At 49.1% G+C, this 71,584-nt stretch overlaps 1 protein-coding gene and 1 non-coding gene across 3 annotated transcripts; one reads left to right on the top strand and one right to left on the bottom strand.

Moving 5' to 3' along the window:
- Window positions 1-30,226: 30,226 nt before the first annotated feature.
- Window positions 30,227-30,333, top strand: LOC142431120 (U6 spliceosomal RNA). The gene has a single exon (XR_012780687.1). It is a non-coding gene; the product is annotated as a U6 spliceosomal RNA (small nuclear RNA).
- Window positions 30,334-33,214: 2,881 nt separating this feature from the next.
- PARP16 (poly(ADP-ribose) polymerase family member 16) lies at window positions 33,215-67,733 on the bottom strand. 2 transcript variants are annotated; one of them, XM_075535469.1, is made up of 7 exons: window positions 67,629-67,733; window positions 66,693-66,992; window positions 47,608-47,745; window positions 43,964-44,170; window positions 40,684-40,855; window positions 38,201-38,342; window positions 33,215-36,964 (listed from the first exon to the last, which is right to left on the bottom strand). In XM_075535469.1, exons 2-7 carry the CDS (start codon window positions 66,954-66,956, stop codon window positions 36,829-36,831), a joined length of 1,059 nt encoding a protein of 352 aa, XP_075391584.1. In that variant the 5' UTR covers window positions 66,957-66,992; window positions 67,629-67,733; the 3' UTR covers window positions 33,215-36,828. The 2 variants fall into 2 exon arrangements, with proteins under 2 accessions (XP_075391584.1, XP_075391583.1); XM_075535468.1 differs by lacking the exon at window positions 67,629-67,733 and adding an exon at window positions 67,468-67,507.
- Window positions 67,734-71,584: the final 3,851 nt, after the last annotated feature.

The following is a 71,584-nucleotide window of genomic DNA, read 5'->3' as shown; positions in this document are numbered from 1 at the left end:
CCTCTCAGGAGAAAGAAGAGGCTTTCTACTCTTTTTTTTAAATTTTAACAATTTATTAGGGGCTCATACAATTCTTTTCACAGTTCATACATATACATACATCAATTGTATAAAGCACATCTGTACAGTCCCTGCCCTAATCATTTTTTTCTCCTCTTTTCTTTTTTTACATTTTATTAGGGACTCATACAACTCTTATCACCATCCATACATATACATACATCAATTGTATAAAGCACATCCATACATTCCCTACCCCAATCATTCTCAAGGCATTTGCTCTCCACTTAAGCCCCTTGCATCAGGTCCTCTTTTTTTTTTCCCCTCCCTCCCCTTTCCCCCCTCCCTCATGTGCCCTTGGTAATTTATACATCGTTATTTTGTCATATCTTGCCCTATCCGGAGTCTCCCTTCCCCACTTCTCTGCTGTCCCTCTCCCAGGGAAGAGGTCACATGTGGATCTTTGTAATCAGTTCCCCCTTTCCAACCCACTCACCCTCCACTCTCCCAGCATCGTCCCTCACACCCTTGGTCCTGAAGGTATCATCCACCCTGGATTCCCTGTACATCCAGCCCTCATATGTACCAGTGTACAGCCTCTGTCCTATCCAGGCCTGCAAGGTAGAATTCGGATCATGGTAGTTGGGGGGAGGAAGCATCCAGGATCTGGGGGAAAGCTGTGTTCTTCATCGGTACTACCTCGCACCCTAATTAACCCATCTCCTCTCCTAAACCCCTCTATGAGGGGATCTCCATTGGCCAACATTTGGGCCTTGGGTCTCCACTCTGCACTTCCCCCTTCATTTAATATGGTATATACATACATATACATATACACATATATACACATACATACACACACTTATATCGTTGTTGTTGGTTTTTTTTGCATGATGCCTTATACCTGGTCCCTTGGCACCTCGTGATCGCACTGGCCGGTGTGCTTCTTCCATGTGGGCTTTTTTGCTTCTGAGCTAGATGGCCGCTTGTTCACCTTCAAGCCTTTAAGACCCCAGACACTATCTCTTTTGATAGCCGGGCACCATCAGCTTTCTTCACCACATTTGCTTATGCACCCATTTGTCTTCAGCGATCCTATCATGGAGGTGTGCAGTCAATGATATGATTTTTTGTTCTTTGATGCCTGGTAACTGATCCCTTCGGGACCACTCAATCACACAGGCTGGTGTGTTCTTCCATGTGGACTTTGTTGCTTCTGAGCTAGATGGCCGCTTGTTTATCTTCAAGCCTTTAAGACCCCAGTCACTATCTCTTTTGATAGCCGGGCACCATCAGCTTTCTTCACCACATTTACTTGTTCACCCACTTTGGCTCCAGCCTTTGTGTCGGGAGAGTGAGCATCATAGAGTTCCAATTTAATAAAAGAAGGTATTCATGCATTGAGGGAGTGTTTGAGTAGAGGCCCAAGGTCCCTCCGCCACCTTAATACTTGACCTATAAATATAGACACATAGATCTATTTCCCCATCCTCCTATATATATTTGCATGTACATGTCTTTGTCTAGACCTCCATGAATGCCCTTTGACTCCTAGCTCTTTCCTCCATCTCCCTTGACTTTCCTCCTGCCCTACTACCATGCTTCATCACCACCTGGGCTAGAGTATACCTCTTCTCTAAGCAACCTTACCCTTGATCATTTCCCACCAGGCCTGCCACTCCCCCTTCTCTACCATTTGGGGTCCCATGTTTTTCCCTTATCCCTGGGTTTGTTAACACCACTTCCTTACCCCCCTACCCCCCCACCCCAAGTCCCCCCGGAACTGTCGGTCCCGTTGTTTTTCCTCCAGATAGTTCATCCAGCCTGTCCTATTCAGACAGACCTGTGGAGTCACTAACATGCACGAAAACAAGTATACAACCAGACAACAAAACAACAAAAACAAACCACTGACAAAGAACAGAACAAAACAGTTCACAAGAGAAAAGCTTGTAGTTAGTTCAGGGATGTTTGCTGGCCCTTAGGAGCGTTTTCCAGTCCAGTCTGTTGGGGCACCACGCCCTGGCCCCAAAGTCCACTTTCAGCATTCCCTGGGGATCTTGCCTCTCCATTCCCTTGCTGTTCCGCTGCACTCCCCCAGTGATTTGCCTCGGTGTGGTGGGATCAGGTCAGGTGCAATTCCCACACTGTGTCTCCGGTGCTGTCCCCTGTATCGCCCTTAGTCACTGAGGGGCATCATATCTCATAGTAGGGCCAGCCATGTTGTTCTCTCTGTGGACTGTCTGCTCTACTCAGGAACATCATCATCACGACCTGGTGGGCCAGGCTGTGCTCCACTCTCTCCTCCTGCCCCTTCATCTGCTCCCATGTGCTCTGATCAGATATGTCCATCTCCCAGAGCTGCAGAGTCAATGTTGTCCTTTGGAACAAATTCTTTTCGGGGGAGGGGCAGGAATCCACTTAATTTATGGTGCTGGGGCCAGCCTCCCAGACCTCTCCACCGGTTCCCTCCTCCACGCCGGGATATTGCATTCACACCTTGCGACACTGGGTTGAAGTCTGGTCCCACTTTCCCTGTAGAGATATAAACAATACCCTCCCCTTGGGTGGATTAATGCCCCATGACCCCACTACCCTTTTCTTCCTTGTATTCATCCTTTTGTTTTCCTCTTATAAAGACTTACCGTCCTGGAACCTGGGCGGGGCAGTTCCACCCTGTACTACAGGGTCGCTGTGAGTAGCCACAGGGAGTCCGTAGCTGCAGACCTGGGAACAAGGATGATGGCTGACTTAGACATCCTCAGTAACACAATAATAGCAATAAAGGTGGGGGCTTATTGTAAACAGAGTGATAGTCAACAGGAGGCTGGGGGCGGGCCCCTGGGAAACTCTCCCAGGCCTGCTGGTGTAGTCAGCTTGCCTCTGTGTAGCAACCCTGCTTTAGGCGCGCCTGACCAATGCATTTTCATAGTCCGAGCCCTGGCCAGAACCAATCTGATTGACTCCACTAGAGACCATCTCACCCCTTTTCCAGTAAGCTGCCTCACCTGTCACCAGCTGGCCTATTGATGGACTGAGTTTAGGGAAAACCCTACACTGCACGGTTTCCTCAAACAGGAGGCTATGGTTGGGACAATTACACATAGATGGGGAAGTAGATATAGTCGCACCAACTGGGTTACCAGTACCACTTGAGGGATGGTTCATTTGCACACTTGACACAGGCACACACACTCCCAGAACATGCCAGCCCCCATGCCTCTCCCCTCTCTGAGCTTCACTCCCCTTGGCTTTGCCTTTCATTGAGCTCTTGGCTCTGCCTGGAAACATTCCTTCACAGTCACTTGACTGTGAACTTCTAAAGGGTGAGGCCTGTGTCTTATTTGTCTCTGTGTTCCCAAAACCTAGCCCAACATCATAAGTCCACAGATCCCAAGGGCCTGTCCACAGCTATTCACCGAGAGAGGGCAAAGCCTCAGCTACAGTGGGTCTCCTACTCCACAGCCTCCCACCCTCTCACCACACCATAGCCCCCCTGGCATTTCACTGAGGAATGAAGTCGGGGCCTGCAGGCCCACATCTGGGTCTGACGAGGCTCCCAGCAGTGCTCGGAGACACTGAGACATCCTCCCTTGAGGATGCAGGCCCAGTCATGACCCCTGACACCAAGACAGCGCAGGATCAGTTCTGGGAGTGAGCCTGCTGCCCTGAGTCCTCGGATTGGGGGACTGTTCATGACCCAGGACCCTGGAATGCTCTACTTCCTGCTTTGGACCTCAGAACCAAAGAGTGTGGGTCAGAGGGTGGTAAGGGGCAAGGGGGATGTAGGCACGTAGGCATGACCCAGGCCTCCCATTTAAGAGGGATCTGAGTAGCTCAGATGTCCATGACAGCAAGCCAGGGGAGCGGCCCTGCAGCTGTGTGGGCGCACACTGGGGGCGGAGTGTACATGCACAGCTCCGGTCCCCAAGTGCAGTGTGCTGAGAGGCCCTCACACTCCATCTCTGGACCTCATTTCCTCCACAGTAAAATGAAGGGATTAGGTAAGCCCGAAGTTTATGACAATGTTTGTGTCCTGTCAACAGAAGCCTCCTTGTCCCGTGAAATTACTTTGAACCTCACTGTCCCAGGACCATAGGACACCAAAGCCCTTCCAAGGACCTCCCCTGGCCCTGGGCCTGCTCCAACTTGGCCTCAGGTTTTCCATCCCATTCCACGTGGACTTCCACAACCACCCTTTTTAGTTTCCACGGCGGGCAATCCCGGGGCCAAGCCAGGGGCCTCCCCGTGCACAGGGCGTCTGTGCAGCTGCTAGACTTGCCTGGGGTCACTCCATCACCAACTCACTCCCTGTCCTTCTCCTTCCACCACCGCTCCTTACTCGCCTTTCCAGAACTCTCCCCAGCCTCTGAAGCCCCAGTCCTGTAGATCTCCACCCTTCTACCCTCCGCTTTGATTAAAACATCTTACAGGCGCGGCTCTAGAACAGGGGAGAATTCTGCCCTCCTCTACGGGTGCCCTTGCAATATGGATACGTGTGCGATGGTGGGTGGGTATGCACATGGTGCTTGAACTGTGAGAAAAAGAGGGACAGCAGGGCCCTCCTGAGGAGACTGAGACCATTTGTGGGTCTCTGCCTTTTCCTACAAGCAAACTCCCGAGCGCGCATGCCCTGATATTGGCATTGTGCACATTGCTATGAAACTTATTTGCAGGTACCCCTCCTCCAGCAGCCCTCCCTCATGGCCCCAGGTAAGCCAAGCCCGTCTTCTGCCCACCAGTCTTGGGTATTCTTCCCGTGGGCTTTCAGCACCCACCTCTGTAGCCGGGCCCTCAGACTAGAGGCTAGAGACTGGGTTTCATCTCTCCTAGGGTCCCGGCGCCCTCAGACACCCCCAGGAGGCTGTTCCGCCCTGAATGGCCCCAGACCTCTAAGCCCACCACCTCCATCTGGAGTGTGGAATACACAGCATTTGGTACACACCAGTTCATTTTTCTGCTAAGGCCACGTGGCCTGGGCCTTCCTTTAGCAGCCCTGAAGGGGCAGGCTAAGATGCCGGGGGTGTGCGCGTAGGTGGGTGGGTGGCTCCCTGCCATGCCCCCAGCCCTCCACCACAGGGAGTGGCCCTCCCCTTCTCTGTCTTCTCTGGTCTTGGTGCAAATCTTTTTTTACTTTTAATTTAAAAAATTTCATTTTATTGGGGGCTCTTACAGCTCTTATAACAATCCACACATCAATTGTATCAATCACATTTGTGCATGTTTGGGGATTTTTAATCATTTTATTGGGGGCTCATACAATGCTTATCACAATCCATACATACATCCATTGTGTCGAGCACTTTTGTACATTTGTTGCCTTCATCATTCTCAAAACATTTGCTTTCTACTTCAGCGTTTAGGATCAGGTCCTCCTTTTTCTTCCTCCCTCTTCATCCCCCTCCCTCAAGAACCCTTGATAATTTATAAATTATTGTTATTTTGTCATATCTTACACTGTCGAATGTCTCCCTTCACCCACTTTTGTCCATCCCCCAGAGAGGAGGTTATATTGTAGATCCTTGTAATCAGTTCCCCCTTTCCACCCCACCCTCCCTCCACCCTCCCGGCTTCGCCACTCTCACCACTGGTCCATAGGGGTTTAACTGTCCTGGATTCCCTGTGTTTCCGGTTCCTATCTGTACCAGTGCACACCCTCTGGTCTAGCCGAGTTTGTAAGGTAGAATTGGAATCATGACAGTGGGGGAGTAAGCATTAAAGAGCTAGAGGAAAGTTGTATGTTTCAACAGTGCTGTACTGCACCCTGACTGTCTGGTCTCCTCCTGGCGCAAATCTTGTGGGCGCCAAAAAGCTTTTAATATTTTCCATTCCTCGCTCTTATACAACATTTGGCCTCCGAATGCTTCCTCCTCCTCACCAAAATACACGTTTTGCCAGTGAGAGGAACCAGCAACGGAGGAGCCATGGTGACCCTGGGGCATGAAGGAGCCGCCATCCAGCGATTTCGGGGCTGAGATGGCAGGGATGGCTTCAGCTGACTGAAAAGCAGCTCACGGGAAGCCTGAGGTCTCAGGGACCCACGGGAGACCTGTGTCTACGCGCACACGTACGAGGCTGTGCCTGGACATCCCTCTGGGATTCCAGCCCGATGCTTCTAATGGGCTCTGTGACCTTGGCAAGTGGCTGTGCCTCTCTGAGCCCCGTCTCCCAACTGTCCAGCTAAGAGCAGTGCCTGTCTTCCCAGACCCCACTGCTGCACATTGTAACCCGGGGCTGCTTCACCCTCGGGGTGCTCCTCTGTTTGAAGTGGGGCAGGGCAGAGATCAGGCCTTTCTAAACGCTCTCTGGGTGCTTTTAACTCACAGCTGCGGGAGAAGCACCTTCCACTCTGATTACGCAGGGCACCATACCTCCTGTCTTCACCAACACACTCCTGAAAGCCTGAAATGCCACTGAGACTGTGACAGGGAAAGCATTTCAAAAAGGATGGTGCGGGCTCCTGGAGATTTCAGCGGCTTTCCAATTTCAGAGCCAGCCTGCCGACACACAGATGCTTCTGAGACTCGCCCCCCACCCCCGCCCCTCAGAGGGGGCCCAGACACAGGCCCCAGAGCTTGAGGAGTGGGACTCTGAGGTCATCCTGTTCCTGTCACCTCCCTGCTGCCCTCTGAGGTAACGGAGGTAAAAGAGTCACTAGAGAAGTAGGTGTGGAAAGAGCCAGTTGCCCAGGGCAGGGTGAGGAGAGGAGGTTTGGGGCCCTACTGGAGAGCCAACGTCTGCTTTCCTCATCCTGAGGAGAGAGGATCCACAGGAGATCTCCAGCTGAGGGAAACCCCAAGGAACAAAGGGAGACGTTGCCACAGTTCAGAGAGACACCTTCTCACAGCGCTGAGTGTGTCCACCTCCAACCCAGGGCCACACGCAGAGCTATATGCATAAGGCCTTGGCGTGAGGGAAGGGCATCATCCAAAGTCAGGAGAGGGCCAAGGGTCTCCAACAGGGCCGTCAACAGACCCCGAAGGCAGGCTTTGACTCGTGGGAAGAGCTCCCTGGAGGCTCTTGTGTCCCAGGCTCGTGGCCAGGGGGGTAGGAATAGAGAGGTGGGGACAGGGAAAGCAGGGCCAAGGGGAGGACAGAGCCACCAGCTGGGCCCCACCACAGAAGGAGGCCAGGGCCCAGCACAGTTAGTGAGTACACTCCTGCCCAGATGGGATGTTCCAAGGGAGGGCTTTCTGCCTCCCACAGGGTGACTTGCGCTCTGCTCCGTGGGCTGCTGTGAGTGGGAAGTGGTTCATCGGGAACGGGTTTGGTTTTGATTTTAGCATCGGTTACTGAGAGCAGTGTTCTCTCTCCTACTTACTAGTAATAGAACCAAAACGTGTCTTTTTACTGACTTTCTCATTTCTTTTTGTTTTATACAATGCGAAGTTATTAGTATACATAAATCTAAAACTAGCCTACCTTTCTGGTGAATTAGATCTTTATCATGATGAAAGCATCGGCAGCCACACGGGAGAAAGAAGGGGCTTTCTGCTCCCGTGAAGAGTGACAGTCGTGGAAACCCCAGGGGCAGTTCCACGCTGCCCGGCCGGCCTGCTCTGAGTCGACATCAGCTTGGCAGTGAGGGAAGGAATGGGATGATGCAGTGCTGCTTTCTCTCACATGCTTTTTGTCCAAAGACAGGCCGAAGCCAACATTCCCTTTCTGTTCTTGAGAATACATATACCAGAATATACACCAATCCAACAAACTCAACAATAGTGATCACACAACTACTGAGATCTCAAATCTTTTTTTCCAATTTATTTTATTTTGAAGTTTTTGTAATTTTAATAAATTATTGGGAGCTCTTATAACAATCCATGCATCAGTTGTATCAAGCGTATTTGCACATTTGTTGCCATCATCATTTCCAAAATCATTTCCAAAACACTTTCTTTCAACTTGAATCCTTGGTATCGGCTGCATATTTTCCCCTCCCTCCTCCACTTCCCACCCTCATGAACCTTTGATAAATTATAAATTATTTTTATTTTCATATTTTACACCATCTGCTGTTCTCCCTTCACCCACATTTCTGTTGTTCATCCTCCATGGTCAGTGGGGGGGGGTGTTGTACATTGATCATTGCCATTGGTTCCCCCTTTCTGCCTCCTCTCCCAGCACCTTGCCCCTACCCTCATAGCATTGCTACTCTCATTACTGGTCCTGAGGGGCTTATCTGCCCTGGAGTCTGTGTATCAAGAGCACTTATCTGTACCAATGTACATACATGCTCTGGTCTAGCCAGCTTTGTAGGATAGATCTGGGGTCATAATAGTGGGGTGTGGGGGGAAGAAGAATTAAAGAATTAGAGGAATGTTGTGTATTTCTTTTTTTAATTTAAATAATTTTATTGGGGGCTCTTATCACAATCCATACAGATATCCATTGTGTCAAGCACATTTGTACATTTGCTGCCATCATCATTCTCAAAACATTTGCTCTCTACTTAAGCCTTTGGTATCAGCTCCTCATTTTTATCCCCTCCTCTCCTGCCCCCCCTCCCTCATGAACCCTTGATAATTTATAAATTATTATTATTTGTCATGTCTTACACTGTCCGATGTCTCCCTTCACCCACTTTTCTGTTGTCTGTCTCCCAGGGAGGGGGTTATATGTAGACCCTTGTTATCGGTTCCCCCTTTCTACCTCACTTTCCCTCCACCGCCCGGTATCACCACTCTCACCACTAGTCCTGAAGGATTCAGCTGTCCTGGATTCCCTATGTTTCCAGTTTCTGTCTGTACCAGTGTACATGCTCTAGTCTAGCCGGATGTGTAAGGTAGAATTGGGATCATGACAGTGATGGTGAGGAAGCATTAAAGAACTAGAGGAAAGTTGTGTTTCATTGGTGCTTTACTGCACCCTGACTGGCTCTTCTCCTCCCCAAGACCCTTCTGTAAGGGGATGTCCAGTGGCCTACAGATGGGCTTTGGGCCCCCACTCTGCACTCCCCCTCATTCACAATGATATGATTTTTTGTTCTTTGATGCCTGATACCTGATCCCATCGACACCTTGTGATCACACAAGCTAGTGTGCTTCTTTCATGTGGGCTTTGTTGCTTCTGAGATAGATGGCTGCTTGTTTATCTTCCAGCATTTAAGATCCCAGATGCTATATCTTTTGATAGCCGGGCACCATCAGCTTTCTTGACCACATTTGCTTATGCACCTGCTTTGTCTTCAGTGATTGTGTCAGGAAGGTGAGCATCATGGAATGCCAATTTAATAGAACAAAGTGTTCTTGTGTTGAGGGAGTACTTGAGTAGAGGTCCAATGTCCATCTGCTACCTTAATACTAAACCTATACATATATGCACATAGACCTATATCTCTAATGTTATATATTAATCTATTTACATATGTACATGCCTGTATTATGACCTCTATAAATGCCCTTTACCTCCTAATTCTTTCCTTTTACTTTCATTTTGTCCCACTATCATGTTCAGCCGTCATTTGGATTTCAGTAATTCCTCTTTGTTACATTGCCTTTGATCAAGCCCTACCAGGCTTCTTATACTCTCCCCGCCACCAATTTTGGATCACTTGTTGTTCCCTTGTCCCTGGGTTTGTTAACACCACTTCCTTTCCCCCACCTGTTCCCTCCCATGCCCCCTGGGAACTGTCGGTCTAGCCATTTTCTCCTCCAGATTGCTTATCCCACCTATCTTATGTAGATAGATCTTCAAGATAATAATATACACAAAAACAAGACAGAGCAAAACAAAGCAACAAAAGAAAGCAAAACAACAAAAAAACAATGACACAACACACAAAAAAGCCTATAAATAGTTAAAGGTCTGTTGAACTATTTAGTAGTGTTTTCCGGTCGAGTGTTTTCTGGTCAAGTCTGATGGGGTGTCATGCCCTGGCTCCAAAGTCTATTTTTTTTTTATTAAAAAACATTTTATTAGGGGCTCATACAACTCTTATCACAATCCATACATATACAAACATCAATTGTATAAAACACATCTGTACATTCTTTGCCCTAATCATTTTCTTTTTTTTAAAATTTTTTTTTAATTTTAACAATTTATTAGGGGCTCATACAATTCTTATCACAGTTCATACATATACATACATCAATTGTATAAAGCACATCTGTACAGTCCCTGCCCTAATCATTTTTTTCTCCTCTTTTCTTTTTTTACATTTTATTAGGGACCCATACAACTCTTATCACCATCCATACATATACATACATCAATTGTATAAAGCACATCCATACATTCCCTGCCCCAATCATTCTCAAAGCATTTGCTCTCCACTTAAGCCCCTTGCATCAGGTCCTCTTTTTTTTTTTCCCCCTCCCTCCCTTTTCCCCCCTCCCTCATGTGACCTTGGTAATTTATACATCGTTATTTTGTCATATCTTGCCCTATCCGGAGTCTCCCTTCCCCCCTTCTCTGCTGTCCCTCTCCCAGGGAAGAGGTCACATGTGGATCCTTGTAATCAGTTCCCCCCTTCCAACCCACTCACCCTCCACTCTCCCAGCATCGTCCCTCACACCCTTGGTCCTGAAGGTATCATCCACCCTGGATTCCCTGTACATCCAGCCCTCATATGTACCAGTGTACAGCCTCTGCCCTATCCAGTCCTGCAAGGTAGAATTCGGATCATGGTAGTTGGGGGGAGGAAGCATCCAGAATCTGGGGGAAAGCTGTGTCCTTCATCGGTACTACCTCGCACCCTAATTAACCCATCTCCTCTCCTAAACCCCTCTATGAGGGGATCTCCATTGGCCGACACTTGGGCCTTGGGTCTCCACTCTGCACTTCCCCCTTCATTTAATATGGTATATATATATACATACACACACATATATCTTTTTTTTTTGCATGATGCCTTATACCTGGTCCCTTGGCACCTCGTGATCGCACTGGCCGGTGTGCTTCTTCCATGTGGGCTTTTTTGCTTCTGAGCTAGATGGCCGCTTGTTCACCTTCAAACCTTTAAGACCCCAGACACTATCTCTTTTGATAGCCGGGCACCATCAGCTTTCTTCACCACATTTACTTGTTCACCCACTTTGGCTCCAGCCGTTGTGTCGGGAGAGTGAGCATCATAGAGTTCCAATTTAATAAAAGAAGGTATTCATGCATTGAGGGAGTGTTTGAGTAGAGACCCAAGGTCCTTCCGCCACCTTAATACTTGACCTATAAATATAGACACATAGATCTATTTCCCCATCTTCCTATATATATTTGCATGTACATGTCCTCGGGACTTCCTTGCTCTGCTCCCCTTGTTGTTCTGTTGCATGCCCTTAGTGTTTTGCCTTGGTCTGATGGGGTCATATCAGGCCCAATTCCCACACTGCGTCTCCAGTGTTGTCACATGCAGGGCTATGGGTCAGTGAGGGTGTCATGTCTCGTAGTGGGGCCGGCCATATGGTCCTCTCTGTGCATTGGCTGCTCTGAGCAGGAATATCATCTTTGAGGCTTGGTGGGCCAGGATGTGCTCCACTCTCTCTTCCTCAGCCTTCATTGGCTCCCGTGTGCCCTGATCAGACATGTCCCTCTCCCTGAGCTGTAGCTTCAGTGCTGTCCTCTGATGTAAATTTTTCTGGGGGGAGGGGTGGCTGTCCACATAGTTGGGATTGGGACCAGCCCCTCAGACCTCTCTCTCTACGGATTCCCTGCTTCATGCTGGTATGTTGTATTCACATCTTGGAGCATCAGATTGAAGTCTGGGAGCACCAGGTTGAAGTCTGGTCCTTCTTTCCCTGGATATCTCAAATCTTAATGAGTTAAAATAACGTTAAAAATATTTTTGGGGATTTTATGTGTAAGTTTACACAGCAAATTAGATTCCCAGTGAACTTTTTATTTATTTGTTTGTTTGTTTGTTTGTTTGTTTGAACAACCTTCATTTCACTTGTTCCATGACATTGGGTACAGTTTTTGCGATGTGCCAACATTCTATTTCCATTCTGTTTTACTCTTGAATTTAGCTTCCCTATGCCCGCTTTAGCTTTGCATGTTTGTTTTAGGGTAAATGCTGACCGTTTGGTGTCACAGAGTTGGTTATTTAAGGAAACATGGCAGTCACAGGTGATACTGTTTATTTTATAAACCAATCTGTTATTTGGGTGGAAGGTGACCACCAGGGCCTCCAGTTTCAAAAGACACTCTCAGAGGTTCTTCTAATCTCGATCAGTCCCATAAAGCTGACTCTTTATTTGAGTTTGTTCTGTGTTTTTCTCTCTTTCTATCCGTGATCTTCCATTGAGGCCCGATGACAGCAGGCCCCATCTAGTACTTCTGGTCTCAGGTGGATGAAGCCGTGGTTCCTGTGGGCTAGATTCTCAGGTGAGTCTCTAGTTTTCATCACTCTTTTGTTCCAGACAAGTAGCGATCAACAATGGTCTCTTAGATGGTTGCTTTTGAGCTTTTAAGATCCCAAATGCTACTTACTACGTTGTAGAACATAACAAACTATGTTACACCAATGGACTATGTTGTCTCAGAAGACTGTGGGCCCAACCCTTCAAGCCTGGCAAACCAAACCAAATTCAAACCATGAAGTATTCTGCTCTATCCCAAAAGTATCCCTAACTGTAACCCTTAGGTGATTTATTATACATATGAATATATGAGTAGCGCACACACCTGCCTGCACATACCTATACATGCGCACTCGTGCTTGCATATGCCCTCCTGTATACATGTAGACATGCACACTTTTCTGATTGTATCGCTCTTGGTTCTAGAATTCACTTGACTCAGCTAGTTGGTGCTCACTCAAGGTCACCAGGGGGTGACAACCCGAAGGTGGCTGAAGCTGGAGTCACTTCAAGGACTTCCTCAGTACAGGTGTTCGGTAGGCAAGGACTTCAGTGAGGACTGTGGCTGTTTCAGCCACACACGGCCTTTCCTGGAGACCTGGACTTGCTGACAGTATGGCAGCTGGGCCTTGAAAGTGATCGTCCTAAAAGCAAGACAGGAAGAAACCAACATTTCCTTCTTGTTGCGAATACACCCCCAGAGCATACGCCAATTCAACAAAATCATTCAACAACCATGACATTGATTATACAACTATTTTTACTCCCCTTTGCTTGGGGGTTCCTCCCTCATCAGCATAAGCTCACTGCCCCTCACTTTCCTATCTAGTCTTTCCAGTGGCTGTGGTCAGTTTGTTCCCATTTACATAGATCTTGAAAAAGCACTGATGCTCGAGACAAGCATGCTTTACTAGTTAAGCTATTGTTGGTTTTAAGAGGATGAGAGGGAGATTGCTGGTCGTGCTACTTGTTAGGTCTCGCCTCAGAAGCCATGCAGCACATGTAAAAACAGTTAGAGTGGTGAATGTTGCATGATATACATTTTATCACAATAAAAACATGTTTAAGTCACAGACGCTCATTTCCACTGCATTCTAGTAGTTAGATGTGAGTCATTAGACCACCTCGTTTAAAGTGGGTGGTGGTGGTGGTGGTAGTGGTAAGAATTAGGCTGTACAGCTTGATAGGAAGCATGTCAAAGAATTTGTGGAAATGCTTCGCAAAACCACCACATAGCCCTTCCCTGTGCTGACCACTGAGCAAGGCACTTGGGACAGACCAGTGAATAATACAAATCCTATCCTTAGAGTACAATGGTAGCGATAACCATTAATAAAGTCATCTTACAACTATATTCACAGTCACCCACTTTGCTAGTTCTGTGGAAGATGAGCACAGAGAGCAGTCATATGATTGGGTGACATAGACCAGAGAACCAAGGTCAGATTCTCTGAAGGGACTCTAGGGGAAGCCTCGGAACACTGCTGCACGGTAATGCAGGGAAGCAGAGGGAAGAAGAGCCGTTCAGGCAGAAGGAACAAGTCCAGGTCCCAGTGCGGAGGGACTATGGCTTAAAAGGGAGCCTGTGCATCTGCAGGGGTGGCAGGTGGGGGGAGCAGAAGAGCTGGCTGGGGTCAGCCCTAGCCCACTGGCCCAGAGCCGTGGGAAGCTGTTGGGGGGGTTTACACTGCCCGGCGCTATGAGCAAGAGCAGGCTTGCATCTTCAAGATCACTTTGGCAGCTGTGTGGGTGGTTTGGGGGCTGAGTCAGGCCAGGTTAGGAGGTCTGGGACTCTGTTTGTGGCATCACCTCTCCCCCAGAGGCCCTCCCACACATATATTCAAGCCAGGAGCAGCCTCGGCCCCATACCGCGTAGCCTGGGACTGCAGGCTGGCTCTTGAGCTCCTCAGTCCCTTTCCAGACACAGGAAATGCTGCCATGGTGCATTATTTAATCACCCTGTCGGGTGCCTGTCTAGCTACTCCTTCGCCTTCTGCAGCCCTTGCAATCCTGTAGCTCCTCAGGCCCAGTGCTCGGACGGCTTTTATTTCTCCGTTCTCTCTCACTTCACAACCGTTTGGCTTTCAAATGCCATGTGTTTGCTCAAACCCTCCGACTTTTGATCTCCCGCGCAGCTCGTCCTCACGAGGCCCCAAGCTCACCTCCACACACACACCTATTCCCCACCTAGGCTTCCCCAGCCAGTCCATGTTCAAGCTGGACATGTGGGCGCCATCCTAGATTTCTAGCACGTCTTGTTATACATCTGAAATCTCCCTTCCCTGCTTTTCCAATGCTTTCAACCCGTCCTAGCTGTCCGCCTCTCACCCAGACGTGTACAGCAGCTTCCCACGCTCATCTTGGCTTCCAGTCTGGCCCCTCGATCCCTTCCCCTCACAGCAGCTAGGGCGTGCTTTTTAAACAAATAAATTACATAATGTTGTAGGTTCACAGCTTTTTTGTGGTATAGTTAGCATTACAATTAATTGTACATTTAAAGTGTAGACTGACGATTTTAACGCATGTCTACATCTGGGCTCATCAGTATCATCATCATCATAATCAGCACATCTAGCGTCCGCCAGAGTTTCTTTGTTCTTCTTCGGAATGCAGTCTCCCCTCTCCCACGCCCCAGGTCCTCATTGATAAGTTTTCTGTCACTATCGATTTGTTTGAATTTTCTGAAATGCCATATGAATGGAATCCATTGTTCTTATGTGCAGCATAACGACTGTGAGAGTCACTCGTGTTGCTCACTGTGTCAGGCGTGTGTTCCTTGCTGTTGCTAATCATTGCATGCATGTCCACCATTTGGGGCTGTTTCCCACTTTCCACTATTAGAAGTCCTGCAAATATTCAAGTTTGGGAGCCTGTGTTCCAGGTGCTCTGACTCAGGCCGCCCGCCCGCCTGAGCTCTCGGCAGGCAGGCATCGTTCACCAGGTGGGGGGGGGGGGGCTCCTCTTGCTCTCCTGGGCTCTTTAGAGCAATGAATGTTCGATTTGGTGACATGCTTTTTTCAGCATCTACTGAGGAGATCCTAAGTTTGCGTTCTGGATTTGTTCTCCTTTCTTTTCCAGTTTAATGTGGCGGATTCCAGGCACGGTTTTTCAACCTTTAAATCAACTTGGCACCCCCAGGTACATTCCACTGGGTCATGATACACTATCCTTTCAATACATTGTTGGACTTACTTTGCTAACTGCTTTTATCCACTCTTTGCAATCTGTTCATGAGTGATATTGGTCCGTGGTTTTCTTTTCTGGGAATGTCTTTGCCTGGTTTGGGTTTCAAGGTAGAATGAGTTGTTGATTTCCTGGAAGACTTTGTGTCAAATGGGTATTCTTTCTACCTGAAATGTTTGGTAGAATTCACCAGTGAAGACATCTCGGCCTGGGGTTTTCTTTGTGGGAAGTTTTTAACTACAATTTCTTCAGTGGATGCATGACCATTCCAGTCATTCCATGATGCTCACCTTTCCGACAAGATCGCTGAAGACAAAGAGGGTGCATAAGCAAATGTGGTGAAGAAAGCTGATGGGGCCCAGCTATCAAAAGATACAGCGTCTGGGGTCTTGAAGGCTTGGGGGTAAACAAGCGGCCATCTAGCTCAGAAGCAACAAAGCCCACATGGAAAAAGCACACCAGCTTGTGTGTTCACGGGGTGTTGAAGGGATGAGGTATCAGGCATCAAAGAACAAAATATCATATCATTGTGAATGAGGGGGAGTGTGGGATGGGGACCCAAAGCCCATCTGTAGGCCACTGGACATCCCCTTACAGAAGGGTCGCCGGGATGAGATGAGCCAATCAGGATGCAGGGTAGCAATGATGAAGCATACAATTTCCTCTAGTTCCTAAATGCTAGCCCCCACCACTATCATGATCCCAATTCTACCTTACAAATCTGGCTAGACCAGAGGATGTACACTGGTACAGATAGGAACTAGAAACACAGGGACTCCAGGACGGGATGATCCCTTCAGGACAGGTGGTGACAGTGGCAATACCAAGAGGGTGGAGTTTAGAGAGGGGGAACTGAATATAGGGGCCAACATATAACCTCCTCCCTGGGGGAAGGACAACAGAAAAAGTGGGTGAAGGGAGACGTCATACAGTGTAAGATGTGACAAAATAATAATTTATAAATTATCAAGGGTTCATGAGGTGGGGGAGCGGGGAAAAAATGAGGAGCTGATGCCAGGGGCTTGGGTGGAGAGCAAATGTTTTGAGACTGATGAGGGTAACTAATGTACAAATGTGCTTTACACGATTGATGTAGGTATGGATTGTGATAAGAGTTGTATGAGCCCCCAGTAGAATGATTAAAGAAAGAAAGAAAGCCATTACAGTTAGATGTTTCTTCTTGAACGTGAACCACACCTGTCTTCTCCTCAAACTGACCTAAGTGCCAGTGTGACTGCAAGGTCGTCCCTGCTGCTGCCCTCCTCCCCTCTCCTCTTCACGCTGCCCCTCGCTCACCATGCTCCCAGCACATGGACCTTCTGGTTAGTCCGAGGTTATACCGGCCCTTTCCCACCCACCAACACCCACCCCTCCCCGCCAAGGTCTGGACAGTGCTTTCCATAGGTCTTCCATGGGTTCTTTGCATATTTGTTTACTTTTTGTTATCTCTCTGGGAGTGGAAACCTTGTCTGTCTGATTCATGGATGTATGTCCTGTCCCCAGCACAGGACCTGTCACAAGAAAGGTGTCCACTTATCAGAACAGTAAGGAGCCCTGGTGGCACATTCAGTTAAGCATTGGGCTGCTGACCATACGGTCGGCAGTTTGAAACCACCAGCTGCTCCATGGGAGAAAGAGGAGGTAGTCTGCTTCCATAGAGATTTACAGCCTGGGAAACCTACAGGGCAGTGCTACTCTGTCCTGTAAGGTCACTATGAATCAAAATCAACTCCGTGACAGTGGGTCTGGGTTTGAGGGTTATTAGTAGGTTGGCTTGTTGATCCATCCATTGCTCATCAGCTGACGGCTGTCAATCTGAGGTCGTTGATGATGCTAAGCAGGTCAGGCAGGCACTGAGTAGGCCAGCCAGGCTAGGGTACAACTACATGACTGCTGAGCCTGCGGGGAGTCCAACCCCCAAAGTGAAAGGCCCAGGACCACCCCTAGGTAACTTCAGGTCCATGCAGCTCAGGGCTCTTAGTTCCTCCGCCAGGAAGTAAAATGGGGAGTGGGCAGAATGAAGTGGGGCTGTAGAGCCAGCCCCTGCTTCTGGCAGCTGCTCAGCAATAGCACTGCTGCTGGGCTTTCAAACTCCATAAAAGCCTCATTTGCAGCCACTCTGCTCAGGAAGAGCCTGTGGAGGAGGCACAGAGAGGGCTTTGTGGCTTCTCCCCCACAGTACCCCTTAACTCCCCCTATCCTGGGCTCTTCCTTCATGGAAACTCCCCGACTAGAACTGTCGGTCTGGTCCTAGGAGACAGGCAGTGATGCACATTGCTGCGGTCTACTCTGCATTGGGACAGGACAGGGCCAGGCACAGGCCTGTCCCTCCAGGGGCGCTCCTACCCTCTGAACCTACCCCAGGTGTCCTTCTCATAGCCAGCTAAATGGAAACTGGGAGTTGAGCCAGGTTTCCCCAGACCACCCCTAGCCATGGGCTCATGGATGTGGCCGGAACCCCATCACAGACATGTGTGGCAAGCAACGGTGTCCAGACCACTGGCAATCACAGGGCCTCCATCCTGCTCACTGAAATACTGCATGACACCACCCCGCACCCCCACCCCGACAGTGACATCATCCCCCTCAGATGCTGCCCAAGGCAGTGAGCTCAGGGAGCCGTCCCAGGTGGCCTGTTCACTCACAGAGACCCTACTGTAGCGGTGTCACTTGAGTAGTGTCACCCGGTGCAGTGATTCGTGGTATCATCCCCCAGAACCAGACCATGCAGAATCCTTAGCAATGGATGTTGTCAGCAAGTCAGAAAACGGTAGGGAGAGAAGACAGTGAAAGGCAAGCGGCAGGAATCTGAAACCCAAAAAAGCACGCACGGGTCAACAGACTTCCTGCCACCACTCTCCAGCACACAGGAAGGTGAGGGCAGAGCATCCGCATTTCCCTCTCAATGGAGAGACCAGAGACATTGGAGAGAAGGAAATGGCCCGGGGAGGAGAGGAGAGGCAGGGTGGTCACACACCCAACAGTGACTGAGTAAGCACTGGAGTTTGGGGTCTGAGACAAGAGCACAGTGTGAAGTCGGGTCCTGGGTGACAGGGTGCCAGAATCTGCATACCTGAAACACAGAGGGACCCAACAGAGGACCAGCCAATTGCAGAAGACCCCCAGAAAGCCAGCGTTTGGTATAAATCTACCATTAGCAAATGTACGGCCCAGCATTACGTTTTGCCAGGACTGTTAGACTAGCAAGAGCCTTTTGGACTTCTTTCCCAGAGCATCCCCGTCAATAAACTCACGCTTGTTGTTCAGACCTTACTCTTGTCTGAGGTCTTTCTTTTTTTAAAAAATCATTTTATTGGGGGCTCATACAACTCTTATCACAATCCACACATACATCAATGGTGTAAAGCACATCTGTACATTCGCCACCCTCATCATTCTCAAAGCATTCGCTCTCCACGTAAGCCCCTGGCATCAGCTCCTCATGTTCCCCTCCTCCCGCTCCCATGAGGTCTTAGGAGCAGAACAAGAACCAAGGAGTGGGAGTTTTGAAATTCTGAGCCTCCTCCCAGTAACATTTTTTAATGAATTTTCATCATAGAACAATGTGTGAAAAATATAGTTTTAATGGATTATAACCTTTCTTAGGTTATGTAAATACCCAGAGCTCAATTCTTTTGTAAAATCTTTCTACAATGAATTACAACATTATTAGTACAACGGAGTAGCCTCTTCCGCCTCTTGCTATTTCTTTCTCAAAGAAGGTAAAGGTAGAGATTTACAAATGTTACTTACTACTTTGTGGCTAAAACATGAGAAAATTTGACAAAATTGATGACTATAAAAACACTAGCTGGGACTCAGTGATGTGTCCAGATGGGGTCACGTGACTCGAAGGGCCATTGTAAATGGGTAACAAGGCCAGCTCTGTAGAGGCCCTAGAGCCAAACCCACTGTCGCAGAGTTGAAGCTGACTCGCAGCAGCCCCTGTGGAGAATTTCTAAGATGACAAATCTTGATGGAAGCAGTCTTATTTTTTTCCCTCAAGGAGCAGCTGGTGGCTTTGAACCACCAAACTTATGTGTAGCAGATGTTCAAAAATAAACTAACATAGAGTTTTAGCCATGTCAGTATATTAACACATGCCACCCAGGCTCAGAAGAGGACATGGAACCAGGGATATCACTGCTGACGTCAGACGGACCTTGGCTGAGAGCAGAGAATATTTACTCCTGTTTTACTGAATCTGCAAAGGCGTTCGGTGTGGCTCATGACAAATTGTGGATAATATTGTAAATAATGGGAATTATTTTTTTTCCCACTCAATAATGGGAATTCTAGAACACTTTGTTATGCTCAAGTGAAACCTATACCTGTAGATTTCCATCATGCTTTATCTGTATGCTAAACAACTAATTCAAGAAGTTTGACTATATGAAGAAGAAGGTGACATCAGGATTGGAGAAGACTCATTAACAATGTTCAATATACAGATGACACAACCTTGCTTGCAGAAAGCAAAAAGGACTTGAATCATTTACTGATGAAGACCAAAGGTCAGGATGGATTATACCTCAACATGAAGAAAACAGAATCTTGATATGGTTAAACCATTTAATTGTATGATATGTGGACAAAGTGCCGATAAAATGGTTTTGTTTTTTTTTAAGGAAGAAAACAAAAATCTTCACGATTAGACAAAGGAGCGTCATCATGAGTTAGTGCCTAAAAGCAAAGGCCCCCCTGGACAGAGCTCTGGTTTCATCCAAGCCTTAAAGAAGCCCATGTAGAAAAAGAATGATTGTGGTCGTAATTATACATTCTACTTGACATGATTGAAATATGGAATGATATTATGTACTAAATCCCAACTTTTAAAAAAAAGGGTCCAAATGCCATCTTGAGTGCCCCACATTCACCTTCTGAGCACCAAGCTGCCAAAGTGAAGTCCAAGGAGACAGGAAAGGACAGGAGCCCTAGCAGTGTCCTTGGTAATCTGGGAAGACAGGCAGGAGCACATGGCTTAGGGGAAAGATAGATGTAGGTGGGACATACACAAAGTGTCCCCCCTTAAGACCTAAAAATTCAAATGGAGAGAGCCATCTCTTTGTCTGCCCCAATTATGGCCTGGAAATCAACAAGAGACCCTCCTGTCTTTATCAGAAAGCATTTGGCAAAAGCTTTGCAGAACTTAGTGTTTATCTCATCGGTTGCCAGAACCAAACCACCACCAACTCTGCATAAAAAGAACAAGTTGTGTTGAGCGTTGTGGATTCAGCCAGACAGAGCTTTGATGGTGTGTCAGTCTGTTTCCTCTTTCTCTTTTTCCAGACACAAATGGCAGCTGTGGGAGTCACATAATCTGTTGTCAATTTGAGACTGTTGAGTGAAGGGGTGGAGTTTAACCTGTCACTCCGGTTGCAGCTTGATGACCTCGTTTGGAGGCGCTAAGGAAATCAATAGTTTGCTGGAGGCGACAGACACTCATGCTCACTCCCTGCCAGACATGACTGACCACAAGCCTGATGGAGCTACACTGATGCAGCCAGAGCCCCAGGAGCTAGAGGAGCCCCGTGGAGATCATGCCAGTGCTGAGAGGCTTCTACCACTGGAGCCACAAGACTTTCCACCTACTGGTCTGTGATCTTTCTTCATTCGGCATCATTGCACGTGTTTGGTGAGTCTGAAGAGGGATTTATAGATTGGTATCAGACATCTGGGCTAATATTGGACTCATGGACTTGATCTGGACTGGGCTGGGATGTTTTCTCAGTATTCGATTGCTGTTGTATATAAAGCTCTATCTTATACACATACAAGTGTCTATGAATTTGTTTCTCTAGTCTACCCAGTAGCACACCAAATAAAACTGTGTCTTCCCTCACTATTATAAATAACCTTTTGATGATTTCTCCCTAGGACAATTATGATAAACAGAATGATTAAAATTGTCAATAAATTAATTTTGTTTGATCCACAATCAATGGCCATGGAAGTAGCAACCAAGACATTAAACAGCATATTGTACTGTTCAAATCTGCCCCAAAAGGCCTCTGTCAAGAGTTAAAGAACAAAAATTTCATTCCTGATCCAAGCCATGGTATCCTTAATTGCATCATGTTGTAGTCAAAAGCTAGATAATGAGTAAGGAAGACCAAAGAATTGATACATTTGGATTAGGGTGTTGGTGAAGAACGTTGAGAGTATTATGGGTTGCCAGGAAAACCATCAACTCGGTCTTGGCAAGAAGTACAGCCGGAATCCTCCTTAGAACCCAGTGCGGTGAGACTTCATTCCACCAACTGTGGACGTTAGGAGGGGACAACCCCTAGGACAGGACGCCACGCTTTGTAGAAAGAAACCAGAGGAAGACCCTCCATCAGACTGCAGTGTCTGCAACAAAGGGCTCAAACCCAGCAACAGTTGGGAGGATGGAGCTGTGGTTTGTTCTGTTGTCTACGCTGTGTCTACGAGACAGAACAATTCCATGGCACCGGACAAATTAGAACAAAGCTGGGCTTATGAAAATGTGTCTGTTTTCATAACTACAGGGATATCTTTTTTTAATAATATATTTCTACTGACAGAGTTAAAAATTTTTATAGACAGTCATTTTGATGTCACCCCCACTGACAGTGTCACCCAGTGTGTTCCACACCCACCTCCCTGGTGACGCCACTGCCTGGCCGTCAGCAGGTCTCTGACCAGACAGCCCAGGTCCTGGCCAACATGAAGCAGAAATTTCCTTAAACACATTACTTTGACCTCAAGTTGATCCCCTGCTTTCAATTTTTTCCTTTTTTTCAAAAGGAAAATTTCCAGTTCTTTCCCTAACAGAATAGTATGTACCATGAATTTTTGATATAATCGATTTTATGGGAGTTGGGACTATGCTGACTTAATTAATGTTCTATAATATGCCCAGGTTCTAATATCCATGGCAATGGCGACACAGAACTTGAAGACCAAATTCACACCGGAAGGCTTTATTACGGAAGGTAAGAAGTTGTGATGCCACTGAGAAGTGCTCAAGGTTGAGTTGTTTATCAGGACGTGCTAACAAAGTTCTGGGAAGTCAGCTGGCTAATGCCCAAAGGGCACACCACTTTGCTCTGCGGCTCTACCTGCAGGCATTCACCTGGCGCTCCGAGTCAGCAACCCCAGCTCCCTGAATGAAGCGCCCAGAGGAAGCCCACTCTACCAGGCAGCCTCCTGCACAAAAGCACTCAGCTGTTTTTGCTCTGCGGGTTTGGAAGTCCATCACTCGGCTTCTGGCTCCTGGTTCTGCCGCTGCCCCTCTGATGTTGCAGCGATCATTTGTATCCAGGAAGAGGTCACTACATAAATATCTCAGGGCCAAAAGACGCACGTCACCCCCTGCCTCTTGCTGGTAATGAGATCCCTCTTCTCAGAGGTCTCATTTTATAACATCCCGACAGCATTCAGGGAATCCAACTCAAAATTATCCACAAGTGAATCCTAGTATCTTTCCCCATCTTTTTACCAGATTCACGCAGGGAAAGGTCATTTGGTGAGAATTGGAGACTCTGGCTAAGGAGCCACATTAGATAATTCACAGTCCCTGGAAGGACCATGGTCATTACGTGGTTAGGTGTTGCATACAGACATTACGTGACACACGATGACACAAACATAGACACAGAGGCAATCAGGAAGAGGTCCACACAGACATCTATACCTATGCATTGCTTGATCAAGGAGCTGTGGTGGCGCAGTGGTTGCACACTGGGCCGCTAACCACTCGGTCAGCGATTAGAAACCACCAGCTGCTCCAGGGGAGAAAGGTGAGGCTTTCTACTCCCGTAAGAGTCACAGGCTCCGGAGCTGGTTTACCCAGTCCCATAGGGCCACGGTGCGTCAGAATCAACTCCATAGCAGTGAGTTTTGTTTTGTCCTGTTTGCTTTCACTTCTGGGTTTGCTGCAGTTCCTTCCAGAACGCCACTCCAGCAGTAAACCTGCAATCAGGGCTCTTGTCCTCGCTCCATGCCTGTGAGTGCCCGGCACTGCTTCTGCTCTGGCCACAGCCTTCCCCACAGCAGGAAGCCCGTCTGTAAGCAGGGGATGGGCCTCCCTAGAGACCACAACCATAAATCAGACTAGTTCTTGCCTGCTCCTCCTGCATCTAAAGCTGCATGATATTTTCTCCAGTCTGCATCTCTAAGGACAGACTTTGCCAATGATGTGGGCACTCCTAGTCCAACGGGTGCCAAGAGCATCTTTTATGGGTGGGTGGATGGAAACTGGAGGTGAGTGGACTGAAGAGTCCACTGGGGAGCGGGCTGAGCATGGGACCCCCTTGAGGACACAGCTAGGGTGGAGAAGCGCTGGAGCCATTCTCTATTGCTGCTTCCGGCATGGAACTACGTTGAGTTGAGGATTCAGGATCAAACCTGGACACTGTTGTCGTGTTAGCTGCCATCCAGTCAGTCCCTGGATGGTCACCCTGGAGACCCCATGCACAATGGACCAAAACACTGCCCGGTCCCACTATCCCCAGGAGTCATTGAATATCAGATGGTGGTGATCCACTGGGTTTTTAAAGGACTGGTTTTGAGTAGATTACCAGGCCTTTCTTTCTGGACACCCCACTGAAACCTGTTCAAGCTTCCCCAGACAACAGTGGTGGCTGCACATGAGGTTTCCTGGCCAGGTGGGAAGTCTACCACTGAACCACCACTGATGGACTGGATGTGAGGATTCTGGGGTGCTTTGCCTCCCTACTTGCTTCTCAGGGCTGAAAGAATTCACATGGCAGAAGCACTTTTGTAGTTCAAGTAAGTTTTATTCACATGGCAGAAGCACTTTTATAATTCAAGGAGAGGGAAGTTTGGGGTACTACAATCTCAAAAAGTACATGCTGTCTTTGAAAAACGTGCAGACTGTGTGGAAAACATGACAGAGTTCGTGATTGGAAATGGCTACTCTAGCCACTTCAGGGAAGCATGGAAACCCGGGCAAGGAATGAGGGGACAGCAGCTTGAAACCAAGCTTGTGGAATCAAGAGCAGGAAGTACCAGGAGGGCAAGAGAAGGCGCCAGAGAGAGGGCCCCAGGCACTTATGCACCTTACAGGGAGATTGCCACCCTCCACTGGTGGGGTGTGCCTGAAAGAGAAGCCCCTGCCCACAGCGGTGCTATTTATCCCATCCTATCCCCACTGGCTGTGGGAGGGTATGTGGGTGGGGGGTAGTTGAAGGTATTGGCCAATCTTATTGGCTGAGTTTCGCACACCGGTGTGAAGTCCTGTCACTGGCGCCTAACTGCACTGTGTGTGGGCCCGGCTTGGATTTTCCCATAGGTGTCTCTGTGCCAGAGTTCTCTACAACCCCTTTGAGAGGCCCCGCATGCTATTTCCGCTAGCACAGCCATTCACCCCCCTTTAGTCCTGTTCTAGCTACCCTCCAGCTGTCTGCTGTAGCAGCTGGGTCGTTAGCTGGATGATGATGTTGCTGGTGGGGCTGTCAGGTGGGCCCTGACTCATAGCAGCCCCACACACGGCAGGAGGAGGCACAGTCGCTGCTGCACAGGCGCCCACTCTTGTTCTAACCCAAGAGCTCACCTCCGGCTTGGGATCAGACCAGGTTCGGCTGCTATCTATGAGATCTTCGCTGCTACTACCCCGCCCCTTTTATTTACTTATTTTATTAAAGATACAGCACACCCAGACCTTCCTCCCAGTCATAATCTGGAAGGTTCACTGACACCTGTCCATCATGGCTGGCTCTCTTGGTACCTGGGATACCAGTGACATAGCTTCCAGCATCAGGGCAACACGTCACCCCCCCCACAGCACAACAAACTGAGAGGCAAGTGGTTTTTAAATATTTAAACATATAGATAATGCGCCTTCCTCTGAACTTACTCTTGTGCTTGGCCTAGCAACTATTAGGAGCTGTCTTGGACAACCTTCTGACGCCCCAGCACCTAGGGCAGGGCTTAGTCTCAGAGCATGCACTTTAAAGATGTCTGAATAAATGGGGAAATCAGATCCCTTGATAAAGGAATCAACAGGTGAGTGAATGAACACTTCTTCACAAATTAAATGCAGGCGTATATACTTTCAGAGACTTGTCAACATATTGCCACACCAACGCACACAGTTAGGGTCCCTGATCACACAGTGAGTTAAGCAATGGCTGCTAACCGCCAGGCCAGTGGTCTAGCCCCCAACTACTCCAAAGGAAAAGCACAGGCTGTCTGCTCCCATCGAGCTTTGCAGGGCCGCTGGCCCGGGGTTGTCTTGAGTGGAAAGGGCTGGAAGGTGGTAGGTGATGCACACATTCAGAGACAGACAGACCTGCTCAGCCCCGCAGCTAGAAAACAGCACGTGTCTCTGCCCAAACAACCCATCAACCCACCTGCTCACACACATACTCCCACGACATGCACACACATGTAGAAGTACACACTATAGACGTGTGTGCTTTCCTACAGAAAGACTCCTGCCTACATGTACAAATACAGACTAGTTACAGAAGGCCATTCCAATCCACACAAGTAAACCAAACCACAACCAGCCCACCAGCCCAACTCATCTCAACTCTATAGGACAGGGCAGAGCTGCTCCTGTGGGCTTCTGGGCTCGGAAATCCTGACAAGGGCAGTCAGTCTGGTCGTTCTCTCACCATCAATCTTGCCATTGACAGGTAAACATTTAACTCACGACACCATCAGGGCCCCTGAACCACGCAAGTGGACCAAGGCCAAACCGTAGGCCCCAGACAGACTGAGAGCGAGCCACCTGCCTGGAGACCCCGAACGGCCCCTGGACTTCCCTGCTGTCTGTCTCCTCCCTCCCTCCCTGTCTTGTCTGCTGCCAGAGGGGCTCTTGGAGGAATTCCTTTTACAGACTGGGCTGGAAAAGCTGCTCTTCCACCCCCACCCCACCCCCAAGTCCCAAGCCAGAGTCTCAGGGCAGAGAAGCAGGTGGCATGCTTAGGGGCTTCCCTTGGCCAAGGCCTCTGCCCGCAGGTCCCAGCTGCCTCCAGTATCAACGGGGCCAAGCCCAGGCTGGGTGGCGGATGGCGGCAGATCCTCACTAAGCTCTGGCTTCCCCAGTCGTCCTCCCAACCGATGATTTAAGAGGGCTTGTGAGCAACACTTTGCCAGAGACTTTGCTTCCTCAGGAAACGGCTGGGCCGCAAGCCTGATCTTCAAAACAGGCCTTGGATGAAAACACCCCTGCTCCCCTCTAAAATCATGGGCCTCCCTTCTCGCTCCAAGCCTCTAACGTCATTCTCTCCACAGCATCCAGGTGGGGAATTAAAGGCCCGAGGGCTAGGCCTGCTTCACTGGCTGGCTGTGTCCACATCTGTGAAGTTAGCCACCAGGCCGTGATAGTTTTGGATTTGACTATAGGATGCTGCAGGGATCGGAAATTCCCCAGACAGGAAGGCAGGGGCTCCCGCTGCAGGCACAGTGGCCTCCCCGGCCTCTCAGCGCGCCCAGTCACCATTACCAGCAAAAGCTTGTGCCGGAAGCAGAGGCAGATCTGTGGTATGACCGACAGGGCATGTGCCCGGGGCGCCACTTGAAGACGGTGCTAATGAGTAATTTCTCTTTGCCACCAAAGTTTCCATCCCCAACTGTGATGGATCCTCCAGCAATTTAGAAACTAATTGCCACGGATGATGTAGATATGCCTCTGGCCAGGGTGGCCCCAGGCTGGGGTTCCTGGTTCTGGAACAAGATGAAGACTTTGGGGAGGGAATGTCCTGTCCAGTCTGGCGTCAGACAGTGCCCCCCTCCCCTGTTCCCCCCTTCCCCCACCCCCGCTCTCTCAGGCCTCTGCTGGAGGTGGTCACAGGACTGCAGTCCCACCCAACTGGGAAGGCCCAGAAACAGGAATGCTGCCCAGCCCAGCCAGGCTGGACAGGGGAGACTGTTTATTCTCTGATGTCGGGAACATCTCAGACAATCAGGGGGATTTGGCTGCTGGCAGTCTCTGGATACACGGTCTTGAAGAACTCAATTTAATCAGATCAGGCTGATGGTCGGAGCTGAGCAGGAAGCGGGGGTGGAAGGGCAGGGCCCACCCTCTGTTCCACATTCAGCACCACGTGAGCCTCTGAGCTCACCTCCAGGGTCTTCAGAGACAGGGCTGGAAAGGTGGCCGGGCCTGAGCCCAGACCTTAGTGCTCTCTCAAGGGTCCCTGTCTGTGTGGTCTCACTTCTGGCTCTCATATGCCCTGAATGACCATGGTCCAGCCAAGGGGCTGGTACTGCCCTTGCCAGTCTCCCACCAAGACCAACCCAGACCTGTTAACTCAGGTAGCTCCTCTCGCTGTGGACTGGTAGATGCCCACCAGTCACCTCTGGCTTTGTGACTTTCTGACTCTTTCTTTCATCTTGGGCAAACACAGACCTGCTTCCGCAGTGATGGTTCTTAGGTAGAAGTCCCCATGGGAGACTCAGGTTCAATTCCTGGTCAGTGTGCCTCAGGCACGGCCACCACCCAGCTGACAGTGGAGGTGTGCATGTTGTTCCTGGTTTCAACAGAACTTCCCAACCAAGCCAGACTAGGAATAGGGCCTGGTGATCCACTTTCGAAAATCAGCCAGATAAAGCCCTCCGAATCACAGTGGTCCCACCATGGAGATGGGGCAGGACCTCTGGTGGCATTTCGCCGGCTGTGAGTCAGGGGCCAACGCAGCAGCAGCTACCAACAATGGCAATGGAACCCAAACTGGATCTCCCACGGGAGGTTGGGAGAATTAACCAAGGTAATTCTTGCAATACACGCATCAGGCCACTAGAGGCACCATCGGCAGTTCTCAACCTGTGAGTGGAGACCCTTTTACAGGTTGAATGACCCTTCCACAGAAGTTGCCCGATTAATAACACTAGCAAAATTACAGTTATGAAGTAGCAAGGAAAATACTGTTACGGTTGGGGGTCACCACAACATGAGGAACTATATTAAAGGGTCGCGGCGTTAGGAAGGTTGAGAACCACTGCACTAGATAATGGCTCATTTCTTCCACGGCTGCAGACCTACCTCTGGGCTTCCTGGGGCCAGATCTGTTCAGTGTTTCTTATTACCCTCAGCCCTATTCACATCTGCTACTTGCAGCTTCCAGACCAGGATGCCGCTGAGGCTGAAGCCTTTCTGGAAGAGTTCAAGTTGACCCAAGTGGATGAGGAGGCTGAAGAGGCTGGCTGGGCCAAGCAGTATTCCTGTCTTGGGACCTGCTGGCTTGGTGGGATTGCACCCGCGATGACCACCTCCAGCAGGAGCCTGAGTGACCTAGGGGTGGGGGGAGATATCTGGCTCCAGACTGGACAGGCCCCAGGGCATGGTGGGTGTGAGGGTGTTTTGTCTACAGGATTGAATGATTTGTGAGGATAGCCCATGGGGCCAGGACAGTCACATGGTACCAATCCAGACCCTCGCTGGAAATCCCCCCACCTCTGCCCTTGCACGAACGGGCTTGCACCACGAATCATGAAGCTCCAGGATGGCAAAGGGTAGCAGGTAGGAGACCCATATATTCCTTACAACACCCAGTTTGAACCATTGTATATAAAAATGCAAGGTTCCTGGGTGGCACAAAGGGTCTGCACTGGGCTTATAACCAAGAGGTGGGTGGTTTGAACCCACCCGGTAGCACTGGAGAGGAAACATATCTGGTGTCTGGCTTCTTTCTCTTTTTCCTTTTTCTTAAATTTTAGTAAATCATTTTATTGGGGGCTGTGGCAGTCACCTAATCTAGTGTCAATTTGAGGATTGAGAGTGTAGGGGTGGAGTCTAGCCTGTCAATCTGGAGATAGGCAATGAGACCTCTCTGTGGGCATGGCCTTCTCCTGAGAATTCTGGGAAATCCAGTACTTCCTCCTTAGAGGTGGGAGACACTTCTCTCTCTGACACTCCCTGGGAGACATTGCAGCTGACAAGACACTTGGACGCAACCAGATCTCAGAAGCTGGAGAAGCCACAGAGAGACCCCTGCCAGCACTAAGATGCTTACAACGCCACTGGACCCAAAGACTTTCTACCCACTGGCTTGTGATCACCTTGCATTTGGCTTCATTGCATGTGTTTCGTGGGTCTGAAGAGGACTTTATAGATTGGTATCAGACATATGGGCTAATATCAGACTTATGGCCTTAACTGGACTGGGTTGGGATGTTTTCTCAATGTTCAATTCCTCTTGTATATAAACCTCTCCCTTATATACATCTGTGTGTTTCTCTAGTCTACCCAGACTAACACAGGGGCTCTTACAGCTCTTATAACAATCCATATATCAATTGTATCAAGCACATTTGTACATATGTTGCCATCATAATTTCCAAAACTTCTTCTTTCTACTTGAGCCCTTGGTATCAGCTCCTCCCCCAGCAAAACAGACCTGGAAGTATTCATTGGTTATTTTTTGTTTTGTTTTTCTTGTCTATATAAGACAGGCAGGATAAACAATCCGGAGGAGAAAACAACGGGACCGGCAGTTCCCGGGGTAGGAAAGGGTTGAAGAGGAGGTGGGAGAAAGGGAGTGGGGAGTGAACAAACCCAGGGACAAGGGAACACCAAGAGATCTAAAATCAATGGCCAGGAGGGCACAGAATGTCTGGTGGGGTTCAATCAAGTGCAATGTAGCCGAGAGGAAGCACAGAGAGCCGAATGAAAGGACAGAGGAAACAGAGGAAAGAACTAGGAGGCAAAGGGCACTTACAGAGGTACAAACATAGGCATGCACATATGTAAACAGATTAATATATAATTATAGGGATATAGGTCTATGTACATATATTTATAAGAAGTATTTTTAGTGCTCGCTTCGGCAGCACATATACTAAAATTGGAACGATACAGAGAAGATTAGCATGGCCCCTGCGCAAGGATGACACGCAAATTCGTGAAGCGTTCCATATTTTTTTTAAAAAGTATTTTTTATAATAAGTATTAAGGTAGCAGACAGACATTGGGCCTCTACATGAAATCCTCCCTCAACACAAGGACAGTTTGTTCTAGTAACCCGGAATTCTGTGATGCTCACCTTCCCAACATGATCACTGAAGACAAAATGGGTGCCTAGGTTAATGTGGTGAAGAAAGCTAATGGTGCCCAGCTAACAAAAGATGGTGTCTGGGGTCGTAAAGGCTTGAAGATAAACAAGCAGCCATCTAGCTCAGAAGCAACAAAGCCCACATGGAAGAAGCACATCAGCCTGTGCAATCACAGGTGTTGCTGGAATCCTGTATCAGCAGGCATCAGAAGACCCCAACCAACCAAACATTTTGATGCAAACAAGAGGGGTTGGAATGGAGACCCAAAGCCCATCTGTAGATAATTGGAACCTGATAGAAGGTTCGCAAGAAAGAGACAGGCCAGCCAGGGTGCAGTGCAGCACTGATGAAACACACAACACTCCTCTAGTTCTTTAATGCTTCCCCCCTACCCCTCCTATCATGACCCCAGTTCTACCTTACAAATCTGGCTAGACCGGAGCATGTACACTGGTACAGATAAGAGCTCTGGACACATAGAATCCAGGATAGATAAGCCCCCCAGGACCAATAATGAGAGTAGTGATACCATGATGGTAGGGGACCTGATTGCAATGATGTACAACCCGCCACCCCCAAGGGGATGAACAACAGAAATGTGCATGAAGGGAGACAGCAGATAGTGTAACATATTAAAAATAAAAATTATTTATAAATTTACGAAGGTAGGAAGGTGGGAGGGGCAAAAAGAGGAGCTGATATTGGCTTCTTTAAAATATGATAGTCCTGCCTCCTGCCACCCCACCTCCGAAAACAAACCAAAACCCTATGGAGTAGTTCTGCTCTGTAACACATGGGGTTCCCCCAGGTCACAAATCAATAACAAAAAACAAACAGCAACGGGAAATAAAGAGGGCACTTTGGGTCCCGCATCACGGTACAGCTGGAGTCTGAGGTATGGCTAGGTTCAGTACGTGGACGTCACTAGCACTCAGTTTCTGTCTCTCTTGGCTCTCTTTCCACTGAGTTAGCATCAATCTAAAGCAGTGGTTTCAACCTTCCTCAGGCCACGACCCTTTCATACAGTTCCTCAGGCTGTGGTGACCCCAACCATCACATTATTTTCGTTGCTACTTCATAACTAATTTTGCTACTGTTATGAAGGATGTATTTTCATTGTTACAAACTGAACATAATGAAGGCATAGTGATTCATCACAAAACAGTATGTAATTATATATTGTGAAATATTTATGTTTTCCGATGGTCTTAGGTGACCCCTGTGAGAGGGTCGTTCGATTCCCAAAGGTTGAGGACTGCTGATCTAAAGTGTCACACGGCTGCAAGGTAACAGCAGTGGGAGCAGCCTCTCACATGGAGGACCGGAGGACATGCAAGTGTTTCTTTCCCAGGAGCCTGCACCAAAAGCCTCTCTTCTTTTGGCTGATGCTGATTGGGTCACGTGTACATAGCTGAGCCAATTACCAACGCCAGGGGGTTATAAGCAGCAGATTGGCCAGGGCCTGAGCCACTGCTCTACCAGCACCCAGTGAACTGGGAGAAGAAAGGACGGAGGCTAGGGAGAACTAATGAACACTGGGTGCCAAGAACAAGGCGCCATTCTCTCACTGCCATGAGCCATGCTGTCTCAGATCAACCTGCTCTAACTGTTCCGAGCCCAGAACTGCTTGCAGGAGAAAGCCCAGTTCTCCTCCCTCGGAGCTGCGGGTGGTTTCAAACTGCTGACCTTGGATATTGCAGCCCAACACGTAATCACTAACCACTACACCCCCAGGACTCCTCACAGATGTCATGACTACCCAAGGGGAAATCAATGGTCAAATAGTAAGCTGACAAATCGCTTTTGATTCAGACTGACCTCGTCTCCTTCATGCCCCAGTTGGGCTGAATTGGCCAATGTTGTCGATGCTGGAAAGGCCGGTGAGCACCACACACTGCTTCTTCTGGGGTCCTCCCTTGACCAAATGGGGACTGAGCAACACTGACCTCCAGTGGCCCTGGCCTTTTCTCCCCACTCCTTCATCATGGTCAAAGGACCTCCTGCCCTGAAATCCGCCATTTCCTTCTCACTCACTACACCACCCTAACCCCCAACTCATTACTGACTTCAGAAGAGTCTTACTTGTCAGTCATTTACCCTTGTGTATAAAACAAGCATCAGACTAGGGCTCTCCCAGGCCACTGGCATTGTAATTCTGGTCCTTTCCAGTGAAACAAAGCTGTGTCCTGCCCATACCCGTTGCCTTCACAAGGTGCGAGCGCAAACGGGATCCCCCTGAAACCAAGTAACAAATATCCACCACCTGCTCTGGAACCCCCACCCACCACCCTACCTTTCTTTGTTCCCAATCGAACTGCATCCTCCTGGGGCAGTGCTACTGTCACACTGGTTGCTGAGTGGGAATTGACTCAAGGGCACCAGGACCACTGGCAGTCTCCCTCGACCATGGCACAGCGGGAGAAAGACGGGCTTTACTCCCATCAAGCATTACAGGGGCCTGTCCTATAGGCCAACTACCCGTCCTGTGGGTTCACTATGAGTGGGCACTGACTTGATGGCAGTGAGTTTGGTTTTGTTATGGCATGGACGTTTCTTGCATCCCTTCATCCATTTATGCACCGGAGACTTTATAAAAAATCATTTTATTGGGGGCTCTTACAGCTCTTATCACAATCCATACATCCATCGTGTCGAGCACATTCTGTACATTTGTTGCCATCATTCTCAAAACATTTTTACTTGAGCCCTTGGTATTAGCTTATTTTTCCCCTCCCTCCCGAACCCTTGATAATTCATAAATTATAATTATTTTTTCATGTCTTACACTAACCGATGTCTCCCTTCACCCACTTTCCTGTTGTCCATCCCTCAGGGAGGTGGTTATATGTAGATGATTGTGATCAGTTCCCCGTTTCTCCCCCCACCCTTCTCTTACCCTCCTGCTATCACTACTCTCATTCTTGGTCCTGAGGGGTTTATCTGTCCTGGATTCCCTGTTTCCAGCTCTTATCTGTACCCGTGTACAATCTCTGTCTAACTGGATTTGTAAGGTAGAATTAGGATCATGTTGGGGGTAGGAAGCATTAAAGAACTAAAGTTGTATGTTTCATTGGTGCTATACTGCACCCTGACTGGCTGGTCTCCTCCCTGAGGCCCTTCCATAAAGGGATGTCGAGTGCCTAGATTGACTTTGGGTCTCCACTCTGCACTTTTCCTGATCCTATCAACACCTCATGGTGCTTCCTCCAAGTGGTCTTTGTTACTTCTCAGCTAGATGGCTGCTTGTTTATCTTCAAGCCTTTAGGACCCAACACTATTATCTTTTGATAACAGGCACCATCAGCTTTCTTCACATTTGCTTATGCACCCCCTTTGTCTTCAGCAATTGTGTCAGGAAGGTGAGCATCAGGGAATGCCAGGTTATTAGAACAAAGTGTTCTTGCCTTAAGGGCGTACTTGAGTGAAGGCCCAATGTCCATCTGCTACCTTAATTCTTAACATATAGATATGAGTACATAGATGTATTCCCCTCTCGTTATATATAAACATATTTACATATAAATGTCCTTTGCCTCCTGGTTCTTCCCTCTATTTCCTCTTACTTTCCTCCCAGGAGACTTCGTGAGCCCCACTGTATCTTAATCCTTGGAAATGCCAAGACCGCGTGCTGCCTTCCAGAAGGTTGTGGTCCATTTTAATGCAGGAAACATCATCTTCACCTCTAGGTCCTTAAATACAAGCCACACCTAGTCCTGTGGCTGGTATGCAATGGGGAGTCCACACGTGCGCCTTCCCCTTCTGGAGGACAGCCTGCAGTGGGATACTGGGAATGTTCTTAAACGCTTTCCAGGTAGACAAGGCGCCAGGCGAAGTGGGTGGAGATGTTGGTTTGTATCTGGCTTTTCGAACATCATGATTTATTTTTGGATGTTCCAAACATCAGGTTGGAAATGCATGTGAAGGAGAGGGGCTTATTCTAAGCAGAGCAGAGCTGGGAGCAGCCTGGGACACTGTCTCCATGGTGCGCAGCCCTAGACAGCTGGGAAACAAACAGAAACCCATCCAGAGAGTTTTGCCTGACAAAGGCAAAAACAAACAAAGGCCAAGAGATGGAAAACTCACGAGGTGTGGAAGGGTGAGGAGGAGGGGGCTGGGGGTGGGAAGACTTGGGGAGAGTCAGTTTTATTTTGGTGTGAGGAGTCCAATTCAGATTGGGGTGGCTAAGAATCGCCATGGCAACAGGGAGGGAACTTGCAGAAGATTCCAAGCCAACACAACCTCCTGGGCTTGGCAGTGGGAATGGGTTCAGATGCTATGGGCCTATGTCCTAAAGAACATATCTGAATTGAGTCCATAAACTACCACCTGGGTCCTGGTTTTGTAGGCAATCACTTTTTACTGAAATGAATTAACCAGAAGCCACAATGAACCACATAACCTACTGCACCTCTCTCATTTTCACAAACACGCTCACCAAGAGGCCCAGAGTCAGACCTTTCACCTTTGTGCTGGAGACTGATGGCTCATGGGGCCCTTGGCGTTTCCTGGAAGCAGATTATCTTGCTTGGGAGGCCCACTTGCCACCCTTCCCAGAGCTGTATCCCCTGACAGTGGCATTTGTCACAGGGCAGACAGGTGGCTTACACACATGACCAAAAGGCATGAGGGGCCACTGATGTGAGGCAGCTCCAAATGAGCCACCCACTGGTCTCCTCTGCCGTCAGCTGCCTGGTGAACTGGCCTTATCCATCACCCTACTTACCTCGTAGGCCGTTGTAAGAATGAAGTGAACCTGGACATGAAGGCCCCTGACTCACATTAGGGCCCCTTGCCCAATACTTCCCATGTTGTCAGAGCGGAACCTTGCTTCTTGAGCTCTTCAGAAGGCAACCACCTGGCCTTGAACCGCCAACCTTTCTGTTGGCAGCCAAGTGCTTAACTGTTTGCACCCACGAGACTCCAAAACGTAACGTACCATACAAGACCGGTCACTCTGCTGTCACTATCTGTCGATCTGTTGCTCCCCTCGCCTCCAGCCTCCCCCACCAGACCCTCAGCTCCATGAAGACAGGGACATTCTGCACTTCATCCGTCTTGCATTTCTAGTGCCTGGTGCTCACATACTTGTTGCACCAACAATCAGGGATCCAATGCCTTTCAGCTGGCCTTGCGGTCACCCTGTGTAAGAGGGGAAGCAAGGCTAGGGCTGCAAAGGGTTAAGAAGGCACAAGCAGCAGGCTCATGCCAGGCCACCAGCGGTTGGAAAGTACTTTTATTGTCTCTGAAATGGTCTGGCAGTCAATGTAGAAATCATGAAAGTTGCTTTCTCACAATTTTACAAATTATAGAAAAGTTTACTTTCCTCCTCAACAGAAATCTCACTCTTGGATCAGACTGGGTTCCTCCGAGGCTGACACCCTGCCGGAAGGAGGGGGCCAAGAAAGCCATGGCTGGCTGGGCACAGGCTCTTCCTCATGTTAAACCACCAGCCTGCGACACCCCCCCACCCCCCCAAAAAAAAGCTCCATGCACAGTGCGTTGGCAAGCTAGTGTCCTAGTCTAGCAGCCAGGCAGGCTGCGATCAGGGCCACTTCCTGAGCAGGAAAGGAGGGCCAGCCCGCAGCTCATCCAAAAACAGCCAGGCCACTGGCCAAATGGTGCCCTTTGTTTAAAAACCCGCTTCCTTCACCTCACAAAGCCTAATTTGTCAAAAAGCTTTCCCCAAAAATGAAAAACAAACACTTGATTCTATTTGCAGCTGTACACAGCAGTTGATAATTTTTACAAAAAGATGTTAAGTTCGGGGCTGTTTTTTACCACATCTCTGAAACTCCTCCTTTCTCAGCTGTGGTTTGGGGGGTGAAGGGGTGGGGAGGGGGCAGAGCTGGAACAAAAGGCAGTTTCTGTTGATTTGAGGAAACTGTGAAAGATGTTTTACACTCGCATACCAAGGCTGATGGAACTCAAAAGCCAGCCCATTGATACTTTTACGAGAAACAAGACTGCTCCTCTTGGCTGGCTCGATCAAAACAAGGCAATCACCTAGTGATTTATAGTCCCCCAGACTCACTCCCGCCTCCCGAAGGCAGCAGAGGGCTGGCCACTGCCAGGAGCACGGATGGCGTGGACAGTGTTTTCAAACGGGCGGCCTTCCCCTGGGCCCCAGCTGGGAAGCCACTTCCCCAGGACAAAGTGAGGAGCAGACACGGGCTCCCATGAAATGTGAGCACGAGAGACCAGTGGTCCCAGAGATCACATTGTGGCTGGGGCATCACATACAGCATGGTCCAGAGGCCCCAGTTGGCCCCCAGGGTCGGCCTGGCTGGAGGAGAGGGGCAGAGGCATGGGGCAGATTCTCCTAAGGCACGTGGTCAAGACAGCACCCACACCAGGCCCAGAAAGATCATCTCTTCTCGCGATTCCAGAAGTGTTGGAAGGTAGAGGAGTTGATGGCGCTCACTATGAGCAGCAGCAGCAGATACAGGGATATCAGGACCATAAACCAATGGCTGGAAAACCAGGCCAGGTGGCTGGATGCCCTGTTTAAGGGGAGAGAGAATGATGTTGGCAAAGAGAGAAAAGTTTTTGTTTTGTTTTTGTCTTCCAAAAAAATATATGCAGCAACTTCTGGTCTCAGTGGACTAACTGATGAATCCCAGCCTCTGCATGAGCCATGAGCTGAAAGCGTCACCATGCTGCTTTGCCTGAGAAATCTGGAGCTGTTTGCCCTGGCACTGACACGCCTTTCAACAGAACATCTTCTAAATGGACCGAGACAGTCACGCAAAGGAGCCCATCCTGCGCTCCCTTTTATAGCTCCTCGTGTACAGAAGGGCCCCCGCTTGAGCTTGTGGGTCTCAATGGAGGCAGGTGGCAGGCTACTGAGCTAAGTCTTCTCTGTTTTAGACGCACAGACTAGAGTCTGAGCTGGGGAGATCATCTTTGGCTCACTGCAGTGTGATCTGAATCAGCCAAGTGTGCACTACACTCCTGGGAGAAGCAGAAAATGAAGGAATTTCCAAACAGCAAAAAGCCAGATGATTTCAAACCCAAGGACCAAATACTGGGACCCTGTACAGATTTCCAAAGTTTTGGGGGAAATGCTATTGGTTTATGAAATCCTGAAGGCACACAGGAGCAGAGGTTCTTAAAAATAACCTCCTGTCCCATCTCACCTGCTGCTGACCCTTTAAAAGGTTCTCTCTACCATACACCTGAACAAAGTGAATGCTAGGCCCTGAAGCACCCTGTCCACACCCCCATCACTACACTGCTGGGTGAGATTAGGCATCCACCCGGGATCTTGAAAGTAAGAGCTCCGCACCCGTTTCACCCGCCAGCCCCCACCAGCCCCAGCCCCTCTGTTGTAGGGTTCAACCTCCCCCCCACATTTTGCAGGTAAAGAGCAGACATCTCCAATCCAGAGAGAGGTGAGTGGGGGTTCTGTAGTCGCTGAGCATCCACCCTCTACTCTGCCTGGCCAATGGGCTGCATTTTGTGACCTCTAAGCCTAGACACTAAAAGGTCTCAAGGTTTGGGGGCAGCAATTTGGTGATGTTCTCTGTGTTCACAACGCTTGTTCCGTCTTCTTCCCTAGAATTGCACTGTCTTTGGGGGCCGAGATCTTATCAGATCCCTCAGCATATCCAACATGGTGCTTCTTACATAGCTGGGGTCCGATACAGTCCAAGCAGGGTGGCTGATAACCAAGAAACCCAAGACTCAGATACAGCCATTTACTTCTCTGGACCTTATGCAGGGACCACCTGCCTCACCTCTTGGGCTGCTTCTGGGAGTAGACCAGCAGGTACTTTACTCGTAGCAGCTGGTTGTTGGTGACCACAAAGTACTTCGGAGGGATGTCTCCTCCTTCACTATGTTTGATCCTCGCTCTTCTGCGATCTATCTCCTTGGAATCTGAATCAGGAGAGATCAACCGATGGGGGAGAAAATAAGCACAAACTTTATTAGAGGAAGTGGGTGGTAGGAGTCAATAACAAAGGAAGAAAATTATGAATAGAAGCTGGATCAAGCTTCCAGGCCTGAAGGTGGAGAAGACCCAGCAGGCAGCCAAGTAGCCAGCCTAGAGGTGCCTAATGCAGCCCAGAACTAGTGAAAAATCCGACAGTCAGGAGGGGAAAACGAACAGTAAAATTTAAGGGGAAAAAGGAAAGAACCCAACTGAGTAGGGACAAAATGGGAAAAGCAGATGGGCAGGAGAAACAAACACAAGCTCCTATGAGTGCAAGACCTAGGGGGTGCACTTGGTCTGCAACAGGGAGTGCTCTTGGTCTGCAACAGGGAGTGCTCTTGGTCTGAAACAGGGAATGCACTTGGTCTGAAACAGGGAGTGCTCTTGGTCTGAAACGGAGTGCACTTGGTCTGAAACAGGGAGTGCTCTTGGTCTGAAACAGGGAGTGCTCTTGGTCTGAAACAGGGAGTGCTCTTGGTCTGCAACAGGGAGTGCTCTTGGTCTGAAACAGGGAGTGCTCTTGGTCTGAAACAGGGAGTGCTCTTGGTCTGAAACAGGGAGTGCTCTTGGTCTGAAACAGGGAGTGCTCTTGGTCTGAAACAGGGAGTGCTCTTGGTCTGAAACAGGGAGTGCTCTTGGTCTGAAACAGGGAGTGCTCTTGGTCTGAAACAGGGAGTGCTCTTGGTCTGAAACAGGGAGTGCTCTTGGTCTGCAACAGGGAGTGCTCTTGGTCTGAAACGGAGTGCACTTGGTCTGAAACAGGGAGTGCTCTTGGTCTGAAACAGGGAGTGCTCTTGGTCTGAAACAGGGAGTGCTCTTGGTCTGCAACAGGGAGTGCTCTTGGTCTGAAACAGGGAGTGCTCTTGGTCTGAAACAGGGAGTGCTCTTGGTCTGAAACAGGGAGTGCTCTTGGTCTGAAACAGGGAGTGTACTTGGTCTGAAACAGGGAGTGCTCTTGGTCTGAAATAGGGAATGCACTCAATCTGAAACAAGTCTCTCTGTAGACATTTTAAATGAACCACTCTGGATTCACTTGGAGCTCAGGGAGCTTAGGAGCCCACACACTGGGCTGCTAACCCCAAGATCAGCAGTTCAAAACTACCAGTCTTGGGAGAAGAAGAAGGCTTTTTACCCCCCTAAAGACTTATAGTCTCAGAAATCCATAGGGGTAGTTGAACCCTGTTCTATCAGGTATTGCTCCATCAGAAAAATACCCTGTTCTATCAGAATTGACTCAGCAATGAGTTGGGTTTTGAGTTTTACTCTGAATTCAAGCTTCTCAGACTCATCTTCTATGCTTCATACTAAGAGGTTCAAAAAACAACAACCTTTTGATAGCAGGAAAAAATTTTATCAAAAAAGAAAAGGAAGAGGGGATAGGTGGGGGCCAAGGTTGAGTGACAACAGAGGCAAGGTTTTGTTTGATGCTTACTGTCATGGCTTACAAACTTCCCGAGAATTACAAATTCAAATATGCATGCTGTCTGGTTTGGGAGGGTGGTGGCAGGCCTGGGCCTGGGCCTGTTCCTGAGAATTCCAGTTGTTTTCCATTAAAGGCGAGGAATAGGCCATTTTCTGGATGCTTTTTCTCAGCAGAAACATGGGCCTGTTCTGGAGACTGATGGTTATGTGGCCTCTCTTGCTTACGAAGGTGGGCAACTGCTTCAGGGACAGGGGCACAAGGAAGATAATCTAAGGACATTTGGGGGAGGAGTCATGAGGTAAAGGTCGGCAGCTGGCAGATCAGCTCTGTGAGCTCATACCCCTGGTCTCTGCTGCCCCTCACAGCTTCCAGGGGCTCTGGCAGTCACCAGAGTAGCCCAGAGGGATGGGGTCTGGACCCAGAGTCCTTAGCGTCAATCCAGCTCTCTGCTGACCCTAGGTTACCACCATTTGAAAGCTGCAATGGGCTGGGGGTGGGGTGGAGGAGAATGAGTGAGACTAGGTTCCTGCCTTCACAGAGTCCATATTCTGCTGCATCTATCACGTCTCGCCTTCTCGAGAAGAGCTTGTTTTACTTTCACCACAAGAAAATACAATTAATAATTCCACCGTCTCCCCAAAAGTTGTCGTTAGGATCCACTCTGACTTCCCCTTCCTCGGAGCCTCCCATTTGACCCTCACCCCTCCTCTGGGCCGCCCTTGTCTCCATTCTACATCCAGTTGGAAGACCCTTGTCCCGCACTTCTCTGGATGGGAGTCCCCCCGACCCAGCCCCTGGACCAACAGCAAACAAGCCTGTGTTCCCCACGTCCAAGCCTGACCCGGGGCCAAACATGCACTCACCTTTCTTTTTGGTTTGGCACTTGACATCTGGGTGGTCAATGACTTCGCACACAGCCACACAGCTGAGGAGGGGGCCCAGGAGACTGCGCTGCCACCCATGGCCGTGGGGGCTGTAAAGGAGGGCCAGGCTCAAGTCACTGGTGAGGTAGGTCCCCTCCCCGAACAAGGATGTCTGGAGTGGCAGAGGTCAACAGAAAAGAAGCACAGCCGGGTGAGTGCAGTGAAGGGCGTCGGCATAGGCAGGTGACCTGGTCTTCCTTCCACGGAGTTGTAAACCAAACTTGTCACATCAGCTGTTTCCCAGCAATAGACAGAGGCCCAACTAGTTCTGGGGACCATCGTCTGGCTATGATTAGACAAGTCACTCTAGCAATGGCTACTTTGTGGATGTGGCCATCTACCGTACCAAACGAGGGGTTCCTGGAGGGGAAAGTATAGCTCTGAGTGCGAATCCTGCCTCTACCTCCCATAAATTGGCAGGTTATATAAACTCTCAGAGTCTCCATCCCTACGGGACAGAGAACAGCACCTGCCCCACAAGGTTAGGGGTGAGGATTAAGAAAGCGCATGCCCATGGAGGATGGCACAGGCCACTTGGCACATACGAGGGATTAATTAGGTCAAGGGTTCCCCATGGAGTCCCTGAGGGGAACACACAGTTAACAGGTTTGGCTGCTAATGGAAAGGTTGGCGATTGAAGCCCACACAAGGGCTCATGGGAGAAGGCCTGGCAGGCTACTTCCGGAAACACCAGCCATTACTAACCCTCTGGGACACAGCTCTGTTCTGACGCCACTGGGGTGGCCAAGAGCCAGCATCAACTCGACAGCCACTGGTGCGAGGTCTCCCATCACAAGCTCCTAAGTTTCTTATCTTTTAATTCCACTTTTCCACGAGCCTTTTGAAGCCCCCTTGTCTGGTGACTCCTGTTACCTGAATGTACCGAGCACTGTTACATGGATGGACTTGCAAAATGAATGCCACTAAGGAGTTCGTGCCAGAGGGGAGGGAATCGAAGACATTCATTGGTAAGAAATGCTTCCCAGACCAGAAACTAACTGAATGAAGGAGGCCTACATGAGGGTGGGTGGATAACTCTATTTGTGCTGCCGCTGACCAAGAGAATGTCCCAAGCTCTAGAAGGTGGCTCCCTGGTGTCCAGATGGTGTTTTCCGTGAGGAAGCAGGCCTGGAGACAGCAGGAAAGACCCCAGGAGAGACATCTGCATCCTTTGCCCATGGTAGATATCAATAGTCAATCATGATGATTAAAGTTAAAAGACCAGGGGGGAGCGGGGAGGGAGGAGGTGGGGGAAAAAAAAGGAAACCGAGCTGATTCCAGGAACCCAAGTGGAAGGCAAATTTTGAGAATGACAAGGGCAACGAATGTATAAGGGTGCTTTACTCAACTGATGTATGTATGGATTGTGATAAGAGTTGTATGAGCCCCAATAAAAAGATTTATAAAAAAATTTTTTTAAAAGGAAACAAAGTAAAAGAGAGTGAATTTGCAAAAACAAAGTTAAAAGACCAATCATGGCACTCCTTCATACTGAGCAGACTCAAACTTCTCAGTCTAACATCCCAGGTAGCTGACACCAATGGAGGGACGTTGACACGCAGGTCAAGGCCATGCTACCTCTGGGCTATGGTAGCAACCTCACAAGCTGAGGAGGGGGCTTGAACCACTCACTGAAAATATCCTATCTTCTGGAAAGGAGAACTCTCCTTCCGATGGCTAAAGGCTTCCACAGTCCTTACCCTGCAAAGTAAGGCTCAGGGGGAAAGACTCCACCTTAGTCAGGTTAGGCAGTGTCCTCATCTCAAAAATGCTGATACAGACCATCCCCAAGGACACTAGATGTCCCTGGTCTGACCCCAAAGCCATGACCTGCCCACAGCTGCAGTGAATGCACCCTGCCCTGGACTTGAGAATGTTGTGGGCTGGGCGGCTGCTGTATGTAGGCAGGGCACCTCTGCCGTGACAACTCACAGCCTCAGCTGGCAGGAAGCTCCGTCCAGCAAGCCCCTTGCTGAACACCCAGAGGCCAAGGGAGCAGGAGGGGATGGGCTTGACACCACAGGACGCTTCACCAGATGGCTCTAAGCAGCAAGCTTCCCAGGGCACTGACGTGCGGGACTGCTGTACAAGAATGTCTCATTCTCCAGGCCAGCTCTTGGGTAAAGTGGGGGGCCCCTGGATCCCAGTAGCCTGGTCGTAATAAGAAACTGAGCCAGCATAAACAAGCCTGTCATCCTCAGTAAGACTCAACTGCACTAATGAGACACAGCAGTGTTAGAAAAGGTCGCTGTAGCCTTAGGGCTGCTCAGCCCATGGGTCACAAGCCAGACAAGGCAGATCTGCCACCACTAGGAGACACCCTGTCCCCGAGCCTCTCATGGGGCCCTCTGCTGACATGGCCTGTTGCAGCCTTCTCAGCACACCTGAGTGTGGGCAATCAGACCACAGACCACGCCAACCTGTCGCTACTCGCGGGCCCCACAGGCCAGCGCAGCACTGCTCCACGGGCTTTCCAATGCTGTCCTCTTGACTCCGGAAGCAGACAGCCACATCTTTCAAGGGGGTTCAAACCACTGACCTTTCCACTAGGATAGCACCCCTACTTTACAGATGAGAAAACTGAGGCTCAGAGAGTTTATGTAAATTAGCCAGGGCTGCAGAGCCTGCTGAGTAAGCCTTTCTGGGCCCAACATCGGTCTGTATGCTTCCTATGTGTCCTTGAAGGGTGAGCTACCGTCAGTGAGCAGTGTGCGTATGACTGCCTCTGGAGAAAGAAGAGGAACTCAGGGAGGGAGGGGAGAAGAAAGAGCCCCCCTCAGGGCCATTCCCAGTTGTCCTGCTGGAGTGTCCCCAGTGCAGTGCTCCTCTGCCTTCAGGGTGCATGCATCGCGGGGGGGGGGGGGGGGGTTGTGAAAGTGCGGCTTCATTTTTAGACAAGGTTTGATGCTCAGCATTTCCAGCAGGTCCCCAGATGAGTGGCCAGGCCTGGCCGTACACATGGGAAGCCTCTGGAGAGCTGTCAAAGAGCGCATGGTCTGAAGGGCTGCCAGGCACTGGGATTTGTAAAAGCTCCCCGTGGGCACCATCCTTAAATAGATGCTTCTGAAAACGCGACCTGCCTGGGAATCCCTTGTTACAAAGCAAACTCCAATGCAGACAGTCTGGGCTGAGCCCCTTCTAGCCGGCTCCCAGGTGCTTCTGCTGCCACCCCCCCCCCCCAGCACACTCCCCAGGTCGGCAGGGCACCCACTGGCCCCACCTTGTTCAGGTGGCACTGCAGGCCATTGTGGACGATGGAGTGGAAGTTTTCCAGGCGGCTCCCATGGAAGGCGTAGATGAGGTCGCGTTCTCCTTTGGTCTCATAAAATTTGGCATTGGCTGGGTCGGAATACTCGAGCTCAAACAGGAAGTCCGGCGTGGGCACGGGGGTGTGCAGGGCACCCGTCAGCTTGCGGATCTTTTCAAACTTGAAAACATAAAGGGAGTGCAGACTTTAATTGGGCAGCTGGTCCAGCGGGCTTACCTCCCCTGGGCTCAGCTCACCACGAGAACTGGTTTCAGGAGGATAAAGCTGTCATCAGCGGATGACCAGGCTTGGCCTCCCTGCTCAAGACTGCTTCCTCTGCAGAAGGAGCAATTACACCCTCGAGGGACCCACTCCTCAGACCCACCAAACCCCCTCCGCCGCACACTGAGAGCAGGAAAGGACACCAGGGAGATGCAGAGCCCAGGGCGGAGGAGACTGCGGGGACAGGACGGGGACTGCCAGTGACATAAATGACTGAGTGGAAAACCAGTTTCACTGAAAACTTTCACCCAAAATACAATAAAATGTTAACAGCCACAACAACCAAAGGACAATTTCCTCGAATAATGGTGTGCCTTATAGAACTCAGGCATTAACTGCGCCTTCTCACTAGCCAGTGGTCACTTTTCATTGATGTAACACGTTCACATGTTTCCTGCATTCCACCTTTACAGTCCTCCTAGAGAAGGTGACCAGATTGTAACATTGGTAAAGCGGGACACCATCGATAAAACTCATACGCTGGTGAAATAGCCACAGGGCAGCCAAAAACTGTGTACCCTAGCTTGTCGAGCATTCTTTCCAAAAATCTGGACTTTTTAAAAACGCCACGGGACGCAGGAAAAATTGTTAAAAATCGGGATTGTCCTGCCAAAAGCAGGATGACTGGCGTATATACTCATGTAAAAGCCGAGTTTTCCCGGCACATTTCTTTATGCAGCTTTTGTGGTAAAATTAGGTGCCTCGGCTGATGTTCGGGTTGGCTTATACTCAAGTATATACGGTAATTGGGAAGGTATAATCAATTGCAAAAATGGCTACATATTTGTCCTCCCATCTCTGCACCCTTCAACAATTCCTTTGTCAGAGGAATTCCAGCAAGAAAGGGAATCTATATCTCCAACCTCTCTGAACCTGGGCGTGGCCAGGTAATTTGCAGTGAGCAATTGGGAACTTAGCTGACATATGGCAAAGGGAGACTGAAAATGGCTTTACCTTGATTCTTTGCTGCTGGTAACCCTTGACCTTTCACTGCCATGTGAACAAGCCCACACTAGCCTCCTAAAAGATGCGAGCCTCACAGAGAAGGCTCCCACCAGCCTCCCCTCCTGCCACATGGAAGTCCCAGCGATAGGACTGAGGATATGGCAGATCCTCCAGCCCCCGGCCCCCTGCCCTGAGCCAGACCAGACCAGACCAGAAGCAATCAAGATTTGTTGCTTTAAGCAAATTTTTTGACTGGTTTATTTGGCATCAAAAGCTAACTGATACAGGATGGTATGCCCTGTCCTAAAAGACAATTCTCTTCGGGGCAGTGATGTTTTAAACAGGAAGCCAGAGATCAAAGCCAGTGTGTCTTTGGGTTATCTTTTGGTCATGTCTAAATGAGAAAAACTAAGACAATGGAATAGGTTCATATTAGATAAGGTTGCCATAATTCTTTCTTTGGAAGACACATTCTTTACTCTAAGACCAAGACCACCCTCGTTCTTTCATGTTAAAGCATCCTTTTCTCGGAATGGTGATAAATGGTAGACTAATGACTTAGGCAACATAAAAAGCCTGCCACCCTGGGTGTTAGCCCCCAGCTTTTCCTGAAACGTTAACTGGTCTATAACCAGACAGCAAGGGGAAAAGAAAATGAAAAAGTCCAACAAACAATTGCCTTGTTCACTTCAGCCACTGCGCTCCACCGCTATTAGGTGCTCGATAGGCATATGAGAAATAAGTGAAGAAACTACAAATGAACAGGGGAATCGAATAAAACCCAAAGATTATGCAGTGAGTTAGCAACCCGGCCTGAACATGAACAAAGGTTTCCCAACCCACACTGAGTTCCGCAGAGTATTTTCCTAACAGACAAAGAAGGATCTCCCTTAGGCACTAGATTCCAAGACATCAATTTTCTTTGCTGTAAACTTATTAAAAACAAATTTCATTGTGAGCTAGATGAAGGTGTACAGAGATCGTCAGTTTTACGCTCAACAATTCATACATATTTTGCTTCATCTCATCATTGCAACCCACTCCCATAAACCATTGCTCATCACACCCCCTCCCTGCCCCCCGCTCCCCTCTTCTCCTCAGCCTTCTGAACAATGTCCTTGGCCAAATGCTGTCCCCAATATCCCCAGTGGTTGATCACTCTGAGGTTGTGTACCATACTAGTGGTGTGCATAGCTGGCTAGCTTATTGTTCACCTCATAGACCTAGCTACTGTTTGGCCGAAAATTAAGCCATATCAGTGAGTTTAGTTCCAGGCCTGAGGAACGAGATCGCAAATTCTACAGATATGTCTGTCTCGGAGGAAAAAGCACAGGTTCAGGGTGCTTGTGATCCCTGCCAATCCCCAGGCATCACACTGGGCTGGAGACAGCAGGGTCGTGGAGTGTCTGACCTGTGCCAGAAATGTGCGGTGGGGAGGGGACACTCCCTCTGTCACAACCTTCTCTGAGGCAGCCATCTATATTCTCCATGTAGAAACGGGGGAAAAGGTCCCCAAAATTGACAGAGGTAGGACTCGAACTCAAACCTAAGGCTTTCCACTGTCTGGAGCTATGCCTGTTTGCTGGCAACGGGATTCGGCCATATTTCTTAAAGTGGTCTATTCGGAGCTCACCTTCATCAGAATTACCTGAGGTGCTTGTTAAGTCAAGTGATACTCAACCTTTACTGATCCCGTTGCATGTGTCAGGCACGGTCCTGAGTGAGAAAATTCATTCCAATCTCACACCAGTGGCAAGACGGCAATAGACTACCTGGATTCCCACTTTACAGAAGAGAAAACTGAAGTATTGGAAGGCACCCAGTAAAGCCCAGGCTTAGTGGTCAGACAGAGACTAGGTGAACCAGTGAGACTATGGTTCTTAGTCAGCCTTCAAGGGTGGACCCACCCTCCCCACCCGTGCCCGATCCATCTGCAGCCAAATAAGAGACAGGTATAGAAGGTGAACACGAATAAGGCGCCCACACCTTAGAACGCCCAGCCCTTTGGGATCAGGAGGGCAGCACTGACCCAAGGACAGAGTACAGAGGGCTAGGAAGCAAGAAGGAATGGACACAGGAAGTGCGGAGGAAGTGCCATAAGAGGCGGTGCACTGCGGGGACTGCAGTGAATGGGAGGAAACAGAATGTGGCGGGGCTGGTGAATGCTGCCGGCCTGCTCTGCAGACCTTCACAGTAACAAGTCTACAAACAATACTTGGTCATTGCTAGTAAGAGGTCGGCCCAGCGATTGTCCTGCCGGCAGGCATGCCGAGGCAGTACAGGAGCTGTGGAGGAAGAGTCCAGGAATCTGCATTCTCAGCAAGCCGCCAGGGAGGTCTCAGAGCCACTGGGTCAGGGCCCGATGCTCCCTCCGAGCGGCAAGGTCTCACCTCTGCTTTCCCTGCGCTGTGGATTGTCAGGACCTTGGAGGACAGAATCCAGCTCACCAGGTCCCAGGCCCGCTTGTCTTTGTCTCCGGAAGACAAGAGAAGTTCCTTCAAGTTGGGTAGCAGGCTGGCATCTGCAAGCTGGAGTGGAGGGGGAAGAAAGGGGTAAAGCCTCCATTAGCAGGGATCCCCACGAATGATGAGCAGGAGCCCTCTAGTGTTGATGCTGGGCACCTTCCTTTCCTTCGCGCTTCACAAGGCCTTACCCTCAGAACAACTCTATGGGACCGAGTGGAACTGTCCCAGGGGGCCTCCCAGGCCGGACTCTTTATGGAAGTGGACAGCCACCTCTCTCTCCTGCGGAGCTGCTGGTGCGTTCAAACCACTGACCTTTTGGTTAGCAGTCTAGCTCTTCACCACTGGGCCACTACAGCCCCTAAGGGATTTCCTGAGAGGAAAAATGCAAAGGTCTACAAAACCATAATGCTCTGAGCACAGAAAGTGTTCTGTAAACTCAAGAGGGTCAAGTCTGACCTGGAGTGAAGTGAGGTTTACTTATGGACTGTTGGTGCTTTTATTTTTGCAGACATATGAATGTGGCTGATTAAGACCCAGTTCATGTTTGCAGGTAAAAACGGGGAATAAACAGTTGTCATACCTGGTGGTGCAAATGGTTAACACACTGCGCATCGAAAGGGTGGGAGTGTGAGTCACAAAAGGACAGGTATTGTATGAGTCTGCTACTTTAATGAGCCCCTGATAAAATGATTAAAAAGAAGAAAATACCACAAAAAAGAAAAGAAATTATAAACTTACCATTTTAAATTCTCATTTAAAAAAGTAATTGGTAAACTCAAACCCAGAACAATCTCATTGAAACATGGCTTATTAAAACCCTAAATGTTTATTAAAATCTTTAAATATATATATATAAAAAGAAGGAACATCAATTAAACAAATCTTAGGAACCAATTCCTGAACAAAATGGGCGAAGGCTACTGTATTAGTCCAAGTTGACTAGAGAAACAAATTCATAGACACTCCTATGTGTATAAGAAAGAGCTTTATATACAAGAGCAATTGAACATTGAGAAAACATCCCAGCCCAGTCCAGATCAAGTCCATATGCCCCATATTAGCCCATTTGTCTGATAGCAATCTACAAATTCCTCTTCAGACTCATGAAACACGTGCAATGATGCTGACTGCAGGAAGATCACAGGTCAGTGGGTGGGAAGTCTTGTGGATCTAGTGGCAGTGTAAGCATCTCAGCATTGGCATGGGTCTCCACATGGCTCCTTCTAGCTCCAGGGCTCTAGCATAGCTCCATGTGTCTTGTCATCAGGAAGACCAATCAGAGTATCTATGCCCCACCTCCAGCGAGCTATTTATCTCCGTAGCGCCTCCAAATGAGGTCATCAAGCAGCAACCTGATTGACAGGCTAAACTCCACCCCTTCACTCTTAATAGTCTCAAGTTGGCACCAGACGATGTAACTGCCACAGCTCCCTACCACCCATGAAACTCCCTTTGGCACACTTCACAAGAACCAGCTTGGAGGAGACCTCACACTGTCTGGGGTCACTCTCTCAAGAGGGGAAATGACCACCCACTTGAGGCTAGGCAACATCGAGAGAAGGCTGGGGAAATCAAGGCCTCCCCGCTCCCCCATAGGAACGGGCTCCCCCATAGGAACGGAAGGAGATTCTTGATGGAAGGTAAGGGGAGGGGAGCATCCACATTGTGGAGGAGACACTGATAGTTGTGTTGGTGAGTATGGTGGGTGACGAGGGAGAAGACACATCACATCGGGAAGGAATGCTGACCAATACTGTGGAGGGTGACAACTCCGGGTGGACCTGTACTCCCGGAGACTCCTCATTCCAACAGCATCTGCAGGGCTGTGTCACTGGGAAACCCAGTCACCAGTGCAATCGCCTTATCCCCCCCAGGGGATGATTGACAATGTACTTTATTGTTTCTGTGGGTTTTTGCTATCCTGCCCTTAGCTTGTGTGTTTGTCTGTTGGTTGGTTGGTTGCTAGTGCTGGTGCAGTTGGTCTCATGGGGGTGTGACTGTCATAAAACGACCACCATAAGCCTCAGCGGTGCACATTCCATGGACACGCAGATGAAATCTGGGCTCTGACTTAATTCTAGCCCCAATCCAAGCACAGTCAGTTCTGATCGCGTGGCCCTGCTCCCCCATGAAAGGATCACTGAAGATACGTGTGGTGACAAAATCAGACTGGAAACTATTGAGTCTGGGGTCTCAAAGGCTTGTATTCAAAAGAGCAGCAGTCTGAACAAGGGGTCAACTAAGGCCACACTGGAAGAACCACCCCAGTTTATGTGATCCAAAGATGACAATAACAAAATTCAAGTATGACAAAAGGAAAAATTTCCGCTAAAATTGTGAACCCTCAATTTGGGGAAGGCTGTGGAAGACAGTGAGAAGCCCAAACCCCATCTGCAGAGTGTCTGGTCGGATGAGCTGCAGGCAGATGCCCTCTAGCCACAGGCAAGGGTCTGGACCATCCTTACTATCAAGATTTCTGTAGACCTGAAGGTAAACAAGTGGCCATCTAGCTCAGAAGCAACAAAGCCCACATGGAAGAAGCACACCAGCCTGTGCGATCACAAGGTGTCGAAGGGATCAGGTATCAAAGAACAAAAAAATCCTATCATTGTGAATGAGGGGAGTGCAGAGTGGGGACCCAAAGCCCATTTGTAGGCAACTGGACATCCCCTTACAAAAGGGTCACAGGGAGGAGATGAGCCAGTCAGGGTGCAGTGTAGCAACAATGAAACATACAACTTTCCTCTAGTTCCAAAATGCTTCCTCCCCCCCCCATCATAATCCCTATTCTACCTTACAAATCTGGCTAGACCAGAGGATGTACACTGGTACAGATAGGAACTGGAAACACAGGGAATCCAGGATGGATGATCCCTTCAGGACCAGTGGTGAGAGTGGCGATACCGGGAGGGTGGAGGGAGGATGAGGTAGAAAGGGGGAACCGATTACAGGGATCTCCATATAACCACCTCCCTGGGGGACAGACGACAGAAAAGTGGGTGAAGGGACACGTTGGACAGTGTAAGATATGACAAAATAATAATTTATAAATTATAAAGGGTTTATGAGCGAGGGGGGAGCAAGGAGAGAGGGGGAAAATGAGCTGATGCCAGGGGCTTACGTGGAGAGCAAATGTTTTGAGAATGATGAGGGCAACAAAAATGCAAATGTGCTTTACACAATTGATGTTATGTATGGATTGTGAGGAGTTGTATGAGCCCCAATAAAATGATTTTTAAAAAACAGATTTATATAGATCATTATAAATCCTGATAATGGATCAAACTTGATATTCAGTCAGTTGACCTCTCTAAAGCAGTGGTTCTCAACCTGTGGGTCGAGACCCCATGGAGGGGTTGTCGAATGACCCTTTCACAGGGGTCGCCTAAGACCATCGGAAAAAACATCTTTCTGATGGTCTTAGGAATGGAGACACCACTCCTGTATCTGTCTCCAGACGGGTCCACCCACATGCAGACAGGCCCACATACCAGTGAAGACTGTTACCCATGCTTCACCATGCTTGAAGAGAAAATTTCATTTATTTGTAATTGGAAATAAATATTTCACAATATAGAATTACATGTTATTTTTGTGATGAATACTATACTTTAATTACGTTCAATTTGTAACAATGAAAATACATCCTGCCTATCAGATATTTACATTACAATTCATACTAGTAGCAAAATTACAGTGATGAAGTAGCAACGAGATCAATTTATGGTTGGGGGTCACCACATTTGGAAGGCTGAGAACCGCTGCTCTAGACCCAACCTGAATGTGTTCTAGGTGCAAGGATCTCTTGCTTGTTCCATGACAAAATCTCTTCCCTGACTTTTAAAATACTCATTGTTTCTTTCTTTCTTACTCCTTGTTTAATATTTTTACCTTTATATTACTATTGTTTTATTCTTACCACTTTATTTTTGTTCTTTTTTGTTTCTGTGGAGTTTACCAGTTTGTGAAGCAAAGGAGTGGATGCCTAGGGATATGCAGAGGTGCAATGGTTTGTGGGGATGTACGAGTGGGGAGGGAGCTGGGGAAGGTAAGGGGATTTCGAGAGTAAACAATGAAGGCAGGAGGGGGAGGGAGCACTAGAACTGAATATGATTTAATCATGGGGGGGGGAAGAAAACGTTCTAAATTGATTGTACATGTTTTCTTGATATGACTGAATTATATAATATGTGGGTTATGTGCCAATAAAACTGAAAAAAAGAAGGAAAGAAAAAAAGGTCGGGGTTTAGGCGCAGATGCTAACCACTACATTGGGCAACCTGCCTTGGAAGGTTGGGGGTTTGAGCCCACCCACAGGGTCCAGGTGAGGAAGCTTGGTGAGTTACTTCCAAACCCCCTTTGGCATGCAGTTTTTCTCAGACACACATGGGGTTATTTGGGTAAATGTTTAACAAACGTTTTCCCTTAAGCATGAGAAAATTACCTTCCATTAACCCCCTTAACCTGCACCCCTGGAGACCTGATCTAGACAGAAGTCGAAGTGTTCAAGGTCAAAAAGACCCTGGACAAGAACTCTCTCTCTCTCTCTATGGGAACAAACTGACAAGAGCAACTCAGACGTTTGGTGGAACCTGAGGGCAGAGAGCCCATGCTAGTGGGAGGGGCAGCTCCGAAGAAGGGGGAGAATGGTTTGCACAGGCTGCAGCGCGGGCACTGCACGGACAGGGAGAGAGGGCTTACGCGGCCGGCGTGGCTTTTGCTGTGTCTATTCCCAACAACCACACAAAGAATGACAGTTGAGGAAACGCCCCGTGGAACATGGCTCTGCTCTGCACTGGTGGGGTCCCACGAGGCAGGGGATTCCGTGACACAGAGCAACCACCCCGCAGCCTTGGTTTAAGAAAGTATTCCAGTTTATTTCCTGTATCTCATGATAATTTAAATTTGAGATACAATATACCCAGATGGTTAACTATTGAATTTATATATTTTTTCCAAATAAAATATTTTCATGAAAGCCCCTAATAAGATGTAAAAAAAAATTTTCATGAATTAAAAAAAAAATTACTGAGTAGTCTGAATAGTAAGCCACATCCGGACTAGAAATAACTGGAAACAGGGCAGTCATGGGTTGGGATTTCCCTGAGTGGGGTGACTATGCGGAGACCCTGGAAGCATGCCCAGTGTCTGTGAGGGGAGGGGGCTTCCCACAAACAGGCCCTGCTCCCACCCAAAAGAATCTCATCTCACTTAAGCGGAGGAAGAGGGGGGAGCTGACAGCGACTAGTCTGCAAAGACTCTATAGAAGGACGGTAGGTCACAGCCCTGTCCTAGAGCCTGACAACTGCTCTCAGTGCTGCCTCTAGAGCTGAAAGCTTAACTGTGCATTAGCTCACATCATCGTTTAAAATCAGGATGTTCCAAAATGCCCGGCCTATTTCCTTATCAGAACTTCTGAACCAAGGAACCAAGGACCTAGCAGATCGCTATCCAGCTTCTGCCTAGAAATTGCGCCTGGTTAAACAGAGGCGAGGCTCCCCCTGCAGTGCATTTAGCTCTCCACGGCTGCTGCCCCTCCAAGCCTTTGCTCACTCAGCGGCCCACCCTGGGAACACCCTCACCTTCCCCTACAACTGGAACTCCCCTCACCCAAGACCCCTTTCCTTTCAGCCTCTAAAGCATTCAGCCTCATTCCTGCCCCCCCCCCCGTTTGGCCAGGTCTGCCCTGTGTTTGCCGGAATCGGCTCTCTCCTGCGTGTGGAGGAAGGAGCATGGGCCGAGTGGTCCATGGTCGCCCCTGCTCTGCACACAGGCTGGCCTCCAAAGTGTGGCAGAGCCCACCCCCTCCACATCAGGTTGTGGCAACCTGGGTGCACATCTGATCTGCAATTGTCAGTTACCAGAAAGGAGGGCCTGGCAATCGCTCTCCAAAGATTACAACCACTGAACACCCCCGAAGCAGTCCTGCCGGCAGCACGCTGGTTCTCTAGTCTTTTTCCTTCTTTTTGTAAATTTTTCTAACCCTAACCTAGCAGTTCTCAACTTGTAGGTCACAATCCCTTTGGGGGTCGAACGACTCTTTCACAGGAGTCGCCCGGTTCCTAACAGTAGCAAAATCATAGTGATGAAGTAGCAACGAAAATAATTTGATGGTTGGGGGGGTCACCACAACATGAGGAGCTGATTAAGGGTCGCGGCGTGCGTGAGTAAGGTTGAGAACCGCTGCCTGAGAGTCAGCAAGGAGACAGACCGGTGATTCCCCCTAGCGGCAACGAGGAGGACGACAAGATCTCTTCTCCGAGGCTGCAGGTCTACCCACCTTTCCGTCTGTCAGGGACGGCCCTGGTTTGCCGGGGAGGGTGAGCGAGCCCTAGCCTGACTGCGATTACATAACTACTCTTAAAGGCGATTTAACCATGGGGAGTGGAGTGTTCTAAAGTTGAATGTGGTGATGATTGCACAATTATTCTTGATATGAACGAGCGATTGAACTATTGAATTGTATTATGTGGGGATTAGGTGTCAATACAAATGTAAAAAAAAAACAAACTAAAAAGAAGCGAAAATGTTCCGCCCCCAACCAGGGCAAGCCCTAGGCCCAAGTTCTTGAACTTACTCCGGGGACTTTCACCCTGTTCTGGTGGAAGGATGTGGGATAGTATGGGGGGGGAGGCAGGGAACCAGGGAGGTGGAAAGGTAAGTACATATATACTCGAATATAAGCCTACCCGAATATAAGCCGAGGTACCTAATTATCACCTGGGAAACCAGAAAAACTGATTGACTCGAGGATAAGCCTAGGGTGGGAAATGTAGGATGTGAATTAACACAGAGACCAGAGGGGAGAGACGGAGTGCAGCCACAGACACATCCTTACCAGTTCAGCTGCCTGCGTAAGTGAATCACTACGGGTGCTTGGAGGTGACCACGTCATAGGGCAGCTCTGATTGGTTAGATGTGAGTAAACAAACATTCAAAGCCCTGCAGTGTCAGCGGGGCTTTGAATGAACAGTGGAGGAATGGCAATCACACAAGAGATGTTACACCTCGCTAGTGTACCACGGACCGTCTATAAGCTGAACCCCAGTTTTTGTGCTGAAAAACTCGGCTTATACACGAGTATATACGGTAATTATGGCTCAAAAGTACGTGCCTAATAAAGTCAGATACAGCTGCTAAAGGGACAAGGAGGGACTCTTGATGAGGGAGGGCTGGGAGAGGGGGGAGGGGCATCCAGGAACCGGCTTGGGGAGCTGCCCTGTGACTTGGGCTCTGATGGGAGGCACAGAGGCGTAAAGGGACACCATGCAGTCAGAAAAGTAGGTGATCACAGTTCATTGTGCAGGCTCTCCCCACGGGGACGGGGTCCAAGTCTTGTGTCTTGGAGCCCTCCTGGCTGTGCGGCCTTGGGTGAATTATTTGACCACTCTGGCCCTCAGCTTCCCAGACTACACTGGAATATTAGTACCTATTTCACAAGATCTCTGCGAAGGTGAGTGAAGTTAAACAAGTAGCATGCTATAGAACAATTGAGATAGTATTAAGTCTCTGCTGTTAGCTCTGTTAGAATTTTTACAAGATCAATGACTTTTTCATTGCAAATACCTTTTTCAACAATATAAACATGACCTCATAAGACAGAGTTTACAGTGCGAGAACTAAATCTCAAATGGGTCCTTCTTCAGTAGTAAAGGGAACAAAAGGTCAAGAAGTTACTAAGTAGCCGGAGCACAAGCTGATAACTCATGTGGGGAATTGAACTAACTAATCCAGGAAGGGTAGGAGGCAGGAAATCCCCAGGAAGAAACTTTAAATTAAGGAAAGATTGTTACACCCGCCCCACCCGCCACCCCATAGTATGCAGCCAGTGAGGAACCAGGGGAGGGAGTCCCAAACTAAGAAATGGCCTGGTGAAAGCTTTGTTGGGCATGTTGGCTTGCTTTGTCATCCAAGGCTTGGGCATCCAATGTTGTAAAATCAATTAATAAAGCCTCTCTCTCACTAAAATGGTACAGATTGAATTTCTTGAGTTTGTTGTAACCACTCATGATTACCCAGTGGTGACCTCGCATGGATAAGATGATCTCTCTGCCCCAGTTTTCCCTCTGGAGGCCCATCAAGGTATGATCCAAGTAGGGGATTTATAATGGGGTGTCAACAGTATTTCTCACATAGAGGAATCAAACTGACTACATCTGCAGGAAAAGAAGATGGAAAAGCCCAGGAGCCAACTGTGGATCAAACCACCAATTGCTTAAAGCAAGCTGACTCAATTCCCTGCTCTCGAGTCAATGCCAACTCAGTGATCTTATAGGACAGAGTAAAAGTGCCCTAAGACTGTAACAGTTTGCAGGAGTAGAAAGCTCCATCTTTCTCCCAAGGAGCAGCTGGTGGTTTCGAACTGCTTACCTTTCAGACTGCAGGCCAACTCGGAACCACTATGCCACCAGGGATCCTATGTTCAGGTTGAATAAAGTTAAAAAGAATCCACAAGACTCAAAATACAAGGTTGAGCACATCGTACCTGAATCATGAGACAGCTTCAAGAAAAGATCTAACACATTTAACTCAAATAACAAGACCTGATGAGCTATGGGATGACATCAAGAACGTTATATATCGGCTAAGCTCGCCCCGCGGTCCCGAGGATCTGTGTCTTGCTTCAACAGTGTTTGAACGGAACAGGTCCGGGGACTCCCTGCCGCCAACCCTCCGCCACGCAACAGGTTTCTTTCCGGAAGTAACTTGGGGACCATCTTCTCGGCCAGCCCCTCCTCTTGGGACCAGCGGACACTTTTATTTGGCGTGCGGTGACCTCCAAACCGACGCATCATGAGCTCTCAGATCCGTCAGAATGATTCCGCCGACGCAGAGGCCGGCGTCCACCGTCTGGTCAACCTGCACCTGCAGGCCTCTGACACCTGCCTCTCTCGGGGCTGCTTTTTCGACCGCGACGACGTGGCCTTGGAAGGCGGGGGGCACTTCTTCCGCGAGCTGGCGAAGGAGCAGCGCGAGGGGGCCGAGCGTCTCTGGAAGCTGCAGAACCAGCGCGGCGGCCCGCCCTCTTCCAGGATGTGCAGGAGCCGTCTCAAGATGAGTGGGGTCGAGCCCTGGACGCCACGGAAGCTGCCCTAGCCCTGGAGAAAAAACTCAACCGGGCTCTTCTGGACCTGCATGCCGCGGGGTCCACTCACACCGACCCTCATCTCTGTGACTTTCTGGAGAACCACTTCCTGGACAAGGAGGTGAAACGCCTCAAGAAGATGGGCGACCACCTGACCAACCTCCGCAGGCCGGCCAGCCCCCAGGCCGGCCTGGGCGAGTATCTCTTGGAGAGGCTCACTCTCAAAGAAGACTAGGAGCCTGCGGCGCCAAGCCACCTGCCGGGGCCCTCTGTCTCCCCACTGCTGGCGTTAGCCCCTCTGCCTGAACCCGTCCGTTCCCAGCGCCACGGCCCTGGAGCCCCTCCCCCCAGATGGGGACCAAATGGAAACAATAAAGCTTCCTTTTGCAGCAAAAAAAAAAAAAGAACGTTATATATCAGTGGTTCTCAACCTTCCTAATGCCGACCCTTTAATACAATTCCTCATGTTCTGGTGACCCCCAACCATACAATTATTTTCGTTGCTACTTCATCACTGTAATTTTGCTACTGTTATGAATTGTAATGTAAATAGCTGATATGCAGGATGTATTTTCATTGTTACAAACTGAACATAATTAAAGCATAGTGATTATTCACAGAACAATATGTAATTATATATTGTGAAATATTTATGTTTTCCAGTGGTCTTTGGTAACCCCTGTGAGTCATTTGACCCTTAAAGGGGTCTCGACCCACAGGTTGAGAACCTGTTATATATGAAGAAAGCAGATGCCATACAAGAAAGAACAGATCGGGGTGGATGCCAGATGACTCTGAAATTTGCTGCTAAACGTGGAGTAGTTAGAGCAAATGAACAGCTCATGGAGTGAGAGAGCAGAACAGAAACACTCAGATTTCATGATACTATTTTACTAGAGACGGCAAAGTGTTAGAATGAAATGTGCAAAGACCTGCAGTTAGAAAGCCAAAGGACAAGAACATGCTCAGCATCTCTCAAGCTGAAATGAAAAAATCCAGACTTTGAGTTGCAATATTAAAGGATTCTGTGGGCAAAATATTGAATGATGCAGGAAGCATCAAAAGATGACAGACGGGGCAGGGCTGGATGCGTAGCTACCTGAGACCCACAGAGCCCCACAGCAGCCCCGCCTCCTCCGCAGCCCCTTCTGAGGAACTTTCTCTTGGCCAAAATGAGGGGACGCTCCAGTGGAGGCAGGGGAGAGGCTGTGCAGTGAGCATCCTCGGCGGGGAGCCAGTCTTCCAAACGAAAATCTTTTTTTTTGAAGCACAGAAATACTTGGTCCTGGTTACAAATGGGATATGGAATTGCTTGGAAATGCAATCTGGAATAATTGTGTTTGACTGGCCTGGCCTGCTCTCTCCCCAGTTGACTGATGCAGGGATAAGGGAACAAGAGATCCAAAATTAGTGGCAAGGAGGATGTGAGAGGCCTGGTAGAAATTGATCAAGGGCAATGTAACCAAGAGAAATTACTGAAACCCAAATGAAGGCTGAGCATGATAGTGGGACAAGAGGAGAGTAAAAGGAACTAGAAGAAAGGCAAAGGGCATTTATAGAGGCCTAAATACACGCATGCACACATGTAAATATATTTATATATGAGGATGTGAAATAGATCTACGTGCATATATTTATAGGTTTAGTATTAAGGTAGCAAATGCACATTGGGTCTCCACTCAAGTGCTTCCTCAATGCAGGAGTTCTATGTTCTATTAAATTGGCATTCCATGATGCTCACCTCCTGACATGATCGCTGAAGACAAATGTGTGCATACGCAAATGTGGTGAAGAAAGCTGATGGTGCCCGGCTATCAAAAGATACAGTGTCTGAGATCTTAAAGGCTTGAAGATAAACAAGCGGCCATCTGGCTCAGAAGCAGCGGAGCCCGCATGGAGGAAGCACACCGGCCTGTATGACCACAGGGTGTCAAGGGGATCGGGTTTCAGCCATCAAAGAACAAAAAAATCATATCATTGTAAATGAGGGGGAGTGCAAATTGGGGATCCAAGGCCCATATTTGTAAGTAACAGGAAATCCCCTTACAGAAGGGTTGTAGGGACGAGAGGAGCCAGAGTGCGATGGAGCAACGATGAAACATACAACTTTCCTCTAGTTCCTAAATGCTTCCCTGCCCCCCACTATCATGATCCCAATTCTACCTTACAAATCCGGCTAGACCAGAGGATGTACACTGGTACAGGTAGGAACTGGAAACACAGGGAATCCAGGGCGGATGATCCCTTCAGGACCAGTGGCAAGAGTGGCAATACCGGGAGGTTGGAGGGAAGGTGGGGTAGAAAGGGGGAACCAATTATAAGGATCTACATATAACCTCCTCCCTGGGAGATGGATAACAGAAAAGTAGGTGAAAGGAGGGAGACATGAGACAGTGTAAGACATGACAAAATAATAATAATTTATAAATTATCAAGGGTTCATGAGGGAGGGGGCAACAGAGAGGGAGGGGAGAAAAAAATGAGCTGATACCAAGGGCTTAAGTGGAAAGCAAATGTTTTGAGAATGATGAGGACAGCGAATGTACAAATGTGCTTAACACAATGGATGTATGTATGGATTGTGATCAGAGTTGTATGAGCCCCCAATAAAATTATTTTAAAGAAAAGAAAAAATTAAAACAAAAAGATGATGGAAGGAATTCACTGTACCAAAAAGAATTAATTAACATGCTGTCACTTCAAGTAGTATATGATCAAGAACCAATGAGAAGTCCAAGTGTCACTGAGGCAGTAGCAAAAAATAAAGTGCCAAATAACAATAAGGTACCATGAATAGACAAAATATCAATCGAAGTATTTCAATAAGTATATTGAAAATACTGGTTTGTCTATGCCAAGAAATTTGGAAGAAAGCTTCCTGGCCAACGGAGATCAATATTTATACCCATTAAAAGAAAGATGACCCAACAAAATGTGGAAATTATAAAACAGTATCATTGATATCACATGCAAGTAAAATTTTGCTAAAGATCATTCAACAACGGTTGTAGCAGTACATCGCCATGGAGATGCCAGTTTCAAGCCTGGTTCAGAAGAGGCTGTAGAATGAAGACTCTCATTGCTGACAACCCGGGTAGATCTTGGCTGAAAGCAGAGAATAAATACCTGCAAGATGTTGACTTGTGTTTCAATGACGATGAAAAGACATTCAACTGTGTGGATTGTAAGAAACTAGGGATAGTGTAGAGAAGAGTGGGACTTCCAGAACGTTCCGTTGTGCTCATTTGGAACCGGTACATGGACAAAGACACAGTTGTCGGAATAGACCAAGGAGAGACTGCATGGTGTAAAACCAGGAAGCATGTGCACCAGGATCATATACTTTCCTCATACTTTCTCGTTCTGTATGCTCAGCAGGTAATAGGTCCGAAGGCTTATCAATAACCTGCAACATGTAAATGACACACCAAGCTTGCTGAAAGCAAGGAGGACTTGAAGCACTTGCCGGGGAAGTCCAGGGACTCCAGCCTTTAGTATAAATTACAACAAAATCCTCAACACTGGACCAATAGGAAACATCATGATAAACAGATACGGTGTTCGAGCGCCTCATATGCATGTCCAAGTTGAACAGCGAGTAGAGCACAGAAGAACCGCGGCGTTGAAGCGTGCTGCTGGTGAAGCGCGTTGAAAGGACGCGGTGTGCCAGAGGAACAAGCACATCTGTCCGGGAGGCACCAGTCAGAAGGCTCCTTAGGCATACGGAGGGTGAGATTTCGCTCACATCCTCTGAACACACCACAGGAGCGATACGGGCATGTAGTCGGAGTGACGTAATGCTTGATAAAGTGGAGGGCAGTGATGACGGAGACCGTCCAGGAGATGAATCACCAGTGACTAATACTGCTGAGGACGGTTCAGACCAGGCAGTGTTCCCGGCTTTGGGCCCAGGGCCACTGTGGGTCACAACGAGCCCACTGACGACGACGTTGGGCAGGACTCCAACGACAGTGGTCACCACTACCTGCCCGTGGTTCTTTCTGTGTGGCCGGAGGCTAGACACGTGGGGAGAGGATCGCCATGAAGAACAGCGGTGGGAAGAGAACTTGAGGCCAAACTATGAAGGGCACTGTACCCCACTTGGGGCTCCAAGTTGTTTGGTTGGCAGTAGGGAGTCACTGAGGGTACCTGAAGAGTCCTGGGGTCACGCCCATGGCTCAGCACTCCTCTGCTCACTGAATCCACCCAGAGGCACCTAGAGACCCACTTCTGCAAGAGCACAGCCATCGAAAACCCGATCGCGGACACTTCTCCTCTGAAACACAGGTTGCCATTTGCACATCACACCAGTTCAGTCATGGCCCAGGCAGTGAAAATGAAACAGACTTGGAAAATGTTACATGGGGAAAAGTAGGACAATAATCAGAATCAGAAAAAGTATAGACTGAAGCCCTGGAACAGGAGACTCAGAAGAGCCCTGTGTTGGACAGGGTTCTCTAGAGAGACAAACCAGATTGCTAGTAATTACATATAAATATATTTATATAGTTATATAATTCAAGAAATGAACCGTTAAGTTATATACAGATAGATAACACAAGAAATTAACAGTTAAATGATAAAGCAGTGAGACACTAGCAGTCCTTCAAGGCTTGAGAGCTGCCAGTTGCCAGTCCCCTTCTGTAGAGAGAGCTGGGCTATATATACCCAGGCAGCAAACAGCAAGGCAGGTCCCCAACTGTCATCAACTGTCAGTCCCCAGCTCCAGAGATGAACATTCCAATCATGTGGGCTTAAAGGGACCTCAACTTACAGCGACACAGTCCACAGGCTAGGCATCCCACAGGTAGTGTACCCCTTTAAACTGAGGCACAGAACAAGCAAGGCGAGGCTCACCGAGCCATTTATCCCTCCGCCCTTCAGCTAATCCTACTTGTGTTTATCGGCCAGGCTGGCACAGTAAACTATCGCAAGCCCTTTCAGAAGTCTGATGCAGACGACTGGTTTATCGCTGGGTCTGTGGGGGACCAACACACACTCGAAACTGCAGACGTAGGGCTGCCACCTTAGAGCTGGCGCCACTGCTTCCAATTCTGTCATTCAGAAGACAAGTGTGCTGCCCTTGTTTTCACAATGGGGACTAAGTGTTTAGCAGTGTCAACCTGTAATTATCTTGCTCCCCTTTGCTTTCTTCTTCTTCCCGGTCTACCCACTTTTTACAAATGTGCGTCCATTTGCTTTTAAGCATCTGCCATGAACAAACAGAAACCATTTGGAAGTCCTGGTTACCATGAGCTGGAATTGGGTTGACAGCAAATGGTCTAGTCTTTTTGTTTTGTTTTGAGGGTTCCTGATGATCTATTCCAAATCATACACCCTCAGGGGGCCACCAAACTAGCCTTTTCAACTCTTGGTCCGTACTTGTTTCCCCAGTCTTCTCTCCCGCAATTACTAAGCCTGTCCCTCAAAACCCACTCATGAGCTGTAGCTCTGCCAACAGTGCGGACCTGAGGACGGGGACACTGCAGCAAAAGGGTGAGGCCGCCAAGTACAAGGTCAGCGGTCTGAACCCACCAGCTGAGGCTTTAACTCCCACCCTGTTCAGCTGGGTTGCTCCGAGTCAGAATCCACTCCCTGCAGTGTTTGGCCTCAAAAACGCCTTCAGGGCTGGAGAGGCCACGGAAATGAGGAAACCACAGGCGGGTGGCTCAAGGCCCGCCTCTAACTCACAGAGCAATACCGGGGACTCGGTGGTTGTTTTGTTTTTGTTTTTCAAAAGAAGTCAGCAAGCTTCCTCCCCTCCTTGCATATTTATTTACTTAAGGAATGGAAATGTTTTACTGAAACAGACTGGGGTGAGAGTCGAGTCTGAAAAAAAAAACTCTTCACAAAAGGAATGCTCATGGGAACAGGACTCTACCCAGGCGGTAGGGTCACATCACGTGGGGGAAGAGGGCACTGGGCCACCAGCAAATACTCTGCAGAAACAAACAAACCCCAAGCCCGGACACCCATATTCTATTACAAGTTCTAGATTGCAAAGCGAGTCAAGACGGACAGCTTTGTAAAAAGTGGCCTCCCTGTACTTATTTGTACACAAACAGTGTGCACGATTGGTTTCTCGCAGAGCACAGGTATCCCCTGTGCCCAATATGCCCCGTTCTTTTCCAGGGCACATTATATGCATAAAAGTGCGTGTGGTAAATGTCAATATTGAATTTCCAAGTTGATAGCCTTTGAGTCAGCAATTTCACATCTCAGAATTTATCTCCAGCATATAACCCGAGATATAAATAATGTCTAATATACAAAGCAAGCAAAGTATTATTTATAGGAACAAATAAAAAACCTGCAGAGCTCAGAGGAAGCACTCCTGACTGCTGGAGGGAAGGAGGAGCCAGAATCCGATGAGAGGCAGTGTCGCTAAAGCAGAGGCGGCAGGCAGCACCAAGAAGGCAGCCGTGCGCCAGCCTCAGGAACGAAAGGCCCTTAGTCCACATTTGAGTGCAGTCACCGGCTGGGGAAGAACCCTGGTGGCCAGCTCCTAGAGGGAAGCTCAGCGGTTTAACCCACCAGCCACTCCGAGAGAGGTGTGGCCCTGCGCTTCTGTAAAGGTTTACAGCCTCCGAAGCCTGAGGCAGCTCTACTCTTCCTGGAATTGACTGGGTGGCAAAGGTGGGGACAAGGCGTCATCTTGTCTAGACAGCACAAAGCAGAGACCAGATAGAAGGAAGAAAAGAGAGTGGATCCTTAATTCTCCAGAGCCAACTCCACGCATTGTCATCAAGTAGATTCTGACTCAAAGAGACTCTCTAAGACAGGGTAGAACTGCTCCTGTGCGTTCCAAAACTGCAACTCTTTATCTTTATGATTATTGCAACTCTTTATAGGAGTAGCAAGCCTCATCTTTCTCCTACGGAGTGTCTGATGGTTTTGAACTCCTGGCCTTCTGGTTAGCAGCCTAAGATGTGAGCCTCCTTCCTCCAGGACCAAGAGAGTTGATTAGAACAGTTCATTCTCCTAAATAATAAGTGAGAATAGCGCAGGCTAGACGCATCACTTCTCACGCAACACTGTGTGGGAATCGCCCACAGGTCTGGTATGGTCCCAATTCCATAGGTCTCGGTTGAGACCCTGCATATTGTTTCGTTGTTGTTGTTATTGAGAATATGCACAGTGAAACAGGCACCAACGCAACTGTTTCTACATGTAAATTCACGGACACTGCTTATCCTCTGAGCTGTACAACCATTCTCACCTTTGGGAGTCCCCATGCTAAGACGCTGCTGGCCTGCTGTTCAGACTCAGAGCTGTGAGGGACAGCAGGTAAGACAAAGGAGCCATTCCCTTCTACCCGAAAGAGCCTGCAAGCTGACAGACTTAAAACAAGGCAAAACCGAACAAAACCCCTACCTGTAAAATTGTTAAATGGGGACCTAACTTGCCAAATAGACTTTCACAAAAAAACACAATGAAAACCAGCTGCAAAAAAAAATTAAATTCAAAAAAGAAAACCAGTTACCATGAATTGATTCCGACTTATGTCAACCCCATGTGCGTCAGAGTAGAACTGTGCTCCACGGGTTTTCGGTGACTGGTTTTCTTCAGTAGACTGCCAGGCCTTTCTTCTGAGGCACCTCTGAGTGGACTGAACCTTTTCCTTAGCAGCTGAGCATGTTAACCTTTTATCCTACCCAGGGACTTCTAGGGAGTGGGGAGACTTTACAGTTGACACCAGTGGCAAAATTGCGTATCGAGTGACTCAGGAGTGTGACCGATGTCCAGGACAGGGCAACTCCAGAGCAACAGGATGTCCCGAGAGTGCTACAGATATCGTGATTAGATTGCTCACCCCCCTGGGAAACAAACACCTTCCAGGTTAGGGATACACAGCAATGCAGTGTAAAATCACAATCACAAGAGAGAATTCAACAAGAAATGTGTCCAAAGCAAGGCATCGAGAGATGATCTGGGGTGTGGGGACAGTGGCAGGATGAGACCAGAGGTTGGCCTCAGCACAAGGGAAAGTAACTATTAATAGAGACATTCGCATCAGAGCTGTAATTTTGGAAATAGCCACACAGGTGTGATAGGTACATAATGACACCTCACAGCGTGGGAAGAATGCAGTTTAAATGGCTGAAAATGACACAATGTTTAAACATTACCTCCAAGTTCTTTTGCTAAATAAGTAGAGTGAATTTTAAAACTGCTCCTGCCTTTCTTCCTCTCACAGGTCGGAGTCCAGACCTGATTTTGTTTCTTTAAAAAATTAGCCTTTCGGGAGGGGGGGAGCGGGGAGGGATGGGTGGGGGTGGGGGGAAGAAGACCTGATGCCAAGGGCTTAAGTGGAGAGCAAATGTTTTGAAAATGATGAGGGCAATGAATGTGCAGATGTGCTTTACACAATTGATGTATGTATGGATTGTGATAAGAGTTGTATGAGCCCCTAATAAAACGTTTAAATAAAAATAAAAGCTAGCCTTTACGTCAGACACAAGTCCAGAGGCCAAATTGTCTATTTCACGTCAGCAACTCCTATTGTGTGGCAAACAGATATGACCTGGGTTCCTAAATGCTGGATCCTAATATTTTGTAGCAGATTTATTTATCTTTATGAGTGATATTGGCCTATATATTTTTTCTTCCCTTGTGCAGCCCATACAGACTTAGTATTAAAAGTTATGCTAGTTTTTTAATATTCTGGCATACGAGGTCATGCACTGGGCTGCTAACTGCAAGGTCAGCAGTTCAAAACCACCAGCGGCTCCAAGGGTAAAAAACAAGACTTTCTACCCTGTAAAGACTTACAGTCTCAGAAACCCACAGGGGCAGTCCCACCCGGTGGTACGGGGCTCTACGAGTTGAGATGGCCTCGATGGCAGTGGGTTTGTTTGCGTTTGATAAGCACTCGTGTAAAATGTGAATTATGGCTTTCCCCAGTGATTGTTAGAACCTGGGTTTTTTCCGTGAGGGATCATTTTTAGCTACTCGTTCAATGTCTTAATGATTATAGGACTACTTTGGTGGTCTAGTTCTCGGGTAGGTTGTATTTTCTTATGGAGCCCTGGTGATGTAGTGGTTATGGGTTGGGCGGAAATCTGCAGGATCGGCGTTTGAAACCATCAGCCGCTCTACAGGAGAAATACTGGACTTTCTACTCTTGTAAAATTAGTTTCAGAAACCCACAGGGGTCACTGTGAGTCCGCACTGACTGGAGGACAGTGAGTCTGGTTTGTTTTATTTTGAAGGGGGTTGAATATTTTGAAGACAATTACTGAGAATTGCTCTCTGGAATGCTAACCCTGAGGTGATGCTACACTACGTGCCTTCCAACTCATCCGAGAAATGACAGACCACGTGTGCACGGTGTGCTACAATTTTAAAAGGCCCAGCTGGCTTTGGTAACTTTTGCTATGAGATGGGTACATTCCTATTTAGCAGAACAGCTGAATCTGGACTGGCCACTGCTAAAAACCAGCTAGACAAGGATTCAGGAGCGCAGGTGGTGCGGTGGTCAAGTGTTTGGGCTGCTAGCCCCAAAGGGAGGGGTTCAACCACCAGCTTGCTCTGCTGGACAAAGATGAGGCTGTCCGCTTCCACAACGATTCACAGCCTCACACACCTTACGCAGCCGTTCCATTCTGGCCTATGGGGTCTCCATAAGGCGGAATGGTCCCCGGGGCAGTAGATTATACAACTATGCAGCTCCTCACTGAGAAACTCCTGGGAGTCATTTGTCATGAACGGAGGAAAGCAGCAAAGTGCTTTGGGGGCGTTCACACAAAGGAGTCCCTGTGTCCTGGCTCCTGGAAACCTCCCCCCAGGCCAGGTTGTCAATGGCCAGTTCAGGGGCTGGCATATTTACTAACGCCGGTGGGGCGATCTCTGTCCGGGGTTCCAGAGGCCACGTGGCCAGGGACGCGGGGGGGGGGGGGGAGCAGCGCCCGGAAAGTATACTCACCAGGGCCTCAAAGTCCTTGCAGTCCTGGCGGGCGTAGGACGCAGGGAAGGGCCGCAGCACCGAGTCCCGCTTGTAGCTCCGCAGGGCCGAGGCGAAGAGGCTGCAGCGGAGGTCGGCGGCCAGCACGTCGCGGCCGGCCGCCTCCCGGGCCGCCACCCAGCCAGAAGGCTGCATCCGGGGCTGGGGTGCGTTGTTGGGGGGTACGCGCCGGCCAGGAGCGAGGACTGAGCTTGCGGCCAGTGTGAGGCTGGGCCCCGGGACCATGGGGCGGAGGGGCCGGGATCCCAGGCCTGGGTGGAGCTAGGCAGAAGGGTGAGAAGAGAGCGGTGAGAACCGGGCAGACGAGGGTCTCCGGCGGGTTCTAGGCAAGCGCGCTCGCGGCCCGGAGCACCGGCCCGGCCAGGGGATGGTCCGGGCCCCACCGAGGGTCCGCGCGGGCGGGGTGGGGGGTGCCCAAGCATAATGGGGCCAGGTGCCAGGCCTGGGGAGGGGCTATGACATGGGATGAGATGACAACGGCGGGAACGTGCTGACACGTGTGCCCAGCAAGGCCTTGGGGTGGGGGCTCCCCCAGAGCGGGCCACAGGCGGAGCCCCCTCCCCGCGAGGCCCCGGCACCCCCCGCGCCTGCCGGTCGGGCGTCTGTGAGCGCGGCCCGCGCCCCAGGGCCCGCCCGGAGGTCCCCGGCGCCGCCTGCGCTCCGCTGCCCGCGCGCGCACTCGCCCGGCGCGACCCACCAGGTAGCCCCCGCGCCCCGCCGCGCGCGCCCGGCCTACCTTCCCCTCCCCGCCCCCCGCGGCCGCCGCGCGCGCGCCCGGCCTACCTCCGCCCCGCCCCGCCGCGCGCGCGCCCGGCCTACCTCCGCCCCGCCCCGCCGCGCCCCCCCCCCACCCGGCGGCCGCGCGCCCTTCCGCCGCGCGCTGAGCCAGCGCCGCACCCGAGCCTCCGTGGGTTGCCGCCCGGTGTCCCTCGCAGTTCCCGGACCAGAAACTGCCCTGCGTCCCCTTGGCCCGCCCCGACTTGCCCTTGTCCCAGCCCTCTCACCGCCGGGGCTGCGCTGCGTGTTGAAACAAAGCAACCGAGGACGCACAGGGCTGGGCAGGGTGCGCACCTAACGCGGCGGCAACGGCCCCCACTGCTGCCGCCCGCAACATCTGGGAAAGCAGGTTCCGAGTGGCGGCGCAATGCTTGTCTCAGGTGCTGCAGCCAGAGGGCTGAAGCTCCGTCTCCAACTCCGGTCTTTTGAAATAAAAAAAGCTCTTCTCAGCCTCCAGAATTGTCTACATTTCTGAATTGCTAGTCTCTGACCTTCCAAACGCACCTGGACTCTTCCTTTGGGGCTCGGTTATCCGTTGAATTGAGTCTCCAAAATATAACCTCTATGCCTTCGGCTACCATCCCATTGGGAATGGGTTTCTTTGGTTAATGTTATTGTGTTATGATTCCTGAAGGGTGGGTCTTACACACTGATCTCTTGTGTCATGAAAGTGATTAAACAAAGGAACAAAAAGCCGAGATGGGCTACAATAGATGTCGAGCCACAGGTACCTGGAAGCAGAAGCTAAGGCAGTGGTTCTCAACCTGTGGGTCGACACCCCCTTAGGGATCTAACGACCCTTTCACAGGGGTCGCCTGATTCATAACAGTAGCAAAATGACAGTTATGAAGTAGCAACAAAAATAATGTTATGGTTGGGGGGTCACCACCACATGAGGAGCTGTATGAAAGGGCCGCAGCGTTAGGAAGGTGGAGAACCACTGCTCTAAGGTGCCGAAAGAGCCAGGATGAAAAGAATCATCTTAACTCAGAGACTGAATTTCTGTTTATTAAAGCCCTTCACTTGTCTGAATTCACAGCCACCCCTTGAGGGACACCCCTGTGCCCACATGGCAAGGCCCTTGTCAATTTTCAGCTCTGTTCCTTCTATCCTGGGCCATCATCATTTGACATGAAATCTCAGTCCCCAGCTCTCTTTTTTGTTGTTTGCTTATTTACTTTCTTGCTGGGTCTGCGCTTGCTTGTTTGTTTTAATCTCAAACAGAGGTTGACTGCACGAATACCCCTCATCTTATAAACCAAAGAAAACTTTTCCCCAAATAGAACAGAGGTTTGGATTTTGGTGCGGACTCAATTGAATCTGTAAGCAGGTCTCACAGGTCCCCGGGGCTCGAAGGAGGTTAGTGGGGTTTGAGTAGAGCCAGGGAAGTCAGAGCTGACAGCTGAGGACCAGCCTGCCTCTGCCCCTTTTCACCTTTACACCTTGGGACCTCAAACAGAACCACTGATAGCACCTTGATAGGCATTGTTTGTTGAATGATTTGAGAAACTTTACTCCAGGTCGGTTTTCTCACACATAAATGAGACTGACAGTTGGAGGGGGGAGGGGCGGGGGGCACAGGCAGACGGGCACTGTGGGGCAGCCTTTGAGGATGTAGTCCTCAACCCCTGGGCTCTCTCCAGGGCAGCCAAGTTGTCTAGTTCTGCCTCCCCCTCTTCCTTTTAGATTTTGAATATGATATGAGCAGGTAGGTCTCCCCAGTGGTGCGACAATTACGTGTGATTGACTGCTAACCACACAGTTAATGTAGGGAGCTGTTTTAGGGTACAGAGACCCCATCACAAATATAATTTAAGGGGAATGTTTATCAAGTCTTAAAAGAGGCAAAGACAACACAAGGACGCAGACACATCCTTCAGATGAGGGAGACCATTAGCACGAGGTCAAAATGGCGTCCAAGGGTAGGTTGAGATTCCAAGCTTTTCCAAGGGCTTGGGTGGGCAAAGGAAACGCACAAAACACGATTGGTGGCAGATCATACATCAGTTAGTGGTGGGACTACCAAAGCAGAAATGGGACTACGATTGAGACACATGTATTTTTAGAAAGAAAGGCTTACAAGATTGGTCCAGGTCCTTTCAATCAAGGCAGTCAGAGTGAGACTGATAAGGCATGATTCGTGACCATGCGAATCCCTGTACTGTCCCTGAAGCACTGGCGGTGTAGTGGTTGCGTACTGGGCTGCAATCCACAAGGTCCGTAGTTCAACACCCCCAGCCGCTCCTCAGGAGAAAAGCAGGGCTTTCTCCTTCCATAGAGTTCCAGTCTTGGAAACCCATAGGTGTCAGGGGAAGCCAGCCCCTAACACATCATTAGGGGTCTGGTAGGCGCAATTACACAGCGATAATAAGTCAAGATCATAGTAAAGTCATAGCATGAGAGATAGAAGAGAAGTGTTGAAATAAAAGGAGTCAGACACAATTCATGGTAGCATGCTCACCTCAGCCCCGCTTGGTGGTCCACGTGGAGGGAGAGATTTAATGCTAGCCCAGGCTTTTATCTTCTCTGGGGACAAGCAAGCCCCTAATTACAGGTGAAGACATACATCACAGGAAGGGGTTGTGCTATAGGTAATACAGTAATTGGAGGGGGTAGTCTAGGGACATACACACAATAGGGAGAGGAGGGATTGGGGGTACACATGTGACAAGATGGGCGGATCCTAGATTCAGATGGCAGCCTAACTTTGGTCATCCTTGGGCGGGTTTGACCTCTCTGGCCTCTCCTACAAGGAAACAGACAACTACTACCCTTATCAGAAGGGAGTGGGTCCAACTTGTGGGATAAACAGTGGTGACTGCACTAGATGGCTGACAACCCTTAGGGAGAATGACCCCTGACCTACTTCTGATGACCTCCAAGTGCACAGTCATTAGCAAGCAGCTAAGTTTGGCATATATCTGGGGGACACAGCTTGGGAGAAATCCTTCTGTTTCCCACACACAGGGGCAGTTCTATCTTGCTGTAGGCAGTGGTTCTCAACCTTCCTAATGCTGCGACCCTTTAATACAGTTCATCATGTTGTGGTGGCCCCCCCAAACCATAAAATTATTTTCGTTGCTACTTCATCACTATCATTTTGCTACTGTTTTGAATCAGGCGACTGATCCCTGTGAAAGGGTCGTTGGAGCCCCAAAGGGGTCTCAACCCATGGGTTGAGAACCACTGCTCTAAGGGGGCTTTTCTGGGGAATGGCCTGCATCACTTTTTTTCTTAAAAGAGGTAAAAGGAGAAGCAAGGAGGAAAAAGTGCAGTCTCACCAAGACAGAAAAGCCTGGAGCAGAGTGCGTCCTCTGGGCCCTGTGTCCTTGCACCGAGAACCTCCTAGCCTGGGAAGAAGGCCCGAGAGGAGGCTGTAAAGATCTCGGAGGGATGCCACAGATCTTGAAAGGCGACAAAGACCTTCCTCAGAGTCTTGGGGCCTTCTAGATGCAGAGAAGAATGTTGTTGTTGTTAAATCCACCCCTCCTGGGGTTGCTGCTGGTGTAGCATCACTAGTCACCTTGTGTGGCCCAGATACTAGAGCATAGGTTGATACTATCTTCCCTCTTTTATTTCTTTTTTTTAAAACATTTTATTAGGGGCTCATACAACTCTTATCACAATCCATACACATACATACATCAATTGTATACAGCACATCCCCACATTCCCTGCCCCAATCATTCTCAAAGCATTTGCTCTCCACTTAAGCCCTTTGCATCAGGTCCTTTTTTTTTTTTCCCCTCCCTCCCCTTTCCCCCTCCCTCATGAGCCCTTGATAATCTACAGATTGTTATTTTGTCATATCTTGCCCTATCCGGAGTCTCCCTTCCCCCCCTTCTCTGCTGTCCCTCTCCCAGGGAAGAGGTCACATGTGGATCCTTGTAATCAGTTCCCCCTTTCCAACCCACTCACCCTCCACTCTCCCAGCATCGCCCCTCACACCCCTTGTCCTGAAGGTATCGTCCACCCTGGATTCCCTGTGCCTCCAGCCCCCATATGCACCAGTGTACAACCTCTGCCCTATCCAGTCCTGCAAGGTAGAATTCGGATCATGGTAGTTTGGGGGAGGA

The sequence above is a fragment of the Tenrec ecaudatus genome, chromosome 17 (assembly GCF_050624435.1).
Source record: "Tenrec ecaudatus isolate mTenEca1 chromosome 17, mTenEca1.hap1, whole genome shotgun sequence".
NCBI classification, from domain to species: Eukaryota; Metazoa; Chordata; class Mammalia; order Afrosoricida; family Tenrecidae; genus Tenrec; species Tenrec ecaudatus.
The sequence above is the reverse complement of the archived record's forward strand: the minus strand, read 5'-3'. Positions and strand labels throughout refer to the sequence as shown.

Bases quoted from the DNA above. Each gene is read 5' to 3' on its own strand.
- PARP16 (XM_075535469.1), bottom strand. From the start codon at position 66,956: ATGGTCCCGGGGCCCAGCCTCACACTGGCCGCAAGCTCAGTCCTCGCT. The intron at 47,746-66,692 runs GTGAGTATACTT...CCTCCACTCCAG, and splicing joins GCAAGGACTTTGAGGCCCTG to CTTGCAGATGCCAGCCTGCT. The intron at 40,856-43,963 runs GTGGGGCCAGTG...CTGCCACTCCAG, and splicing joins TGCAGTGCCACCTGAACAAG to ACATCCTTGTTCGGGGAGGG.